The following is a 72089-nucleotide window of genomic DNA, read 5'->3' on the forward strand; positions in this document are numbered from 1 at the left end:
TGTTGGGTTTGCGCCAAACATAACGCTTTGCATTTAGGCCAAAAAGTTGCATTTTAGTTTCGTCAGACCACAAAACCTTTTGCCACATGGCTACAGAATTTCCTGAGTGTTTTTTTTTTTTTTTTTTTTTTGCATACTTCAAACAGGATTCAAGGTGGGCTTTCTTGAGTAAAATACAGGCCAGATTTATGGAGTGTTGGGATATTGTTGTCACATGCACACTTTCACCAGTCTTGGCCATAAAAGTCTGTAGCTCTTGCAAAGTTGCCATTGGCCTCTTGGTAGCCTTTCTGATCGGTCTCCTTCTTGCTTGTCATCCAGCTTGGAGGGACAGCCTGATCTGGCCATGGTCTTGGTGGTGCCATACACCTTCCACATCTTAATCGTCCTGACCGTCCTCCAAGGGATATTAAAGGCCTTTGATATTTATTTATTTATTTATTTATTATACCCATCCCCTGATCTGTGCCTTCAACAACTTTGTCCTGGAGTTCTTTTGAAAGCTCCTTGGTGCTCATGGTTGACTCTTTGCTTTGAAATGCACTACCAGCAGAGGGAACCTACAGGAACTGTTGAATTTATCCTGAAATCATGTGAATCGCTACAATTTAACACCGGAGGAGGCCACTTAACTTGGTGTGTGATTTTGAAGGCGATTGGTTACACCTGAGCTAATTTAGGATTGCTATTACAAGGGGGTGGACACTTATCCAACCCAGCTATTTCAGTTTTTATTTTTAATTAATTTTCTACAAATTTCTAGAATATTTTTTTTCACTTGGAAGTTGTGGGGTAGGATGTGTAGATAAATGGAAAAAAAAAAAAAACTTTTTTAATGCATTTTAATTCCAGGCTATAAGGCAACAAAAGGTGAAAATTGTGAAAGGGGGTGTAAACCTTCTATAGGCACTGTATATTTCTTTAGCACCTCCAGGTTTGGGTACTGTGTATAACCTTTTTTTTTTTTTTTTTAATTCTTAGAAAATTTCCAGTGCAAAGAAAGAACTACCTGTGCCTCCCATTTATCACAAGGCAAAGACGCTTCATTTCGTTGCTGGAACAGTATGGGTTTTTTTCTGGGTTTTTTTTTTTTTTTTTTTTTTTTTTTTTTTTTATTTTGATTAAAATATCATAGTCTACCAACAGATTTACTAAAGATCCATCTTCTACTTTGGTGGTTGAAAAGTCTTAATAAAAATGTATATATGTACTTCATCCCTGTACTGTGTCTAGTTTAACCTTGATTTATCACTAATCTTGGACTAACTAATGGTATAATGGTAGTCCAAGACAAGTGCTAATCGGGTTCTGTTAAAGCAGCTGTTAAACTGAGTAAGTACAGCAATCCACCAATTTCTATATGGATGTCCTTATTTTGTTTTTTTTATCATGCTTACTAGACATTCTTTGAGGGCTGAAAATTGCTAGTTTAGTATTATTTGGAGTAGTGGACATTACTACTTGATTATTGACGATGGCAATGAAAATATGTCCATGGTTAGCTATTGTACATTCATTCTTTTATTCATGTATTTGTATTTCAAGTCAACCAGTCCCAGCCATTCCGTGAGAGCTAATGTTCAAAATGTCCTGCACATTATGAAGTACCACAACCGAAAGCTCTACGATGGAAGGCAGACTCTTCCCACGAGGTTCCCAAGAAGCACAGAGCCTGTAGAGAAGAGGTCTTTCCGCAGACCTGCGTCTTCATGCTCAGCCTCCTCTTCGATCGGGAGCTTGTCAGAAGTGCTGCTGGCTTTGCAAGATGAATTAGGACAAATGAGTTTGTAAGTGGTGTGATTACAGTATTTCCACAAACCTAGCGACTCCAGCCTCTTTTACAATGTAGTGTGTACAGCTGTGTTGGCTCTAGCACTGTTTCTTTCAATAACTTGTACACATTTCTAAATAAAATTCAATGCATTTTGAAGCATATTTGGCAAATTTTAAACCTTTCAAAATATTTAGTTTGTGGGTCCCTCGCTGATTAATTTTATTTCCTTTTTTTTTTTTTTTTTTTTTTAATATAAATCAACCCAAAATCAATGGCATAGGACATAGAGGGGAATACTATCTTTTTAACTGTATAAACTATCAAGACCTTATTTAGAACCATTACTTACAGCTCCTGCTTGCAGCTGTCCCTCCCTAGTTTTATTTATTTACAATTGTTTTATTCCTCTCAGACAAATTCTCTAACAAGTAGGACCTTAAGATCATTATATTTCACGTAGCATGACTTTTCTTTTTGGGGGTGGTGGACATTTTACACTGGCATGGTGTTTAATAGGTGGCTGTTTTGTTCAAGTGAACATCAGGAGCTACTGAAACAGATACAGGAGACCAGGATAACAGAAGTACGCGAGGACCTGGAGAGGGAGCTGGACTGTCTGGTGAAAAGGATGGAGGTGAAAGGGGACCAGATTTCCAAGCTCAAAAAACATCAAGCTGCTGTAAGTTGTTGAGCTTATGTTGTATACTGCTTTGGATGCAGTTAGCTGTGTTTGAATATTTTTATAGTCATAAATGAACTAGACATAAAGCTATTTTTATGAAACTAGTAGGCTGTATTATATGGTTAGTCTCTATCCCACACTTAGAAACGTTCTAGCTGTGTTTAGAACTGTTACCGGATTTCAACTAAATGACAGCAGTAGAATACAGCGTCTGATATCCTCTGGTCCTACCACTTTGTGACCTGAAAACTCAAAAGTCAGGTGCCAATTATGCTGTGGTTAAAATACAAAAATGACTTCACTTGTTAGACATTTAACAATAGTATCTGACAGTGCAGGCATTTCTGCTTGATTATCGGCTACTGATAAAGAAAGATAAGCAAGAATATACAAGGACAAGCTATCGCTATCAATCGCAAATGTCACTTCCAGTAATATTACATTGGGAAGCATCATACAGTTATATAGTTTAAATTTATGGTAGTTGCTAGCAGTATTGAAATCTTCTGACCTACAAAATAGCACAATATAGCATAGATAACTGCAGTGTTTTTGATTATTACAATGTGTTGCATAATAACTACGTTTCACATTTTAGTGCTTTCTTTATTTATTTTTTACTATGTTTTTGGTCTTTTTTATTTTATGTCCTGGTATTGCCTACCTACCAAAGGTTCAGAAACTGAAGCAGAAAAGTCAGAAGGCAAAAAGACGGCTAGCCAGCGCTGGAGCACAAACAGAAGTGAATGAAGTGAAGCCACTGTCCGTCACTCTCAGACATCGAGGACGTTCCCCTAAACCCTCCAAGGGGCACACGAACCAGGGTAGCCTGCAGCTGCTGAAGAATGTACAGAAACTGCAGCTGAACCTGAAGAAGGATGACATCATGTGGGTGCAGTAACGAGAGGCTCCCATGGGACTGATGCTGAAAGGGCAACACTGTCACCTGTTGTATATTTGGCAAATCTACTGTAGTGTGGTGATCCAAAATCTTAATCAAATTGCATGTTTCAATGGCATTGAAATTATTGTGTATTTAGTTTAAGTGTGTTGCACAGGTTTGTTTTGTGTTTTTTTTAATAACTTGTGTTTTTAATGTATTAAAAATGGTTTTTGCATGAAATGTCTTTGTTTTGTAATGGAGAAACACAGTTCTATCATTTGTTATGTGGAAGTGTTGAAGGTTTCATAGACTGGCATTGAGGTGGCTTGCTTATACATTACTTAAATACATGTTCAACCATGGAGTTTGCGCAATTTTTTTTTTTAAAACTGACAAATACAGATGCAGTCACTTCACAGTATTTTACAACTTGCCTGTGCATGTTAACCATTCATTTTCCAGTTTCAAACCAAAATTAGGCATTTAAGTTTTGCAGACTTGAATTACATTTAAAAAAAAAAAAAAAAGCTTTTTTTCTCTTTAATATTCAATGTGATTAACATTGCACTTTATAATTCATTGTGGGAAAATATATATTCTTCAGATTGTGGAGCTGCATTTGTGCCATATAAAAATGCAAGAAATGTCATTGTGTCCATCTGTCTGTGGTTAGTACATAAAGTCTATATTGTTCTTATACAGTTCTATGGTATGCAAACATAAAACTCTTAATAAACACAAATCGACGGATTGCTACGTTGCCCCCACCTTAGTCTCTTTGTCCCCAAAAAGTCAGCAGGGCGCAAAGCAACTCATGGCTGCAATTGGCCACCTCCCCTCCTTAAAAGACAACCCCTCTCCCATCATGTCTGTTTTTCTCCCTCTGGATCCTGACGGGTAGGTTGGCAGCCGGTGTTATAATGGAAGCAGTCCCCTCTGCTTCTGTCGGGGTGATCCTGGGTCTTCAGTCAGGGGTGCCTGTTTCACTCCTCTGATGAACCCTGGGCTTCTGTAAGGGGTTGCAGGCGGTGGAGTCCCGGTGGTGACGGCCAGCGTGCGGTTGAACCTTTCCACCAGTCCATCGCTCTGGGTGCAGTGGGGTGTGAAGACCCTGGACTCTAAGTTGCGCCCCTGGTCCAAATGCAGCTCCTGAGAGATCCCGAACCAGCAGGGCTTCACGACCGTCTCCTTGGTCTGGCAGCGCTTAAAACTCGGGCCACTTTGTGAAGTAGTCGAGGGCCACCGTCTCGGAGTGGGGAAAGAGACCTAGCACGTCCACGGCAACCTTCTCCCTGGGCCCACCGATCTGGTACTGCTGAAGCAGGGCGTGCGACCAGCCCTGGGGTCCTTTCTGTCCCCACTGCACAGACCCCAGTAGAAGGACTGGGAGCCACCTCATGGTTTTCGTCACTCCAAAATGGGTCCCATGATGGATGTCCAGCACCTCCTGGCGAATCATCCCAGGGATGACCATCTTCCACCTCACCTCCCCTGTTGCGGGCTCCTTTCACTGCCACTAGAGGATCCCGTGACGCAGGGCCAGACCGGTCAACTGGGCCCACAGCCCCCAGGTGGCGATGGACAGGGGGGCCACCTCCTCCCACAGAGGCCTTCGCTGCTCCTCCAGCCATTGCAGCACGGGAAGGAGGTCCGGGTCCTGTTCTTGTTACACCCTCCATTCCACTCTCTTGGACAATACTCTGAACTGGCATTGTTCTGGACACATCTTTCCCGAACACAGGGTCAATGGGTCAGGGTGTCTGCATTGGCGTGTTTCTCTCCCGCTCAGTGTTGGATCTGGTACTGGAGGGCCTGAAGCGGCTCGATCCAGCGGGCGACCTGTTCCTCCAGCTCCGGGGACATCATGAGCCACTGCAGGGCAGCGTGGTCCGTCTAGATGGTGAAGGGGAGACCGCAGAAGTAGTGGTGGAAGTGGCAGAGCCCCTCAGCCACCAGAAGCACCTCCCATTGGGTGACACAGTACTGGCTGAAGTACACCATCACCTAATCCCCTTCTGGACCCGACTGGGACAAGTCTGCCCCGATCCCCTCATTGCTCGCATCTGTGTCCAGCAGGAAAGGTAAGTATACATCCAAGGGGACAGCACCGGGGATGAGGTCTCATCCTTCCGCAGGATGCTGTGCTGGGGGGAGCGATGGTGGCAAAGCCCTGCACAAACATCCGGTACTAGGAAGCAAGCCCTAAAAAGTCTCTGACCTGCCGGGGGTTGACAGGGACAGGCCAGTCCCGCACTGCAGCAATCTTGTCCGTCTCCATCCGGATCCCCTCTGCTCCCACTCTGTCTGAGGAATGAGACCTCTTGATGCATCAGCTGGCATTTTTCAGGGTAGTTTCAGCCCTGCTCTGTTACTGGAGCATCTTCTGCAGGGAGGCCAGGGTGTCCTGGAAGGTCACTTCATGGACCAGCAGGTCATCCAGATAGACCAGGCACTCCGAAGGGGATATTCTATACAGCACCTTCTCCATGAGCCATTCGAATGTTGCAGGGGCAGTACAAAGTCAGAACAGCATCACAGTCAATTGCCACAGGCCCCGTCCAGTGGAAAAGTCAGTCTTCGGGCATGCAGAGGGGTCCAGCATGACCTGCCAGTAGCCGCTTCAAAGCCATAGAGGAGAACCACTTGGAACCGGCCATCAGGTCCACAGACTTGTCGATGCAGGGAAGGGGGTAGGAGTCCTTCTCCGTCACATCATTTACCCGCTGGTAATCGAACGCAGAAGTGCCATGTACCATCCTTCTTCCGCACCATGACTACCGTAAATGTCCACAGGCTGTTGGAAGGCTCAATTATTCTCACTGCCTTAGTCTCTTCCAGCACCTGCTCTGTGGCTTCCTGGCACGTGAGTGGTTGGTGGCGAGGGCACTGGTCTCAATCTGGTGCTCTACCACATGTGTCCACCCCATGTCCTCCGAGGCGGTGGTGAAACTGTAATGATACTCATACATCAGCTCCCACAGCTGGCGACGCTGCTCCGAGCAAAGCCCAGCAGCTCAGGAGTCAGACTGCATGCCTTGTGGTGCGAACTGGGGCTGACGGCTAGGGGGAGACTGCTGGGGGGGCGAGGTCACTCCTGGAGGTAGGGCATGGCGTGGTTGCATCTTCTCATAAGCAGGGGTTGCAAGGCAGCCCAGGCAGGGCCGAGTTCCCCTGGGCCGAGCTCGGGCTAAAGGAGAGCTGTTGGCCTTGGCACCATTAACGGTGTCGGGCAGCTGCATTTCCCAGCGATGGCGGCATGCTGGTTGGAAGTGCCAGGCAGGGTTGCAAGATGGCCCAGGGAGGGCCGAGTTATAGCGGCCGGGTGCTATATAAGCAGTTTCATAAATTGGTAAAGATTGTTGAGTTAATTCTTAAATCAAGGTTCTGCCTATAAGAAAAAAGTACTGGAGTGATTTTTCCAGCGTGTTCTGGCTCGACTACAGCGATGTTCCTGATTTCCATGTTAGAATGTGATAGCTGAACTTGCAGAGAGACTGGGGTGTGTTTCTGTTAGCATGAAAGTAGCAAAAGCTTTGAACACATACATATATGTATGCCTGAATAGTGAGCAATTGATCCCTGTGTGTAGGTCTACAATTAATACACAGAATGGATCGACAGTACTTGAAAACAAAAGCTTATTAATGCCTACCGATTTTGCCAGAAGTTTCCCAGAATGCAGAAACAAAACAATCAAACATAAAACAGGTTATACTATTTAATGTATGGTACCATATATAATGTTCAGACACTGTTAAACTCTATCAAATACACCTTTTAACCTTGCCAAGTAACACTAAATCAGGATATATTTAGGACAGCTAGCACATAACCTATTTAGTGATGTACTTACATTACAGAAATTTAATTTAGAAACGTATGTCTGAGGTTCATTTTTTCTGTCACAAATATATAAATACACGTGAATTAATATGCCCTAATATATTTCCTTACGAAATTAACACTACATTTCAACAAATCTGCTGTTTTCGTGTTATACCATATTGTATGTTTTTGGAAGGAATGATATTCTCACAACACAGATGCACCGTATTTGACAAGGCTTAAAGCTTTTTTGGCAAATTCAATCCTCATGCGGGTTAATGATTAGGAGAAGCGAGATTTGTTTGGTGTGCATCATGTCACCATAGTTACTATTGAGGCAAGTCCACGCCTGGATTTGGAAGGAAGTAACATAATGGGCTTCTTGTATACAACGTAATACCACAGACAGAGACTATCATAAAGTACAGCATTAAAAAAAAAAAAACATAGAAGGTGCGGGTATATATTCCTGACTGGAAAAGTTATGTAAATTGCATTTGTTGATTTGAAATCGTGCGCCAGTCTCTAATTATATTCTGCAGGAGGTGGACAGAGTTGGAGCTGAACTGAGAGAACTGAAGTTTATCTAACACAGGTTCGTAACCTTACACTTCGTTTTGTCGAATAACTAAGCAAAAACGACATTACTATTAAGTAGTAAGCAGTTTGTACTTCTTACACGTTTTAAAGTCATGAAACGTGTAAATACGTTAATTTTATTTTACATGAACTATTGAAATACGTTGTAGAATAATGTTTAATAAAACCAAAAAAGTGTCTTTTTTTTAACCTAAATTAAGTGTTGTAATGTACTTTGCAAAAATGAAGACGGGTGACCATTATAACGTAAACACTTTAATACATTTTTAAAGTTACCAAGAACAAGGTATTTACTGTTCATGAAAAGTGAGAGTCAATCACATGGGCTACAGACATGGGTGTGGTAGCAGGGATTCCCCTTATAGCTCTGAAAGTGCACCTCAAACCTGGACCTGAACACCAGCTGATATTCAGTCATGGGCCTCTCCCATGTGAATTATGCAGAACTGTTTGGTGATTTGGATTTTTTAGGTTGAGACCATGATGCTTATTCCACTTGTACTAGGCTGCATTCCAGAACAATCCTGGTCTGTGAAAGGTATGAGATGCCAGTGAATTAACCTGGTGTAATAGCTTGCCAACCCTTATCAATGTAATATTAATTATTTACAGTTCCTGCTTGTTGGTCTGAGAGGTGCATTTATTTGAAATGGTAGAGGATTACAAGATCTCCTCCATTGAGAAGCTCCAGTTAATGGAGAAGGAACTGGCAGTGCAGCTGTTGGAACTGAAGACAGAGATTGAAGAAAATGGAGTTTTACAAGGAACACCTGCAAGGTCCTACAGGTAATGTAGTAGTGACATAGCAGCTGTGGTTTCCACTAATACTAGCATCACTACAAATGAAATTATTATTATTATGCACAAATTGTGAATCTGAACCATTATACAATGAATCAGCGGAATTAAGTATTCTGGAAATAATAACAGTAAACCAAAAAAAAAAAAAAAAAAATTGCAGTATTTATGACAAACTTTTTTTTTTTAATAATATCACTAAATGGAATAATTTTTGTTTTGTTTGTTGGTGAATTCAGTGTTTAAAAAATACCATTAGGATGCAATTGTAGCTCAGGTGCAACCGGAATAAACTCTATGTACATCACCAAGACTTTTAGCTTTATCATCAACGGCAGCACTCCTGATTTCAAACAATGTCCTCACATGGCCTTAGTACTGGTTACCATAGTACCATAGTCGGGTCCTTCTTGAAAAACAAGCTGGCTGCCATTACGGTAATTTGGTAAGTGGGATACAGTTTTATAGCGTGGGGAAGCTACCTAGACTGCATGGCTGTTTTGTGGTATATAATATTTGCAAAGGGAATAAGAACAGGGTATGCAGTTTCTTTACACCATGTATTTAGATTTCCTAATCACATAGTTTTTCTATTTCAGCTCTGTGCCTATTCCAAAAGATATCTCCTACTTCAGGAAAGAGAGGGAGCTAATCTTGAAAAAAGGCTTGCAGGTAAATCATGTGTGGAATGAAGTTTGTTTATACAAAAGAAAACATATTTGACTGTACTTGGTAGGTAAGGATGGCACTGAGGGAGAAGGCCGGCGTTCAGGTCTTTCAGTCTAAAGAAACCGTCATCCATTCACTTACAGTGCGTTCGCTGTTATTGTCGCTTTATAATGTTATGTTGCGTAGTTTGTAAGAAAGGTTTTCAACTGAGGTTTGTTGTGGAAATATATTGTTGCCATTGTCGTATGTTTTTGAGTGTTTAATCCGTTGATGTTGTGTTGTTAACCCCATGAGGGTACCCCAAAATCCCCTGCTCTGCTCATTTCCGAGCGTGGTGCGGACAGTCAATCAGAGTGTTTTGATTTTCTGACAGCTATGAGCGGATTAGATTTCACTATTAAGCTGGTGTTGCAGGTAGCTGAAGCCAGTCCAGTAGCTGCTCAGGCTGATGTGATGGAGAGGGAGCTGGAGAGCTGTCTGAGGAAGGAGTACACACCGGAGAGCCTCCCGCTGCTGCTCCACCAGGTAACCAGCAGGGGGCAGCCTATAATCTTTCTCATGACATTGTAAAACAGCTTCACCAGCAGTATTTATATAGTACTGTCGTTTACAATGCAAGGGGAGCTAACAGCATTTAACAGAATCAGTGTCCTGTTGAGCTTTAATCAAACAGTAAAAAAAAAAAAATGTCTTTCATCAGACAATAATACGTTATAGTGTTAATTGAATTAGCACTGGTATTTGAGGGGGTTAGCTTTTCCTATACATTTTGTAAAACCCCATCTAGCTAATGCATTTTTACTGATACTGCATGTTGTGCTAATGTCACATAACTATAACTAATGTGTTTTTCAAAGAATGTTTTTATGCAGATGGTTTCACAGAGCACAATTAGCACTAATCAATAAAACTACAAAAAACTGAACTAAGGGCAAGTGATAAATAAAGTACCAGTAAGTAAAATGATTATCAAGGTCATTGTCAATATTCAGAACTTTCTGAACTCATGAACCACATTCCCTGACTGATGGGCTGTGATTGTAACGGGATTGTTTCTGGTATCCTCCCCAGTTTTATGGCTACTTGCACTGAAAGGTTCAATTGTTATGTTAAGTCTTTGGCCCCTAACCTTTCTTTTTGTGCATCTTTTTAGTTCTACACAGATCGGATTTCCCAGCTGGTGCAGTTTAAATATCTGTGCATGTTGAGGTGGAGAAGGTTTTGTCAGCACTCTGGTATAATGGAACAGCTCTATCCTCTGTACAAGGTACTGCAAGCAACCTGTTCACATCTCTGCTTGTCTAACAATGATAGTGATTAATGCAAAACAGCATCCATGCTACCTTATATCTAATTAAATAGTTCTTAAATAGTTTGTAGTTTGAATTAGTTGTCAAAAAGCTGTATTAAACTTACAGAGGAACATACTCAAGGCTGGCCCTGGTTACTGGTCTGCAGTGCTGAGTGAATTGTTTATCAAGATCCATTTTACAGGTCTACAGTGTTGAAAGGGTTTCGTTTTGAGAGGCAAATCAGCCTTTCAAGCTTATTCGTTTTCACTTTGTAATTCAATTAAACCATCTGAACCTCCCTGCACTTGTCTTTTGGTTTCATCCTCCACTTCACCAAGCAGACATTCTCATTTTTCAGGGGAAAGCTAGAACTATCCCAAAATCTCAACCAACAGCACATATCTCTGATGCATATATACATCTCAACAGTCAATTAAGTTTTTTATGCTGTTTTTTTTATCAAATAACACTTTTTTATATGCTGTTGTAAAAAAAAAAAAAAAAAAAAAGACCCACTTATTTAGTCAAGTGTGAGTTCCGGGTGCTGTATTTAAATAGGAAGCCTTTCTCAAGCTGAAAAAATCATTTTAATCCTTTTCCTTTAACTGTTCCAAGAAACAAATGGAGTATATCATGAAGGAGTATGACGACACCGTGCAGAGAGCTCGGAGACTGTCAGTTGCCAGGGAGAGTTTTCTGACAGAAAAAGGGCTGTCGGTTAATGCTGTGACCCAAGAAGACTTGGTGATCTACCTGCAGTGGCTGGTGTGTCATCTTCAGTCTGTCAGGACCATCCACAACTACCTCCGGGTGAGACTTTAATACCAGGCACTGTAGACTAGGGTTATATTGAGGATATATTGACGCAGAATTAGCATACCAACTCCCCTGCCTGCAACATTCTTTCAGATACACTTCAAAATAAAGGAACAACAACAACATTGTACTTACACTGCCTGTAATATGCACTACATGCACTTAGCACACAGTTAACAAATGCTATGTAGCCCTTTATTGCTTTTTCTTGTTGTGAGTTTCAGAAGGTGACACTGATAAATGGTAAACCTGATTTGAAACTAAATTCAGAGTCGATCAACATACTTTTTACTCATGCATAGCGTTGTGGAAAGAGAAATCAGGACTAAGTTTGAGCTTGATTATTGAGCAAATGTCCAGGTGCTGCAGTACCTGCCTGTGTCTGAGAGGATGGAAGTGAGCAACACAAGAAGCTCTGATGGAGTTCAGGACCCTGGTGACACAATCAGCCTTAGTGACTCCCTGTCCTCCTTCCCGCGCTTTCAAGCACGCCCCAGCACAGCAGTGTCCAGCCTGTCCAGCTCAGCAGGTAACAGGAGCAAAACCACAGTGCAGTGTGTCAGGAAACGTGTTCATGGTTTAAGGCCTAACAACAAGAACATTGTCTATAGCAACTAATGCAAAATGTTTTTCTTTCTTTGTATTTTTGTTTATTAACCTGGAATAGTCCATTATTGACTATAAACGTCTGTTTTCAACAATAAATCAGAGCCTACATTGGATCAGTCGTGCATAACTATTAAACACACAAGTGCTAAAATCGTTAGTGACATTGAAGACACTGGGAAAGACTCTAAATCTTTGTCATTGAGTTTATGAAGTTTCTTTTACTATTTCTAAATCTGCATTGAATCAAGTAATCTGTTTGTTCTTTAAGCTTTGACTCACTTTCCTATGGGGCACATTAAAAGTTAAATACTGCATCTTTTGTCAGGAAAACCTCTCTCATCATCCCCACTCCAAAGTGGACTTCACATTATGGCTTCTTCCATGAGCAGTCACACAGTTATCACAAACTTTGATGGTAAGACTGTATTGTTAATCTGATTTGTTTTGCAAAAAACAAGACCCTAGTAGTAGCTGTTTGTACACAGAGAAGCTTTTACTAGTCTTACTATTAAAAGTCTTACTAATAGTCAAATGCTAATATATTTTGCACTTAATTTCCTTGTCTTGATTTCTCCTATTAATCTGGGTCTTGACACCTCAGTATCAGGATTAATTGATTGTTCTATATAACTGTCTTGTACCAGTTTTCATCTTGCTTGCAGAATCCATGGTGCAATAATGTAATCTTTGGCTACTTACCTTTTCATTTGTCTGTTTTTTTTTTTTTTTTAGGCTAGAAAAATCTTGTGACCTGTCAAGTCCTGAAAAATATAGCGTTACACACCCGCATGTGTTGCTACAACAGTATAAATAATGTACCTGTCATTTTTCTTTTCATTGTTAACATCCTGACAAAATGGCCACTCTAGTGCACTGATATTGTAAGGATTATTGCCCACATTGTCAAACAGGTAACCGCAATAATTATCCATGATGTGGTGCGGAACAGAAAAACCAGAGCACTTGTTTTTAACTTTTTATTTATTCCTTAATTGCTCTTCCTGCAGTGATTCAGAGAACAGATCTCAAACCCCAGTGCTCTGTAGCAGCCATTTTGAAAAGAGCTTTGAAACAGACCTTTAAAGATAAAAGTGTAAAAAGTTGTCAGGATGTTAACAATGAAAAGAAAAATTACATGTATGTTATTTAAGTAGGTGTAGCAACACGTGGGGACATATAATGTTATGTTTTTTGGAACCCCGCTACTTACTCTATCAAGGCTTGTGGGTTTTTTCATGGTTAAAAAAAAAAAACCTGTTCTTGCATGTTGTTTCTTTAGGACTGTATAGAAGTAAGGCCACTGGATTACTGCCAGTCCAGCAACTGGAACTGAAAGAGTTTAAACCCCAGCTCCAGTACCTGATTTCACACTTTGATATTGACTACAACACAGAAGACCTCAGAAACACTGCAAATGAGATGGAACTATTTACTCTGGTAGAGTTATTTACTGTATTTTTGACAATTTGCTACTAAATCTGACTCCTCAGGCAATGTAACCCATATATATATATATATATATATATATATATATATATATATATATATATATATATATATATATATATATATACAGTTTGCAAAAGTATTCAGACCCCTGACCAATTCTGTCATATTACTGAATTACAAATGGTACATTGAAATTTTGTTCTGTTCGATATTTTATTTTAAAACACTTAAACTCAAAATCAATTATTGTAAGGTGACATTGGTTTTATGTTGGGAAATATTTTTAAGAAAAATAAAAAACTGAAATATCTTGCTTGCATAAGTATTCAACCCCCACACTTCAATATTTGGTAGAACCACCTTTCGCTGCAATAACAGCTTTAAGTTTTTTGGGGTAAGTATGTACCAGCTTTGCACACAGTGTCGGAGTGATTTTGGCCCATTCTTCTTGGCAGATTTGCTCCAGGTTGTTCAGGTTGGTTGGACGACGCTTGTGGACCGCAATTTTCAAATAGTGCCACAGATTCTCAATGGGATTGAGATCAGGACTTTGACTGGGCCACTGTAGGACATTCACCTTTTTGTTCTTGAGCCACTCCAATGTTGCTTTGGCCTTGTGCTTGGGATCATTGTCCTGCTGAAAGGTGAATTTCCTCCCAAGCTTCAGTTTTTTAGCAGACTGAAGCAGATTCTCTTGCAGTATTTTCCTGTATTTTGCTCCATCCATTTTTCCTTCAATTGTAACAAGATGCCCAGTCCCTGCTGATGAGAAGCATCCCCACAGCATGATGCTGCCACCACCATACTTCACTGTAGGGATGGTGTGTCTTGAGGCATGGGCAGTGTTAGGTTTGCGCCACACATAGCGCTTTGAGTTTTGGCCAAAAAGCTCTATCTTGGTCTCATCTGACCACAAAACCTTTTCCCACATCGCAGCTGGGTCACTCTCATGCTTTCTGGCAAACTCCAGAAGTGCTTTCAGATGGTACTTTTTGAGTAATGGCTTCTTTCTTGCCACCCTCCCATACAGGCCAGTGTTATGCAGAGCTCTTGATATGGTTGACTGGTGCACCATTACTCCACTCCCAGCCACCGAACTCTGTAGCTCCTTCAAAGTGATTGTTGGCCTCTCTGTGGCTTCTCTCACAAGTCTCCTTCTTGTTTGAGCGCTGAGTTTTGAGGGACGGCCTTTTCTTGGCAGTGCCTGGGTGGTGTGATGCAGCTTCCACTTCCTGATTATTGATCCAACTGTGCTCACTGGGATATCCAAACACTTGGATATTATTTTGTACCCTTTCCCTAATCTATGCATTTGTATTACTTTATCTCTAACTTCTGTAGAATGCTCTTTGGTCTTCATTTTCCTTCAGATTCACAGCCTTACCAATGATCCTTCAACAGTGGGGTTTTTATCCAGAAAATGTGACAGCAACTTTAATGGTTCACAGGTGGAGGCCAATGGTAAGGTAATTGTGTCCTCGTTAGGGCAATTTCTTTCATCGGTGCAAACTGGGAGCTTCCACAGCACAGGGGTTGAATACTTATGCAAGCAAGATATTTCAGTTTTTTATTTTTCTTAAAAATATTTCCCAACATAAAACCAATGTCACCTTACAATAATTGATTTTGAGTTTAAGTGTTTTAAAATAAAATATCGAACAGAACGAAATTTCAATGTACCATTTGTAATTCAGTAATATGACAGAATTGGTCAGGGGTCTGAATACTTTTGCAAGGCACTGTATATATATATATATATATATATATATATATATATATATATATATATATATATATATGTGTGTGTGTGTGTATGTGTGTGTGTGTGTGTGTGTGTGTGTGTGTCTTCCAGGTTGCTCGTAAATTCAGGATTATCTTTAAGAAACAACAAACTATGAAAACCTTCCCGATTTACGGTGCCACAGAGTCAGGGACAGATCAGTGGGGAATGAAGAAACCCAGCATGGCAGTAAAGAAACAAGCTAACTGGATTCCATTTATAAAGGTACAGCTCCACACTAACACATTGGGGTCATTCTAAGGAGAGCTTTAAGTTATGTAAATTCATTTGTCGTTTGTCATCTTGGACAGGTTTTGGCTGCTTAAACTGCAAAAACAGTTAGATTATAAGAGCAGCCATATTACTAACTATGACGTACTACATTATTATTTAACACCAGAAAACATAGAACTACACCATATGCTCAGGATGACATCTATACACAGCATAAGATATACTGGAATTTTAACAAATCATTAACAGGGATTGGCTGATTTCTCATACGTGATTTTGAATCCAATCTTTATATATGTACATTTCTTTGCATTGTGGTAACAGATAACAGCCAAGCATGATCCCTGGCAGCAAAAAATGATAACAAAACTAAAGCAGGACAGATCTGTGGATGAACTGCTACGCTTGCATTCCAAGTTTTTCCAGGTAACATAATATCATCCTGGCACCTGTAAGGTGTCATAATATAATAGATATGTGATTTGTAAATTCACGTTAAGAGTGCAGTACATAACAGTTTGTTTTTGGGAACTCTTATGCTGACGCACACTAACTCCAGTATGATATATTATTGCCTATAATATAATTAGCCCTAGTACACATTGGCCCATTGAATTAGCTGTTACCATATGACAAAATATTTATTAGCTTGCTACACTATCTAAATGGATGTGCATCCATCTCCAGTACAGCATGGGCAAGTGTGGAAGATTACGGCGATTGCTGTTGTACTTCTGTTTTGTTTGGCTGGGGTTTAAATCTGATGTAATTATCCTTTATATTTATGTTAGAATGTCATGAGACATTCCAGTCTGAACTACCCAATCACAGGCTATGTTATGCTATGCTATTACACTACCTGTGTTTGTTGGGTCCAAGGTGTCTGATCCAGACAGGTTGATGGAGGCCCTTAAAGAACATGCAGCCACCGTTTTTGAGCCTGAGCCCATCCAGCCCTTATCAGTGACATCACATCCCACTGGACAGCACACCAATCAGATCTGGAAGAGAATATACAGCTCTCCAGACTTGTTTCAGGTAAGTGCATGTTGACACTACTGAGTAAAAAAGATTAGTCAGATGATCTGCTATATATATGATTGTCTTATACTGTTAGCGTTACTGTCTTTTATTGCTCCTGTTCAGGTCACATTTCATTTTAAGACCACCCCTGTATTCAGAGTTAAGGCCACCATACGCAGCCCCAAATGTGCCAAGCCCTCTTAAATTACACCTCTAATGATACTAACAAACCCTCTGAAAACTTGGATGAGACATGATGTTACTCATTTGTAGGTTTGATTTAAATAACAATTTGAGTGAAGCACAAATATATAACATTGGCTAAACTAAGAACTTGTTAAATAATCAAATCCTGTGGTTTATAAGAAATGCGCCTGAGGCTGTAGAACCTCGACTATTTTTAATAGTGAGGTTTCATTGTTTTCTGATGACAATGTGATAGTGTACCTGCTTAGGATTTGTATTTCTTTTTAACAGGCACCTATACCTGAAGAAAGCAGTCTATCTGAGTTAAACGAACAGGAATCAGAGAGTGTTAACCAGAGCAAACGCCCTGGCTCTCAGAAAAAGAAAAAAGAAGAGGGGTATAAGAAATGAATAAAATCTTTGAGAAACAGCTTAAGATTAATTTCACAATATCTGTGGTTTAGTAACTTTTTATGTGCATTTTTCCTTACTGCAAAAAAACGGTAACCCTAACTTAAAACCTTTGCTTACACTAGCCCTAACCTTAACCGTAACCATAACTGTAACCCTTTGCTTAGCCTAACCCTAACCCCTAGTCTTTTGCTTACCATAACCGTATCCCTGAACCCTAACTCTTTGCTTACCCTAATCGTTTCCTGACCTCTTCGCATCAGGGTTTTTGGAGTAAATCAAGCCCAATATACAGTATTTAACACCGAAAAAGTGACGGTCTATTTCTCTGTAGCTATTGCTACATGGACACCATGCAGCTTCTGGGGTTAGATGATGGCAAAGAGGAGAACATCAAAGACCCAGTCATGATGAGAGGTGCCTACCTGTCCTTCCTCTACCTGCGTCACCTGCGAATCAGAGAGCTGCAGGTAAAACACACACAGGGATCACAATGCAAAAAGGAGCTTCTACCATGTTTCTGCCACACCATGGGAATGGTTCATTCACAACTTAACTACTATTAATCAAAGGAGAGATAACCAAGGTTTACTTTTTATTTCTTTGAAAGCATTGTGTTACAGTTGTATCATCTGATTATGTTTCTCTCTAAGCGCATATGTCTGGGATTTCTGAACTACTTTCGCTCTGTGGAGAGGACCCTGACCTTCAGCATTGCAGGCCTCAGCCTAGATGGGGTGAAGCTGACCAAAACAGCTGAGGATTCCTGCTGGGTGAACGCGGCTAGAGGGGGCTCTGGTACTGCTGGGGGGCTGGGCTCTCACCAGTATCTCTACAACACACCTGCTGACTACAAGGTAACAAAATACTGCAACTTGGATCCATTTTCCAATATTGTAGTAAAGTTAAATGGTCAAAGATCATGTACTAGTAATGCACATACCATACCACACATCTTTAAATAAGAACATAAGAACATAAGAAAGTTTACAAACGAGAGGAGGCCATTCGGCCCATTTTGGTTGTTAGTAGCTTATTGATCCAAGAATCTCATTAAGCAGTTTCTTGAAGGATGCAAGGGTGTCAGCATCAACAACATTACTGAGTTGGTTCCAAACCCTCACAATTCTCTGTGTAAAAAAGTGCCTCCTATTTTCTGTTCTGAATGCCCCTGTCTAATCTTCATTTGTGACCCCTGGTCCTTGTTTCTTTTATCAGGTCGTAAAAGTCCCTTGGGTTGACATTGTCAATAACTTTCAGAATTTTGAATGCTTGAATCAGGTCGCCGCGTAGTCGTCTTTGTTCAAGACTGAATAGATTCAGTTCTTTTAGCCTGTCTGCATATGACATGCCTTTTAAACCCAGAATAATTCTTGCTCTTCTTTGCACTCTTTCTAAAGCAGCAAATTCCTTTTTGTAGTAGAATTGAACACAATATTCAAGATGAGGTCTTACTAATGCATTGTACAGTTTTAACATTATTTCCCTTGATTTAAATTCAACACTTTTCACAATGTATCCGAGCATCTTGTTGGCCTTTTTTATAGCTTCCCCACATTGTCTAGATGAAGACATTTCTGAGTCAACATAAACTCCTAGGTCTTTTTCATAGATTCCTTCTTGAATTTCAGTATCTCCCATATGATATTTATAAAGCACATTTTTATTGCCTGCGTGCACTACCTTACACTTTTCTCTCATGTGTCTGCCCAGTTCTGAATCTTGTCTAGATTATTTTGAATGACCTTTGAAAATGAAATAGTAAAAATGCACTGAAATTTGGTTTACTGGTTTGATTTTTTGACCATAGAAATGAAAAAGTTCCCATTACAGTTCAACTATAGTGACAAAAATGTTATGCAATATCTTAATTGTTACGCGTTAAGACATGAGCATTAGACATTCGAGGTAACACTGTTGAATGCAAAAGTTTAAAAATTGGTCTTTTACAATTAAATATACACTTGTTGAAATTGTTTGGTCTTTTACAATTATATATTATATATATATTATAGGTTTTTAACAATTTATCAAATATATAAAATTATATATAATATATATATATATATATATATATATATATTAAGGTACCAGGGAGGGGGTTAAAATCCTTCCCTGCTAAAAACCTTGTGAGAATGCACATTTGGGTGTTATGGGGTTTAATTGTAATTGTTTTAATGATTTAGTTAATCCTCGGCACCTGATCGTAATTATAAATTAGAGACAGGTGCAGGGTATTTGGGGGAGGCAGCCAGACTGATCGGGGCTGCTGAGTGAAGAGCCCGACTGCGTGTGTGTCCAGTCGTATTGAAGAGAGTGCTGAGAGAAGCCCGTTTTGGTGTTTGTCAGGTAAACGGCTTAGCCGTCCTGTGGTTTAGTGAGGAACCAGTCTATGTTTAGTCAGAGCTCCAAGAGGGAGCTAGGTGTTTGTTTTGTTTTCATTTCTGTGTTTATTAAAAAAGTGCGCGTCAGCGCCGTAAAAAATCAATTTTTGTGTCCTGGGTCTATCTTAAAGGGGCAACGAACTCCGTGAGTGCGAGGATCGTTTTTACAATATATATATATATATATATATATATATATATCTATATATATATATATATATATATATATATATATATATATATATATATATATATATATATATATGTATATTATTATATATATATATATATATATATATATATATATATATATCTAAATGATATGATTGGCAAAGTTTTATCCCAATATAACTACACTGCGCAATCTTGAACAGAAAAATAACTTTTTATTTTGTAAAAGAATCTTTTTTGGAAAAGCTGTTTCATGAAAGCAATAAAAAAATCCAGGTCATCCGTACTTTCCAAGCATAAAGTGATGTAAAACTAAATCACAGTTTTTAAGGCATTAGTTGAAAAAGTGTCACCTGGCAGTGAGTTGATAACCTTAGAAAGTCTCCTTCTTACTGCGCTTATAGTGAACGTTACAGTGGATAAAAAAAAAATATATAAAATACAATTGGTTTCTAAAATTTAAGAAACAAATGACATTTTAGCCTAACCGTAGAGTCAGTATTCCTATATTAACAGAAATTCTGGCTGCTGAGAGGAACTCAGAGAGGTTTTTTCCTCAAAGAAGACAAGCCTCCATTATAAACTCCTATCTGTTATTAACCACAGTACTATTCGTAGCAGATGACATGATCTGAGTGCTGGTTTTAATTGGAGGAGCCCAGAGAGTTTTTTTAGGGAAGCCTCTGTTGTAAACTCCTATTTGCTTTTAACCACTGTTCTAGCAGTGGCAGCGCTGTATTTTTTCACAGCTTAGTTCACATCTATGGGACAGTAAATACTGTACTAATCAATGACACAATTGGTCCAAATGTGTTTTATTTTTCACCAGAACTAGCCAAACTAGCCATGCTTTGAATTGACAAAAGCAACTAATCTTGTACCTACAACTGCAAAGTCAACCAATCACAGCCTGTCAACTCAACTGGAGCGCAGGCAGCATCTTTCAACAACAACAAACTGAGACAGTTCAGTAATATTGCTCTATTCAGATATTTAGCACTGCACAGATATACTATAAGCAGCTCTGACAAGTAACAAAGTAATTTGTTAAATAAAGTTATTTTTCTCTCTAATTATGTGTGTGATCCTTTATGAAAATGTTTTGAAAATGAGGCTCGGGATGCATAACTCCAGTCGCGGTCAGCTTTGGCTGTGTTTAACAGCCAAATTGGGGTAAAACGTTAAGAAGATATGAAAAGTGTTGTAGGTCAGAATACAATAATAAGATTCTGCTGCTGCTGCTGGGAGCTTAAGGGGTCCTCTTGGCCTCTGCCTTTTTTTCTGCCTCCTCACTTTTTTTGGCCACTGGTCTGTTAAAAGTTCCATCTGTGCCCAGAGATTTGACAATGAAATCTGACAGCAGATGCCGTTCTGTTATTTGTAGGTTTCGCTTGATCCTTTACTATGTTTGGGCTGCAGGTCCACAGCGCTGAGTTCATGGAATTCCCTGAGGTTGAAAACTATGATGATTTCTACACCACAGAGGACAGCTATATCCACACACAGGACCAGAGAGGAGTGTATATCATGTATGACGAGGCTATCAGGGACCTGCAAGAGCTGGAGAATGTGCTTCTTCTTGTGGCTTCTCAGTACATCAAGAAAGACAAAGGTAACGCAGAAACCCTGACCTGCTCCTTGGAGTGCAGGGACAACCATTGCTTTAAAACTACCAAGTAAAGCTCTGGTTCACCACTGGAGGGCGCATTATATGAATCTCAGCAGTTGGGTAATGTAAAAAAAGCTGTTATTAATTGTCTAATTATGATTAATGATTGGGGGTAATAAGTTTCTCATAATTCTCATTCTGGGGATGCATAGATTTTTGTCTGTTGACTGCCAAACTTACATTATTACTTCCATCTAGAGAACTGGTTATCCAGTGAGATGAATCTGGGGGTATATGGAGGCGCCCTCTCTGTCTGTCTGTTCCTATTTCATTCTTACATTTTCACAATATACAAATGTAAATTTTTATAAATGCAGGCCACGGTGATGTACTTTTTCATGTTACATATACCTCTAATTTTGTATTTGTAGCTGTGGTGGGGAATGCATGCTATGTACATGCTTGTTAAATGATCACCCAGAACCTATATATTTTGTACAGGCTATGAGCTTATGTGCAGGTCTGTATGGTGTGATTTCATCTATTATTAAAGAGGGTTCTTTTGTTTTGTTTCTCTAAGGTCACAAAGCCAGCAGACACTCCCATTCTTCAGCTTGCCTACAGACCCCTGGAATAAACCTGCATGCCTGGGCACACATGGATGTTGATCGCTTTGCAGTTTTGCTTGAGCTGTGGACCTGTGAAGCTGCTTTTCTTAAAAATAAACAGCAGGTATGGATTTTTCAGTGAGTTTGTTGGCTCGCAGGGGATTTCAATATCTCTGCCTTTTATGAAAAATAAGTCCTGCAGTGGTGTGTACTTGCCATTCAAGCCACTGTTATCAACTGTTATCTCTTTATCTATTCAAGTCTATAGCATGTCTTGGTTCTGGAAGACAGTGGTCTTCTATAACAGGTGGTTTTTTTACTATAGATGATCTTAAATGTCATTGTGTGAGTGATTGTAACAATGCCTGCAGAGCACGTTGTTCATTAGCTTCCAGCTGGTTACCAAAAAAAAAAAAAAAAAAAACATTTAAGAAAAAATAAATGAAGCGTCTTGTCCCAAAAAAAAACCCCAAAATACTGTCCAAAAACTAAGGTGGCTTGTCGAGGTCATCGGAAAAAAAATGTAATATTTCTTTGTTATGTCGAGTTGACAAGATAATTTATCTTTAAAGAAAAGGCTTGTAACCAGGAGGTCCCCAGTATGTGACCATGAGCAAGTCACTTAACCTCCTTGTGCTTCGTCTTTCGGGTGAGACGTTGCTGTAAGAGACTCTGCAGCTGATGCATAGTTCATGCACCCTAGTCTCTGTACGTCACTTTGGATAAAGGTGTCTGCTAAGTAAACAAATAATAATAATAAAAATAATAATTTATCTCAGATAAATTATGTCAGAAAAATTGAATTACACATGCGTTTTCTCGAGATCCTGAGATAACTTATCTTGTGATCTCGACATAAAAGGTTTTTTTTTTTTAGTTTTTTTCCCAGATAGCCTCAACAAGTTTCCTATAATATTAGATTTTTTGGTGTACTGTAGCATTTATATTATATATATATATATATATATATATATATATAGTAAACGATCCTTTGCACTCGCATGGTTCATTGCCCCTTTAAAATAGACCCAGGACACAGAAAATTGATTTTTTTTACGGCGCTGACACGCACTTTTTAATAAACACAAAACCAAATAAACAAAACAAACACCTAGCTCTCTTTGGAGCACTGACTAAACATCAATAGTTCCCTGACTAATCCACAGGATGGCTAAGCCGTTTACCTGTCACCAACCAAAACTTACACAGCTCTCACACAATACCTTCTTCTGATACGACTGCACTCACACTCGCACTCTCACTCTCACTCTCACTCTCACACACACACACACACACACACACACACACACACACACACACACACACACACACACACACACACACACACACACACACACACACACACACACACACACAGGCTCTTCACTCAGCAGCCTCTAGCAGACTGGCTGCCTCTCTTAAATACCCTGCACCTGGCTGTAATTTGCAATTACCACCAGGTGCAGGGGATTAACTAAACAATAAAACAATTAAAACAATTAAACACCCATAGCCCGTTCACCCAAAAGTGCATATTCACATGGTTTTAGCAGGGAGGAATTTTAATCGAGCTAGTAAGATATTCAGGAGGGGGGGTCTATATATATATATATATATATATATATATATATATATATATATATATATATATATATATATATATATATATATGTATATAGATAGATAGATAGATATGGGTTGTGAGCTTCAAACATGGATTGTAAGAGTTTTTTGTGCACCTCAGTAAATATGAACCATTTTTCCTAGCTCCTGGATTGTTATTTTGAGGCCTACCAGCATGTGTTGGATCACGAGGAAAGGTTTGCGTTGGCACAAGTCATAACAGACATCATGCACAAGAGACCCCGGCTTGAGATCAGCAGCCAGTACTTTGTCACGGCCTACGAAGAGGAGTGCATCTGTCTGCAGTACCACCAGCAGCTCGTCAAGGACATCCTCAACAAGCAGGTTTGCACAATCTTTAGCACACGTTTTTGAGAGCAGGGATATAATAAGATGCATATGTACCGGTACATATGTCACGCTTACAATTGTAATTAAATCTATAATACCGAGCAAAATATGCATATTGAACATTAGTAGTTTTACCACTAGTATAGTACTGTGTATGGGAATTTTATAGTAGAGTTTGTATGGTAGTTTACAGTTAGAGATCCCAATTTCAGCCTCTACCAGTACACCCCAATTGAGCGCTTGATACTGATATCACTTAAAATCTTTTTAACCGACAGCTATGCCGGTATATGTGATTCATCCTAATGAACTATAAGCACAATTATAACTTCTGCACAATTTGTTTCGTTCAGCTGGTGACAGGCTTTATTGTTTTTAAACAGATAGATGAGCAGCGGCAGTACGTCCAAAGAGTTTGGAGGGATGGTCAGAAAGGAAATGTATATGAATTTGGCCTACCTCCAAACTATACCCCCAAGCAACTCATTGCCATCAATAGCAGCAGGTAAGAAAAGTGTCTTCCAAATGACAACATGATAGCAGTTTAAATTGTGTGGGAATTTAAATAGAGGTTCATAATACCCTCTCTCGAATATAAAAACACCACAACAAAAGTGCTGAACTGACTGATGCACTGATGTCAGGAGAAGCAGTTTTCTTGTTCTGGTTGATGATAAGTTCGGTTCCAGTCTTGTCTCTCTCTCTCTTATTGCAGCTCTGCTCTGAGGAATGTGTTTCTGCTGGAGTTCCACCCATCCCTCGGCCTGGCTCCCAGGATCCCCCAGGCACTGAACCAGGCTTACAACGAGCTCTGCCAGCTTCACAGGCCCCGGTCTGTCCAAGAGAGTGTCGCCCTGGAGAAGCAGCTCCTGCAGCTGGCTGTGGAGAAGTGGCAGGCTCTGGAGCTGCTCGGAGCCTCCTACAGCATGCCAGTACAAAAGGATGTAGGCACAAGTACAATTTGAAATGTTTTAGAAATAATATTCCTGGAATAATGCAATTGGGAATTATCAACCAGTTGAAGCCATTAGTGTTTATACTTGACAAGTCCCATGAAATCAAGTAAAAAAGGGGTTTGCTTCAAGACATATATGCAACTTACTACTGTTAAAGAGACTTACAAGAGTTTCTTAATATGACAAGTACTGGCTTAAATTGATATGATGTGTATCTAAACGTGAAAGGCCTCACATTCCTTAAAAAAAAAAAAAAAAAAAAAAAAAAAAAAATTCTTATTGGTTTAGTGTTCTTGAACTCAAAACTTGTGTAGAGTAGACCAGGCAGTAACCTGGCCTATCACTCTGAAATGTGCGATAGATTTGGACAGTTAACAAACTTTTCCTGCTGTCTCTTTGTTTTTTCTTGTTTTTACTTTTCTAGCTATTTTCAGGTATCTTTTTTGAAGACCCTTTCTTTGTGAGAGATGTTGGGTTTTCAGCACTGGAGTTTGCTGAGGAGGGTGAAAAGAAACAGGGCAGAGAAAAGCAAGCCTTCATTGTGGAGACCTTCTCCAGACTTCTGGAACTCATCACACTCCGCCATCGCTTGATTGAGTGTGCCTCAGAGACTGCACAATTAGCTCAGTGGGTATCCTCTAATAATTGAAGGCTCAGTTTCAAATTACAGCTAAAGATGGCAATAAGGGGGCGCCAATATCATTAGATGCTCTCATTGTTCCTTATCCAACAGTAATTTCGACAATGTAATAATGTAAAATACAAGAAAAGCCTGCCAAGCCCATCTGCAGCAGCTCCACTACCTGTAATTGTTCACACTTTACTGATGTCTCTCCAGGTTGTACAGGACCTTCTCTGCAGAGATGGGCTTCAATGAGTTCCACTTGTACCTGCGGGCTGTGCAGTTTGAGTTCGCAGCTCACAGGGAGAAGGCAGACCAGCCGCCCCCTGTGTTCATCACTGCCCTGTTGGAGGATGACAGCCAGGTGGACAGGTATTCAAAATGGCCTACAGGATGTGGTTTATTAAAGATTATTAGAGATTTTAAGAGATTATTGGAGTGTAAGTAATACCGAACATCATATTCTCGCTATTCACGATTTCTCAGAACTGTATAATGTCAACCAAGAAATGGAACGGAAAAACACCTGAAATTAAAGTTTATAAGAGCTAAAATATACAGATATAATTTTAGATAGAAATCCGTCTAGTCTAAGAGTTCGTCTTGTTTTAGAGCATATTTGAAGATGTAATATTTAACATTAATCCCTCAATATCCTAGGTAATTGTAACAAGGTGATGTGTTACGTGTGTGGGTAGTCACTGGAAAATACTGAGTCAGACACAGAGCATTAACAAATATGATATTTCTTATAGAATTATATTCACCATTCTATTTTTCAGTGTTTTCAAATATATCAAAAGAACTATGATCGGAGAAGATCACGTGACCCTATCACTGAGATGGTTGCTTGCTGATAGAGCACCTGCTACCACTTTGCAATTTTAATTTATAATCCAACAATTTATGCTCCATATATTATTTTTTAATTATCATCTATATAAAAATGGTCTACTTAATATTTTTAAATGGCTACTTTACGCAGGGGACCCATTGCTTCCCCTCACCTTCACACTGGAGGGAAAGGGTGTGAAGAGGTCACGATGATTGGGACATCTGCTTGGCAGTGGTTTCACGCACTTTCCGTGTATCAGTTATGAAAGCAATTGACGTGGCTTTGTGGCCTGTGATTCAAAACGTAACCGAAACAGCTATTATCCTCAGCACTCTTAAACAAGAGGTGTTTGATATTGCTTTCTGCATGAGGCAGCTAACTGCCAGGCAGGATATCACCAGAGCTGAGCTTCGACAACAAAATCAATGCAACACTCATATTGATGCTATGGAAGATAAGATGTCAGACCTTGAGGACAGAAGTCGTCGCTGTAACGACAAACTGGTGGGGCTTCCTGAAGGGGCTGAAGGCGATGACCCCATATACTTTCTTCAGCAGAAGATTCCACATTGGTATCTGACCCTGAAACCCTCCAAAAATCACCCTTTCCTGCAGTTAAATATAGCACATTGAGTATATGCAGGTGGAACTCGGGATTCCAATGAATCACTCACCATAATATTTCAATGCCTTTGGTATACTGATCTTGAAAAACCGCTTGAAAAACCGCTTTGATCATTGTGCAGGGATGAAAGCTGTCTTTTTATGTGGATTAAGGCCCTTACACACCAGATGCAACGCGAAGAGCGACACTACAGAGCAACGCGAGAAAATCAATATAATCTATTCTTTTCAATAGCGCCCTTCACACCAAAGGCGACACGACAAGTGGTGTTACCGCGACACAAATTCCAACACAAGCGATGAAAAACAATAGATCTGGTCCAATTTTTGCAAATTCGTCATGGAACAACTACACAACTGAGCAGTCAGAGAACAGCTTCATGTCGTGGTTTGAAATCAAGCCCTGTTTCACTTTCACTCAAAATGGAGGCGAAGATCATACTGCAGTATCTAATTTTCCTGACCTTTTTGACAAGACTCAAAGAAGTTATAAAAGCACCAAAGACAAAAACGTAATGATCTGGGTGTGCCTGGTTTGTATAACTTCATACATGATTAAATGCATATTACATAATATATTACCATTGTCATCAGGCCTGTAATAATAATAATGATGATGATAATAATAATAGTGTAATAACAGCAGTAATAATGAGAGCACTTCCACTTCTCGATCAGCCATTTTTTATTGCGTTTATTTGTTAATAATCATACTTTCTGAAAGATCTGGCAAACTTCCAGCTATCGTGTCGTTACTGTGATGGCTTCTGGTGTGCATTGTGTTTTCGCAGCGAATTTGTCATGTCGCCCCAGTAAAAATCGTGTCGTGTCTGGTGTGAAGGCCTTCTACTATCACCGCCGCATTGAGGGCGGCTTTTGGTGAAGTGAGAGCGAAGCTTCGCTCCCGAGGATGGACAACTTCTTGATGTATCCAGCTGTACTGACAGCCAATTATGGAGTGGAGCATCTGTCTTTCATACTTCTGAATAGGTCAATTCCTTCTTCACTCAGAGTTTTCAAGATACAACGGGGTCTATTGCTCTATGACTCACAATGACCCGTCAGGTGTGCATATTTCCACTTGTTGTTTCTTGTCACTGATTTAGTCATTATGCAAGGTCCTCAAACGGATATCTACACCACAGAGGGTATAACCCTATTAAGAGTACTACTGTATCTTATTATTAGTAATATGGATACATGGCTTTGTTAATTTCCATGATCTCTGTTAATATCTGTGGCATTAATGTGGTGGCAATCTGTACTCAAATTAGTTCCCTAAACATTGAATATTAGATTATATTCATGTTATTTATAGTTGTTCAATTTGTAGTTCATTTTTCTTCAGGGTAGTCTGGTTCACAATGATAATTGTTGGATTGGCTGGGGGGGTGGGGAGTGAGGCTGGAGAGGTTGAAGAAGGGAAGAGGATACTGGGATTTGCGGGTAGATAAGGAGAGGAATCAACGAGTGAGTGAGTACATATGTTAACTGTGGCTTGAGATTTATGATATGCAGTGTGCTCCCTCTGGCTCGCTTCTTTATTATCCTAAATTTTTATAACCAGGCTCCCCAAAGCAGTTCACTTCGGTGATCCAATCTCTTCCTGGTAAAACAGGAAGTTAATCCCTGACCGGAATCAGTCCTTTCATTGTTTTACAGAATTTGAATGACACAAGCAATGTCCCACCTGCAGGAGAGATAATTCATTAAAACAGTAATCTTTATAGAACAAAAGTTCATTTTGATCTAACTTTAGTTATATTGATCATAAAAAGATAGCAGGAAAATTATTTAAGAACATAAGAACATAAGAAAGTTTACAAACGAGAGGAGGCCATTCGGCCCATCTTGCTCGTTTGGTTGTTAGTAGCTTATTGATCCCAAAATCTCATCAAGCAGCTTCTTGAAGGATCCCAGGGTGTCAGCTTCAACAACATTACTGGGGAGTTGATTCCAGACCCTCACAATTCTCTGTGTAAAAAAGTGTCTCCTATTTTCTGTTCTGAATGCCCCTTTTTCTAAACTCCATTTGTGACCCCTGGTCCTTGTTTCTTTTTTCAGGCTGAAAAAGTCCCTTGGGTCGACACTGTCAATACCTTTTAGAATTTTGAATGCTTGAATTAGGTCGCCACGTAGTCTTCTTTGTTCAAGACTGAACAGATTCAATTCTTTTAGCCTGTCTGCATATGACATGCCTTTTAAGCCCGGAATAATTCTGGTCGCTCTTCTTTGCACTCTTTCTAGAGCAGCAATATCTTTTTTATAGCGAGGTGACCAGAACTGAACACAATATTCAAGATGAGGTCTTACTAGTGCATTGTACAGTTTTAACATTACTTCCCTTGATTTAAATTCAACACTTTTCACAATGTATCCGAGCATCTTGTTAGCCTTTTTTATAGCTTCCCCACATTGTCTAGATGAAGACATTTCTGAGTCAACAAAAACTCCTAGGACTTTTTCATAGATTCCTTCTCCAATTTCAATATCTCCCATATGATATTTATAATGTACATTTTTATTTCCTGCATGCAGTACCTTACACTTTTCTCTATTAAATGTCATTTGCCATGTGTCTGCCCAGTTCTGAATCTTGTCTAGATCATTTTGAATGACCTTTGCTGCTGCAACAGTGTTTGCCACTCCTCCTACTTTTGTGTCGTCTGCAAATTTAACAAGTTTGCTTACTATACCAGAATCTAAATCATTAATGTAGATTAGGAATAGCAGAGGACCTAATACTGATCCCTGTGGTACACCGCTGGTTACCACACTCCATTCTGAGGTTTTTCCTCTAATCAGTACTTTCTGTTTTCTACATGTTAACCACTCCCTAATCCATGTACATGTGTTTCCTTGAATCCCAACTGCGTTCAGTTTGAGAATTAATCTTTTGTGCGGGACTTTGTCAAAAGCTTTCTGGAAATCTAAATAAACCATGTCATATGCTTTGCAATTATCCATTATCGATGTTGCATCCTCAAAAAAATCAAGCAAGTTAGTTAGGCACGATCTCCCTTTCCTAAAACCATGTTGACTGTCTCCCAGGACCCTGTTACCATATAGGTAATTTTCCATTTTGGATCTTATTATAGTTTCCATAAGTTTGCATATAATAGAAGTCAGGCTTACTGGTCTGTAGTTACCTGGTTCAGTTTTGTTTCCCTTTTTGTGGATCGGTATTACGTTTGCAATTTTCCAGTCTGTCGGTACCACCCCTGTGTCAAGAGACTGCTGCATGATCTTGGTTAGCGGTTTGTAAATTACTTCTTTCATTTCTTTGAGTACTACTGGGAGGATCTCATCCGGCCCAGGGGATTTGTTTATTTTAAGAGCTCCTAGTCCCTTTAACACTTCTGCCTCAGTTATGCTAAAGTTATTTAAAACTGGATAGGAACTGGATGACATGTGGGGCATGTTGTCAGTATCTTCCTTTGTAAAAACTTGTGAAAAGTAATCATTTAACATATTTGCTATTTTTTTTTTCTTCCTCTACGATTTTGCCATTTGTATCTCTTAAACATTTAATCTCCTCTTTGAATGTTCTCTTGCTGTTGTAATATTGGAAAAACATTTTGGAATTGGTTTTAGCTCCCTTAGCAATGTTTATTTCTATTTCTCTCTTGGCCTTTCTAACTTCCTTTTTGACTTGCGTTTGCAGTTCTGTGTACTCTTTCTGCGTACTTTCTTTTTGGTCCTTTTTTAATGCTCTGTAAAGTGCCTTTTTTCGCTGAATATTTTTTTTAATTGATCTATTAAACCATTTTGGCAATTTAGTTTTACATTTAGATTTGTCTACTTTAGGGATATAATTGTTTTGCGCCTCTAGTACTACATTTTTGAAGAACAACCATCCTTCTTCTGTGGGTGTTTTCTCTATTTTACTCCAATCTACTTCTGTTAGTCTCTGTTTCATACCTTCATAGTTTGCTTTTCTAAAATTGTAAACCTTAGCTTTAGTCTTTACTTTTGGGGATTTAAAAAACACTTCAAATGAGACCATGTTGTGGTCTGAGTTTGCCAGTGGTTCTCTGACCTCTGTTTTAGTTATTCTATCTTCGTTATTTGAAAAGACTAAATCAAGGCATGCCTCCCCTCTAGTGGGTGCCTTCACAAATTGTGTTAGGAAGCAGTCATTTGTCATTTCCACCATTTCTATTTCATCCTTCGTGCTACCCACCGGGTTTTCCCATTTTATTTGGGGGAAGTTGAAATCCCCCATTAGTATGGCTTCTCCTTTGCTACACACATTTCTAATGTCATTGTATAACAGATTATTGTGCTCACCGTCTGAATCTGGCGGTCTATAGCATGCTCCTATTATTATGCCTTTTGAATTTTTGTCTGTTATTCTGACCCATATTGATTCGGTTTTATTTTCTTTGTCCAGGTTTAACCCCTGGGCTTCAAGACTGTTTCTTATGTATAGCGCTACCCCTCCTCCTCTTCTGTCCTGCCTGTCTTTCCTATACAGTGTATACCCACAAATATTATATTCGTCCCCATCACTCTCAGATAACCAAGTTTCTGTAACACCTATCACATCATAGTTACCTGTTAGTGCAGTAGCTTCAAGTTCTAGAATTTTGTTTCTGATACTTCTAGCATTTAGATAAATACATTTAATGGTTGTCTTACCTGAGTTGTTGTTCTTGTTTTGATGCGGTCTCCCTTCTGTTTTTTTGTTGATTTCTCCCCCCTTCCTTTCTAGTTTAAATGCTTCCGACCCTGCTCGAGGATCTTTTCTCCGAGTAGACTAGTTCCCTTGTTATTTAAATGCAGTCCATCCCGTCTATACAGATAGTCCTCGTTTGTAGAATGTGGTCCAATGATCAAGATAGGTGAAGCCTTCCCGTGTGCACCACGTCTTCAGCCATTCGTTTTGATTAATTATTTCCAGCTGTCCATATGGTCCTTTGCAAGGTGCGGGTAGTATACCAGAAAATACCACAGTTTTGGTTTTCTCTTTTAATTTCCTTCCTAGCTCTCTGAATTTGTTTTGCAGGGATTTTGGTCTGTCTCTTCCAATGTTGTTTGTACCGATGTGGACGACTACTACCGGGTCGTCTCCTGTTCGTTCCAGGAGCCTGTCCACGTTTTCAGTGATGTGTTTGACCGAGGCTCCCGGAAGGCAGCACACTGTTGTAGTAAGGGGGTCCAAACTGCGAATTGAACTTGCTGTGTTTCTCAATATGGAGTCCCCAACAATCATGACCTCCCTTCTTTTTGCTGTCTGGTCACCACTGTCAATAGGGTCCTGGATGTTGTTCCTTTCATTCTCTTGTTGTTGGTTCTGCTCATCAAAATTCTGAAGTGACTCAAATCTGTTGGTTGTTTTGATTTCTGGTGGTTGTGTTTGACGAAGTTTCTTTTTTTCCCTGCTTCTGCCTACCTGAACCCAGCTGTTCTGACCTTCTATCTCCCTGGTGGCTTTCAGTCTGTTAGGGGTGATGCAGACTTCCATGAATTCCAACTCTTAAATTTGCGTCCGCAAGATTAGTTATTAAAATTATTCTAAAACAATTTAATCGGTTAAGTGGTCACTGCATTTGTCAAGCTAGGTTTGAACACAGTGTTAGTCATTTCATGAGAGAGAGTCGTGGCACCTCGTATCCACCAGGTGTCTCCCTTCCAAACCTGTTACAAGAAGAAAGCTTTTTATTGGCTTTCAGACAGACGTTCTTAATTAAAAGATACCAATCAGCTCTGTTTGTTTCATACAGACAGGCAGGTCAGCACAGCAGGTAATCTAAAACATTCCCCAATTTAAATCTTTACTCCATGAAGTAACTTACAAAAAATGGTGGTGATTAAGTAGATTCAAGAAAATGCACAGAGTCCTTTTCTTCAATCAGTTGCCAGATTTATTGAAATATGCAGGGAGTCTGGTCCCAGGTACAGGACAAACAGAATACTCATCATTACAATGTTTGCATGACATTAAATACCCTTCTGTATAGATGGTCCACCTCCCCTTTCTCTGACACTTAACCAATGGTCAAGGTACAACACATTATTCTGTTAATTTAGTGTGTGTGTGTGTGTGTGTGTGTGTGTGTGTGTGTGTGTGTGTGTGTGTGTGTAGTCTAGTGTGACAACCTCTGAACTCAGTGCATTCTTCACACTCCTGGAGAAAAAAGGTCCATAAATCTGCCCCTTTGATCCTAGTGGCATTATCTCTTTCAATCTCTCTGAGAACCTCTGGGTCCAACACCAGTCCCTGGGAGCCTTTTAGCCCCTTTATGCTTTGCATTCCAAAGTCTTACAGCCTTCTGGTCCACAGCATTGTTATCTTTTTAGCTTGCAGTCAATGCTGGGCAAGAAACTTGTAGACACAAGGTCTCTATCAATTGTAAGCAGTACATGCAATTTGAACCAAACAGTCTGCTATCTGCAATATTAGTCTCTTTTCAGAAAAGAACACCAGTATAGCTCTGCCAGTCCACATGCGTAGCAAATTGCTAATCAATTCTCAATCCATTTTTTCCAACACTCCATGTTACCAATATCTAGTCTTTGAAGTAGATCAGTGAACAATGTTTAGGGGAAAAGGGGCTGTTGGAGAAAGACAAACTTAATTAGCATCACAGCATCTAAGTCTCCTAGTAAAAATAATTGAAATGTCATTTTAACAAGTATATTCAAGAATAACTTCGGGTTTCTCCCACATTGTCAAAGACTGCATATCTGGTGAGTAAATTATATACATTTAGGTGAGTAAATGATTTACATTTCTTTTTATTTAAACCTTTTCAGATACACTCCATCCAGTTTGCCTTTGGCGATTCAAGAGATTGATGAAAACCAAATTGGAAAGTTCAGTTTTCGGACCCAGGAAGCAGTACTTCAAGTAAGAACTTAATCCTGCACATAAATAAAATCAGGGTGACACTAGCAGTGTATAGGAGATCCTTATGGTTGTCATTCTTCTCTCTCAGCTGCTGTCAACATCTGGGATAGAGAACATGCAGGTCGTGCTGGCCTGTCAGGTGACGCAGAAGAACGCCCTCATTGGTGCAGTGAAGCAGGCCTCTCTCTGTCACCAGGCCCAGCAGCCCTCTCAGAAGGCAAATGACACAGTAAATTGAATTTCCCTATAAGCTCTTTTGTTCACAGCACATTGTTTGTCTGCATACAAAGATAATCAGTGTGTTTAGACTTCAAAGGTTTTGGTCAAACCTGATTAACCACAAAAATATTTCACAGAGTTGCAGTCTACAACAACATCTGGTAAAAGCAACCTTTTCTCCAATACCTGTATATCTCTGAAATCTAAAGTGAGACTTGCAAAACTCAGTTACAGTAGCTTGAACAATCCTTTATTTGATTTATTTCAGCACATATTGAATATCTTAATTAAACAATGGTTGTGCCAGTGATATCAGTTTGTGATATCAGTTATCCATTTACCTTAGTTATTGTTGCTACCTGGTTCTAAACAAACCTTTTTACATTGGAAAAGCCTATGCAAACTAAATGATTAAATAAGAAGTCTAACAATACAGATAACAGGACTTTTCAATCTCCTGTTACTATATGTTAACTATTTCCATGCTTGCAGACATAGATCTACACCTGTTTATATCACAGGCGTGCCTTTCACTAATAATCATAAGTTAGCATAAATAAGACCTGTAAGGTGCTGCAATGTAAGAACTTTTATTTTATATGTAACACTTTAAATACCAACTTGTAAATAATGATATATATATATATATATATATATATATATATATATATATATATATATATATATATACACACACACACACACACACACACACACACACACACACACACACACACTACAATACAATCAAAATGTATTTTTATATAACGCCCTTCATGCTATGGCATCCCAGAGCGCTGTACAAAGTTAAAAACAAATCAAAATAACTAATATATGCATAGAATACACTCCAGTTACAACCTATTATATAAAAGCACATTAAAAAAAGTATGTTTTCAGTTCAGACTTCAAAGAATCCAATGTTTCAACCTGCCTAATGGTAACCAGGATAGACTTCCACAACCGAGGCACACAGCAGCAGAAAGCTGTGTCTCCAGTTGATTTGAGATGACTTTTTGGATCAACTAAAACTGCCTTTTCTGATCTCAAAGAACAAGTTTGAATATTCTGAGTTAATAGCTCTAGGAGATAAGATGGCCCTAACCCGTGGACCTTATAAGTTATTCCAGATGAAAATCAGTTTGGTATATATAATTAGTAAATTAATTTCATTCAATTGCAGTTATTTGATATGCATGCCAAATCAGAGTTTATCTCAAATTGACCAAAACACATGGATTATTAAGAGATGTTGGTTTAGGTAATCTCTAAGACTATTAACCTCATACAGGGACTTGGTTGTTCTTTCACCCAAAGGGAAGAGTATCCCTTACTAAGCCACCAATACCCTCTCACACACTGCAGCACCTCATTTCCAGGTACTGACAAGCCGCTGATGAGATCAGACACTAGGTGGCATGGCTGCAGAATCAGAAGACCCCCCTTCTACCCGATTATAACCAGTGCTCTTTATAGCAGGTTCAAAGAGGGTCTGCTGGCTCATGGAGTCGAGGGAGCTCAGCGACTGGACCAAATTCCTTAGCTGCTAAAGAGCTAGAGAGCCAATTTACTGAACCAGGCAAATCCTCTATTGCGGCAAGACCTAAACCAGGGGCTGGGGCTAGAAGAAGGTAAATTATATGCTTCATCCATACTAAGTAAAGTACTTGTAAGTCTGGGGCCCTAACTTACTATTTTTTTCATTGTTACTTTTTTTCTGTGTTAAGGCCTCCTGAAGCTTTTGTGTCAATTCAGTTAGAGAAGGCAGGCCTTCGTGATGTGATGCTAAACACATTCATTAGCAAGAAGCAAGCTATGGGCACCATCATGAAGAGTCCTGTAAGTAGGCCTGTCACATAAGGAGCATCATGACTGTGGTGGTGGGCTTTTAGTAAAGGCAGGCTATTCAACTGACCAAAACACATGGGTTATTAAAAGATGTTGGTTTTAAAACTTGCTGCACAAAGTTGAGCCTGAGCCTGAAAGGCTTGGAATCTAGTTTTTTAATGATTTCCTTAGGATATTATTAATAGTCCAAGACAGCTTTTTGTTTTCAGTTAAAATGAACACTTAATTCCTTCACCAGTCCAAAATGTTGCCGCTGTTTTATTAGAAGCGGCACTATATAGTGTGTTGTCATAGTGATGATGTTTTGTGTGTATTTGTTTGATTCTGTTATTTTTTCATATATATATTCAGGAAGAAGCACAAAAAGTTAAGAGGGGGCTAATTCTGGAATTCTGTCAAAAGTAAGTAATTGATTACTTTAAATGATAAGTGTGTCTGTCTAGAATGGACATTGGTATTCATTATGTCATTGCAAGTCTAGTCAAAGTCAACCGGCAATTATGTGCCACACAGGATCAGTACTGTGTTGCACACATTATGCTGACCTGTCGGAAACCACATCTTTTACACAACTAAGACAGAGAGCCTTAACAGCTGCTCATGGGGGATCTAGATTAGCAACTTTTAGATGGACGATATTTAGGCTAACTGGGCCACATCTGCGTTTCGACCCCATGGCTTTGTAGGTCCTTCACAGAAAGCCCCAGCTCAACACTCAACTGTGGCTTAGCCAGAGTTTAAATACAGTTGTACTACATGATAACAGTTTCATCCTGCCAATGACTTCCAGGTTCTGCCGTCGTATGTGTCAGTACTCGCTGAGGGGTCAGATCATTGAATATTATAACAGTCTGGCAGCACTGCTGGAGGACATCCCTTCCATCAGGGACACCTACTTCATGCTGGGCCAACCACACGAGAAGAAAGGAGAGAGGGACTCTGAGGAGGGGCTCAACTCTGATCCCCGGTTTGATCAATTTTGCGATATTCAGTCATTTTGTGGTTATTTCCAGTATGTGGGTATGTAAATGCCCACATACTGTCTAAAAAATGTATTCAACTACCTCTGCTGGCTTGTGGTTGTGAATTATTTGGTGCCTATTTGGTTATTTTCTAGAAGATGGATTTCACAGCGTAGGTTCAGGAGTATCTGCATATGTTTCTATTGCTTGCCTCTGTTCAATCACTAGGTGCTTCCAGCGCAGACCTCGCTGTTTACTCTCTGGAGACGGGGAGTCATTCCTTAACCTGTGGTTCATCCCTCATTTCTCAGAGGTGTTAATCATGTTCAAGTCCCTGGAGGAAAACGTAAGCAGTTTAGTGGCACTTTCCTGTCCGTTTCCCATCTAAACTTCACAACTGTTGACTTGTATGTCCATGCAAGGAATATTGTGGGTCTGTTAAGGGTTTATCTGCCTTTTGGTTGCTGTTTGTGCAGGGGGGTGTTATTAAAGTGGTATAACAGGTTTGTTTCTATGCACGCTTGTAAGATTTAGAACTTCTCAAAGCTTTGTTGGATTGATCTGAAAATGTATATGGCTTTATAATGGTGGGGCATGAAAAAGGCACTGCAATACTCTAGGTTTAATACAAGACACAGTAACTCGGTTATAGGGAAAACAAATCTATCTAGTTTCTAGCTAGTTTTACACTGTTCAATTAATTGCATTTCTCTCTGAACATTTCCAAACTTTTTTGTCACGTTAACCTGATTTAACTGAGGGATGAACTACTGTTTCAGTGTTTTTTTTTTCCTGTTTCTGCATCAGACCTGCCTCAGATTACTTCAGCAGACCCTACAGATTGTGGGAGCGTTGCACGACATTGTCTCCTACCTGGTCAGCTTCGCTCGCCTCGGAAACTGTTCAGCTATCAGCAGCTCCAGAAAGCCCAAGCAGCTCACTGCCGACTGGGGAGGAACAGAAGGAATTGGTAACTTCATGGAAGCACCCAAGATTAATAATGGCCTTGCATTTTAATAGGTTTATTTGTGATGAATTCACTTGAAGATTTATTAAACTTAATTTAATCAGGTGAATTTAAGGTGTATTGTTCACACCCCAGACACAGTTAAATCTAAATTATGGCCCCACCTTAACTCCTTGCTCACTCAAGAACAAGCAACTGTACAAACTGATATTTTCCGCACAGGTGAATTTAAGTATTACAACAAACTGTGACCTGCACATCCATAGTTCAGTGCAGGTTGTCATTTAGGTTTAGAACATTGTAGTACAGGTGCAATATAAAGTGAACGATTTTCTGCTCCCAGCTGGTACAGATTAGCAAGAGACTACTGTACTTTAACTGCAACAAAGAACAATTCAGAAACAGTTTGTAGAACATAGGAAATAGGTGGCATATTGTTAACAGAAGAATAGTACTACATTTATTTTATTTTTTTATTTGACAAAAGGGGCTGAGCTTCAGGAGATTCAGAAACAGATCGATGACCTCTGTGATCCAGCCAGTCCCCAGGAAGTAGGCAGGCTGCTGCATCTTCGAAGAGATGTCCTGTTCTTGCAGTTCGACACAGGTGTACGCCACTTAATCAGGTAAGGGAGCCTGTGATCCACTGTGACCGCTAGGTTTGATGTGTTAGCATTCAAAAGTGTCTGCAGAATATGCTGTCTGCTTACATTCCTTTTCTGTGGTCGTCTGATGCTGGCATGCCTAGAATACCCTTATAGCTGAAATCTGAAACTGCAAAGACACAATACTTTAGTTTCAGAAACAAAAAGAGAGCCTGTGTGGTGCGAGACAATCACGCAACTGCGGGACACTTGGGTTCACCGCGTACGCGTTTATTGCAAGAGGTACCAATGAGAACAAAGATACACAGAGACAATGACGTACAGAGCCCTCACTACCAATCACCATACAGAGTGAATTATATGCATTATATTTAGGACTTCTATTTTCCGTTTTTTATTAATTAAATTTTTCGGTGCTTATTTTTACCTATTTTTGAGTTTTGTGTAAATCGGTTGTTTTTGGGGCGTTCGCTTTTTATATACTGTATGATATTATTATTTTCGGTTACTTTCCAAAATGCTTGGAGGTTTTTTTTCTGTCAAAATAGTAACTCGACAGTACTTGCACCCTTAAGTTGTACCTTCTTTCCTTTGCTATCTTCCACAATGAAATCCTTATGGTCAAGGGTACATTCTACTGAGGTTTTTGTTTGTAGGCATTTTTGTACATTTTGCCACAATTTGCAATTCTGTTTTAAATCCTCTGTATCTTAACTGTAATACAGCTCTAAATCCTGCTAACAAGCCTCAATTCCTAATTGTAATCTCGTTTTAAATCTCGCAAGTGGAGTCTCCAACAGAAATGTAGGTATGTGCTGCCACTCAGTAGTTGGGCTGGGTATTCAGAACGAATCAATGATAGATACAAGTCAGGAAGGTATATATTTTTATTTTTTTTTTTAATGGGAAAGGAGTGAAGTCAATGTGAATTAAGTGACCATTTCCAGAGTTTTTCCGGTGTTTATTGGCTATAAACCGATTTCATTTTTTTTTTTGTATCACAGTATTTTATTGGTTTTTATCAGTTTAAACTGAAAATCAGAACACTTAATTATATTATTATAGCCATTTATATTTTATGTATTATATTGTTTATGTGTATTATATATGTATTATGAAAACATCTATTAAAAATAACATTCAAATATAAACCTGTATGCTAAGGGTACACAGACAGTTGATAGTCTGGAAGGGGGTATGCGACAGTCAAATGTTTGGGAACCGCTGTACTGTCCTGACCACTCAGTTGTTATCGTCTTTTTTTTATTGGTCTTTCAGGGAAGCTTTCCTGGCAGCAGGCAACAAAGAGGCCTATCAGACAGTCACTGACAACATGTACCACGCCTTGCCTGCCCTGAGTACCTCTGTCGTCAGCAGCATGGGCAGCTCGCAGATTTCTGTGCCCCAACCATTAGATCCACTTAGTACCAGGGTCAGTGTAACACCCCCTTAGAGGTGGAATCAATCAAATAATCTGTTCACGCCAGCCAGTAACACATGCTAATAACAGCATTTTGTATGAAAGGCATGACAATCATGTTTTTTCAGCATGGGTTATGCACTCTTTATTTGTATATAGGTGTGTGTGTGTGTGTGTGTGTGTGTGTGTGTGTGTGTGTGTGTGTGTGTGTGTGTGTGTGTGTGTGTGTGTGTGTGTGTGTGTGTGTGTGTGTGTGTGTGTGTGTGTGTGTGTGTGTGTATGTGTGTGTATATGGTAAAAAATTGCATCTCATATATTATTTCACTTTCCTTTGGCAACATCAAATAAAAATGATCCCAAGTAAGATAAGAGATATTGGTGGTTGATGAAAAGGATCAAACTCTAGAACATGACACTGAATTGCATTGTGTTATAAAAGTCTTGCCCATGGTTTGCAAGAGTGTATTTACTATATTACGTATGCTATATATTTTATTCAACACATGTTTAGCAAAATGTATGTTTCAATGTCATCATTGAAAACTAGCATGGTCGTTTGTTCTAAAAAAAAAAAAAAAATGATGGTTGAGTTTCTAAGATTATGAGAAAATATAAATATGTAACTTGACCTGTCCTGTTAATCAGACACAGGATTTCATGTAAATAAAAAGGCTACAATATCTACACATGCTTTCTGTTTGTAGGCTCAAAGGTTGTTTCCCTGGAGAAGTTTCCAAGCAGGACACAGTACATTCCCACTCTCTATCTGCAATATTCAACCAATAGAATACAATATGCAGGTAAGCCAGTCCGCCTTACATCTCTTTGGAGATCAACCCTTTTCCCCATTAGCTGTAAAACACCACCTTCATGATTCCATGCTCAGTTTGTTTTCATCCAGGTAATGATAATATTACTGAGATACCTGGACCAGCAGAAGGGTTCCAACAATAGACTGGAATGCAAACATTTTCCAAGGCATAATAAAAGCCTCACACATAGCCACAGGAGCTACTAGGATTGATCAACTTGGATGTCCTATAGTGATGTGATGTTCCATTCACACCCGAACAAACAGATTTTTTATTTTGAAAGCCCTGCTGGTACCATAACAATTAGTACAAGTGAAGTGATCTCACTTTTTAAGCTCCAGTCTTGTCGGCTTGTTGAAAACACGCCATGTCTATTTTTTTAGCTCTGTCTCTCTGGGCTGAATGACCTTAATCGCAACGTGGCCAATGGGGAAATCCTGGGGGTGTCATTGCTGATGGAAGATGTCCTTCAGAGCAGCCAGGTTATGATTAATTTTGGTTTGCAGGGTTGGGAGGAAGATAATAACTCTAAAGTCACTGAAATGCAGGTACTGAACTAGACAACAATGAACAACACTTAGGGTTTATAATCAGCTTTGTGAATTTCAACACAGCTGATTGTATGCTCTGCTTAATACCCTTACAAATGTGTTATTTAAAAAGTACTATAATATGAATATATCAGTGTTGCATATATGGATCATATCAAAAACACCTGCATGTCAATTCTGATAAATCTGCTTTTTGAATTCCAGCTTGCCATTAGTGGGGCAGCAGAGCTTGAAGATCAGCTGTCTCCAGTAGAAGGGAAGGTATCTTCTTTCCAAGCCCTGCTGCAGGACCATATAGAAGTGTACACCCTGCTGAGAGCCTTCCTGGTGCTGTGGAAACAGTTGGAGGTTTTTAAGGCAGAGTGGGGCCGGCAGCAGCTGGGCGTGGAAGACATTAACACAGTGTCCCTCTACAATCAGTTCTCGAAGATCTACAAGTAACTATTCAGCATGATTACAGTGATGGAGTTGGGGGTTGCTTTAGAACTAGTTCAGCTAGTACTGTATCACATACTACAAATACCTTGTAGGTTTTTAACCATCATTTGACCCAAATTTGAAGGTGTACTGTTAGCCTGGGCCTGGGCTTATCCTTTTGCAAGCATTTTGTTTTTTGTTTGTTTGGGGTTTTTTGGGTTGAGAGGGTTCATTTAAATACAAATTACATATCTGATATGAACAAGAGTTAAAACAAGAAATACAGTCAAGCAAGGGAGATGGTGTATAATTTAAACTCTCTATTTTAGACTGGCTTAAAACTCTATGTCTGGGTTCAAGTTTAACAAGCAATACTTATAATATTGAAAATATAAATCAACAAAAAGACAGTAAGCAATGTCAAGTGCGTTACAGTAACTTGCTAGATGGTTTGTGTCCTGTTCTTTAGAGTGGAGATTCTGCACCCCACCATGAAAGTCATAGCCAGACAGCTGGGTAAAGAAGACAAGTTTGAAGGACTGGTGAGCGACACGCAGCCCATCCTGCTCCCCAAAGGAGCTTCTGAGGTGGAGACCAAAACACATCAGGTGAAGAACCAGTTCATGTGTTTTTCACACTTTGTGTGTTGTAAGAGTCCACACAAAGTTCTGTGTACATTAAGCCATCCGTTTTTTTTTTTTGAACAATAAATGGATTTATGTTTCACTATTTCTTCAGCTTCATAAACTGATGGAAAGTCTGGAGGGCCACATGATTCATGCTGTGCAGAAAAAGATCACGAAGGAGCTGACGCTGGTCATATCAGAGAGGGCGCGGCAGGACACAGGGCTACCAGCAGGTGAAACCACAGTGAAATTATTTGAATGTGCAAGCTGCAGCTACTGACTGAAGCGCAGCTTTATTAATGTCTGTGCTCCAAAACTGCTGGTTTCAAACCCCCTGCAATCAGACAATCATCAGTCAGGAACACTGCACACTCTACTGCTTTCCACCTTCATCAGGATAAATAATAAAACCATTGTTTAGAGGTGGAACACAATTTTAATTGTGTGGTTTTCCTGATTGATGTTTGAAATCACATTTCTGTCATACTGATTGTAACAGATATATTAACGCAATGCAACACATCTGATTGCCTAAGAAGCTGCCACTAAGTACAGTAGATCAGTTTCCATGTCAGTGGAGTACTCTGTAACAATGGTGGGCCGTGTTCGTGAAGCCTGTTGATCAGTTAGACGTGGTATTGTGTTACACATGAAGCTTTCAGTTAACAGTGTGTACATTCGCACTGGTATTTATTACACTTGAAACACCCTTTCAGTTAGACGTGGCTAAATGTGAAAGATAGATTGTTTGGCTATGTTAATGAAAATACAATTGTATAGTGATTGGATGTAAACTAGTGGCAACCAACCAGAGCACTGAAAAGAAGTCCAAAGTTGTTAGGTTTGTGGTAAACCTTCGATCCATAATGTAAGGCTCATGTTAGATAAACAGGTTATATGAATGTGGGAATAAAAATTAAAGGTTTTAGCATGGCACCCAAGGTAAGACAATATCCAAAACATCCCAGTTGTACTTTAGTTGTACTTTAGTTGTTTTCATAGACGGCTCATAAAAAAGCTTGTGAAATAAATGGACGAGCTAGCCTTGTCATTGTTTTATTTTCCACTTAAACAATTAATAAAGCTTTTTTTTTTTTGTTTAGAGCTATGGAAGCACCCTGTCATGAAGGAAAGCTTTTCAGCTGTCAGACCCCAGATTGTTGAAAGTTTTGTGCAGACATTGCTGGGCAGGTGTGAAGAGAATAAAGACAAGGTTAAGGAGTTTTTACAGAAGTTTTGAACTTTAACAACGCAACAATAGAACATGCACAAGCAAAAATATGTTTAATGACATTAATGTAAATATTGCTTTAGGTGATTCAAATTGTGTTGTATCTCAAAACAGTGGAGAAAAACACCTGCTAATTTTACAAATCTAGAACCAGGCAACTAAAGTCACCTACATAACTCTCCTCAAGTTGTTTGTTTCTTATTTTGTGACATTAACATGGAAATGTCACATTTCAAAAAAATAATAGTACACTTAAAACTGCACACATTTAGAAAACATGTTCCAGGCTAAAACTTTGTACATTTTTTTTTTTCTCTTATTTTACAGATTACATTCACTAAAGATCATTTAGAGGCGTGCCTTACATCTTTGGCATGTGACGTCATGGCCAGGGAGCGCAGTAATTTTGAGACATACTCCATGTTTTATGAGAATATCCTTCAGCAGGAACATCAACTGCTTTTCCAGAAGGAACAGGTACCGATTATCACAATGTGATATGCATTGCAAAATACAAACCACAGTACGATATGTATCACAACAAATGTTATGGTACTCGTCATAGGCTGTCCGTTACATATTTTTCTTTTTTCAAATGACTTTTATTGTTTTTACAAGGACAAGAGAATCAATTCTCATTTACAACGTAGATAGATTACCTCCTGCCCAAAACCTCCTGCATCTCTTCCCCCAGCTCTCACAAAAATGTATTTAGTAAGAGCGTTGTATTAAACCATACCCTTGAGTATGTAATAAAGCCAGTACTGATGTGTGTGAGTGTTTATGTATGTATCCTTATAGTTCTGCTCTATTAATATGAGCAGGTTTCTCTATCTCTGTTTAATTGTAAATGGCTGCAGTGTTCAGCAGATTAATGTGTTTTGTGTTAACTGTGATCTTTAAATGCAGGATCTGAAGACATTGGAAGAATCCAAGACACAGTGTGAAGGACCTGAGAGTCAGGTATATTAACATTTAACCAATTTCTCTGATGAGCCTAGTCTATTCCATCATTGCATTTTGATCTGTGCTGCAAACAAGGAATACAAAATCAGAAATAAGTATTTAAAACACTTAACCTACTTTGATGGTATTATAAACACTTTTAAAAGCAATGACAGCTTATCTACACAATAATAAATATTTTTTATGAACCTAGAATAAATACCGTAAATAAAGTGCCATCCACCTGGACTGGATATTGTGAACAATTGCACAAAGTTTAAAAACACACAAGAGTGGGTCAGTTGGGAGCTGTGTTATGTTGGATCATCCTTACTGCTTTAGGTGTCCTAATTCTAATTATTTCCTTCTCATCCAATTTGAAAGACTGCAGAACTCAGTCATGAGATGATTGTGGAGATTACTGCACTGAGGGCCAAGCTGTCTGATCTAGAGGAAGAAAAGCAAAGCCTCAGGGAAGAGGTCAGGAAAGAGGTCCAGCATGAATATGAAGAGCTCGTACGAAGCATGTTTGTAGCATGTTATAATTTACAGGTAAGTAGTTTCCTACTTCCTCACGAGCACACTGTCAAACATTATTGTAACTGTATAGTTATAAGTTTACACATAAAAGAAATGACAGAATAGTTGGGGTAACTTTTATTCTGATCAAGAATTCTGTTTGCATAAGAAATTAATCAGTGAAGTGAAAAGTACAACTGTGTTCCAATTGTTTGTCTGTCCCCTGTAACTAGTGTCCTAATTTTAACACAAAAAATCACCTTGTTCTTATGGTTAACTGATCCTATTGAAACCCAGGTGAAGTTAGATGAATACCACATGAGGATGAACGAGGACGTGAGTGAGCTGGTCAGTGAGGTGCGGCGAGAGGGGGTTGAGAACATAATCAAACTGAAGAAGAAGTATGGCTCCACCAAAGATGATGAGGCACTGAAAGGAACCTTGGCAAGGGTGAAATATTATTATTATTCTACTTCAATGAGAAGTAAACATCTCGTACTCTCATTTGTAACTAATGTTTTAGTGGGTGAAGGAACAGAAAAGACTTTTTTTTTTTTCAGTCCAAACATGATGTATTGTGAAAATGTCATGCTGGATTGCTGTATATATTGAAAATATGTAAACATGGGTAGCTGGGAGACATAATCCCAAAACACTGGTGTGGAGAAACTATGCAGAGGTGGCACTTCATCAAGGGACACAAAAACTTCAACAAGTGTGTCAACAATTTATACATTTGTTTTACTTTCAAGGAAAGAACATGCATTAGGAAGCATTCACCTGATCTTGACTTCCACAGACGATTTCAGTTGTTTAAAATGTAATGTAGCTCATCATGGCCACCAGGATACACTAAAATCCTAAGTCTTTCGTTGCATTACCAAATGTAGCAGTTGTGAATTATTTTTTTTCTCTCAACAATGTTTCAAATTATTTCCGCATGAGACATATTCAGCAGTATTACCTTGCTTAAAAATGCACAACCTTGGATGTTAACATTTAGTTTCACAGTGCCTTACGTTCCCAAAAAGTAAACTGTAGAGCAATTTTAACATGGGCTAACTTGGGTCAAAATGAGCCAATTATAGATGGATGCCAGGTGTCAATCATATCATTCTATTCCCCATGGTCTACTATGGGGACATGTCAAGTTTCACTGCATACTTTTCGTGTAATATATGTAAACTGTTCAAGTGACTTTGTTAACCAGTTTGAATTGAAGTGATCAGAGACCTGAAGATGTTCTGCTTGTGTGGTAGACAAGACAGAATCCACACTAAGTTTACATCTGGTATGGTTTTAATCAAGATAAATGTTGATTTTAATGCGGCCATGTGCTTGTTTGTATTGATTCCCTGTTTAGCAAGAGGAGCTGCAGGCACTGCGAGGGGAGAACAGCCGTTTGGAAGGCCTGCTGTTTAAGCTCAAGTCCCTGGGCTGCTGGAGACAAACTGTGAAACAGGGCCAGCTTCGCAAGCAGCTCAGACACCACCAGCAGGTACAGCAGGCAGGGGCTTCAGGAGTGGGGGCTACACCTGTTGAGGCAAGAAGAAGAGCACTCTACTATACAGCATGCTGAGCAACATGCACGTCTCTGCCAGAAATTCAGTATATATGAAATACGTTCAGTGTCAGGACCATGAAAATATACATTGCCATGAAATACTGTACTATGTAAGAATAGCACAAATATCTCAAAGTGGCTGCCAAGATATAGCCTTCAATAGTTCAGTCAGTCAGCTGCTGTAATGTGAACTCAGGTAGTACGGTGCAGTGACATCATTATTTAATATAACTGTATCCATAGACATAGAACGGTGTGATCTTGTTAAAAGCATGTCCCTTAGTAGTACTTAGCTATTATAATGCAGCCCCTGTTCACATGTTACCTCTCATTTACTTGACTTTAATATTGAACTTACTGCATTGAAACAAACAAACAAAAAGTCTGAAGAGAGCTTTTTGTTTACTGAGCCTGTAGATTGTACTGTTCTGTCAGAGTTTGTTTCAACAATTTCCCAGCAGTATATTTGTATTTGCCACATGATGTTCTGACTTTTGAATCTTATAAACAAAACTGAAACTATACTAGTAATTCAAGAAGCAACAATCTTGATGGGTCTAGGGTCCTATTTTGAAAAGAGAAATAGAGCAATATTATACAGGGTCATTTGATGTAACTACTTGGAACTAGCAGTGAGAAATGTCTAGTTTTATACCATTGAAAGTATTTTATGCCTTTGCGCTTTCCTCAAAGTAGTGCATGTTACCTGTAACAATCTCTATTTTCAAGTTTTTCAGGATGTCTGTGTCATGTGGAAGCATAAGCAGTGTAAGATTAAATAAGGTTGCAAAAGGCTCTCAATCTAATGTATCCAAAAGGGAAAGTGCAGACTTTCTTTTAGCTGTATCTGTCTTTAGTTGCAAAATGTGGTTAAATGACTGAAAAGTGACACAGATACTTCTGAATGAACACTGAAGCTAAATAGATGTACATAATGAAAGTATTTTCATTGACCCATGGATTCATAGATTTCAATTTCGTTTCCCTTCCCTGAGGTGTCTCCTGGTGCCTGGGTAGAGCTAAGTGACATCATTCTTTGAATGCTCTGGCAGGGAGTGCCCTTCACACAGAGGGAGAGTCTGTGCCTGTTTCTCAGTGTTGGACCTGAGAACCAGCAAGCTGTGCAAAAGCTCAACTGTACACTGTAATTACCAGCCCTGTTTTGCATTCTGTCTGTGAACCAACTGAAATACTTTCCTTCCAGAGCAGCACAGCACAAGTGACTAGGAAAAAAATCAATGGTGTATAGTAGTTCTCACAGAGTAGAGCAAGTTCCAATCATAGCCTTGTAAAGTGTAGAAAATAGTTTGAAGAATAGTTACTAGGGAGCACACAGTACATTCATATTATAAGTGTGACAAAGCATGGCTGACTGCAAAATTACCATGCAAATTTCAATCACTGTAGCATTTACATACAATGCTAAATTGCTCTGATTCAACTAATGTACAGATTCTGACTGGCAACTGTTTCCAACACCTGCAAGTTGAAAACAGAAAATTATGATCTTTTGTAATTTTCAGATTTCACTTTATGGCCATTTAATGTACACTAGCTAATTGGATTATACAAAAAAAAAAAAAAAAAAAAAAAGAAATTCATTTGAATATTGGGGATGGAATAACTTTTCTTTACCTATACTCCTAATGGAAATGCAGCATATCGCATAGTGCCACCTGGTGACTAAATGTTGGCAATGTATTTGAATGGGGTCATCGCAAAGCATACAGCACCGTCCGGTGACAGAATGTTATACTTGTCACTTTTACACTAAGCAGCAAGTCCATTGAATAGCACCAAATAAGCTGTTATGGCATAGCCATGGGAGAGTTACCTTTGAACCCTTGGTATTGGCAGGAGGCAGTGCTGCACAAGAAGGAGTGCCTGGCAGTGAAGATGATTGCAGAGGATGAGGAGATCCTGCTCCGCCAGCAGCTGGAGGCTGTGAGGCAGGCTCTGTCCAAGTGTCAGAAAGAGTACAAGACCATAAAGAAACAGCTAGGCAAGCAGGTAATGTGAAAGCTGCTCAACACAGTTACAAATACAGTCCATCCCAGTTAATATCTCTTCTTATTATCAACACATTGACATATCTCAAGCTCTTTGTTGTACAGTATTGAAATGCTAAAGACAAGCATAATACACTGTAGAAGAGAATAACATACAGTACCAAGTAACACAATATAGCATGCCACAGAAAAACAGGCATATTTGTACTACAAGAGCTTCTGTGTTTTAATGGTTAAAATCCTCTCTGTTTCACCCTTTATTTGTAAAGTGATAATAAGGGTCAGTCAGTTTACAAAGATGGTCTAATACAAAGTGAGCCACAGATTTAAACATTGTACATTAAAATTTGTACAGAGGTGTATTTGGCAGGTTTTATACTTACCGGTACTCGGTATGTTTAACCTGATCTGATTGCTGTAAAATCAGTGATCAGTAAGAAAGAGGTTTCTCATGCTGATAAGTGAGGACATTATTTGACTAATACTCCTTTAACCTATGTTAACTACATTTAAATGTACTTTTTCAAATGTATTTATATTTGACAATGTACTTTTAATATGTAATGAGTTTCTATGGAACATTCAAATGACAAAAATTAGAAATATTCAAACCCTGTAAGGGATTCATCATGAACTGTCTATATGATCTGAGGAACAGTCTGAGTGAAAACATTGTGAACAGTCCAAACTTTATTTACTAATAAGAACATAACAACATTTATGAACAAGAATCTAAGCTTGTCTGGATTTTAGTAGCTGTTTGATCACAGAATTTTGTGAAGTTGGGTCTTAAAGGATCAAAGTCATTTTGCCTCAACAACATGACTAGGTAGCCCATTCCATACCTTCACTACTCTATGTGTGAAGAAGTGTCTCCTTCCCTCGGTCCTAAGTCTGTCTCCACTTAGTTTCCAACTGTGTCCTCTGGTCCTGGTTTCTGTGCTGCGCTTAAAGTATTGGTTAACTGTGTCAACTCCTTTTAACATTTTAGAGACTTCAATCATGTCCCCCCTAATTCTTTGTTAAATAGATTCAGTTCTTTCAGCCTGTCTTCATAGATCAGTTCTCTAAGACCAGGGTCTGGTTGCTCCTTTTTTTTTTTTGGACTCTCCAGGGCTAAAATATCTGTTTGGTTCCAGTGTGACCGGAATTGGACACAGTTCCAAGTGCGGTCTTGCTATTGCATTATACAGCCTCATCATAACCTTTGGCTATATATCCAAACATTTGTTTTGACGTTGTGATTGCTTTCCTGTACTGTGTGGTTGTAAACTAACCCTGAATGCCTCTGTTAGTAGATGTAGAGGTATTTCTTTAACTATATAAACAGAAGTCAGCGATATTCAATTAGTGTAGACACAGATGTCGTGAGCCAGGAGCTTGCTTTTTACTTGTGTATGTGTCTGTCAACAGAGACAGCTGCTGAAGGAGTCTGAGCACCGGGCGGCCCAGGAGACTCGCAGCCGGCAGCACCTGGACAGCATGAAGGCAGCTAACCTGTGCCGGCTGCTGGAGGACGTGGAGGAGAAGGAGAAGCAGCTGCTGGTGCTCACTGGAGAGCTAGAGGACAACTGCAAGATCACCCAGCTCCAGAACCACAAGACAGACAAGGAGATCAGACACGTGAGCAACAAACACATACACCACAATAAAGGAAAGCTAGGGTTCACTTTGTTTCTTACTTTTACCTTATAATCCTGATTGAGTATATTGATGTTATGGATGAGATGTGGTAAACTGACAAAAAAAAAACCCCAAAAAACTGTATTTTCTTCTTTATTGTACTTGGATAAAGGCGTCTACCAAATAATCAGATACATAATAAATATAATTTGCAGTGGTTAAGCATAACCTTGTATGTGTTCCAACTAGCACCCAGCTTGTACTGTCAGGAAATGAGGCGTTTTCAATAAAACAATAGCTATAGGTTTGTGAGTGATTCTGTGCAGGGCTTTTAACTATATAAGGAAGGAGATACTTATTTTTTCATGGTTTTTGCGATGTAGATTCTGTATGCACGGCAAAGTCTACCAATCACCAAAGCCTTGAATTAGAGCCCCATATGAAACACTTTTTCTGATCTCCATAAAATTACTATATCAAGGCAGCTACATTACAAGGATGCTGCACTGACAAAAAAAAACGATTTTTTAGAAACAATTTTTCGAAACAATTTCTTGACTGTCTTCAAATAAAGAATTTGCATTAGAGCCAGTTAATGTTTTTTTTTAAAGTGCTGTTATTATGGGAAAATGGTCTTTAAAGTTAAAACTAGAAAATATACATCTTTGAAGGCTAAAAACCTTACGAGATGCTTGCATTTTAGAGCAGTTTCTTGAAATTCTAAAACAATTGACACTTTGCACCACTCTCTTTTGCACTGCTGTAAGGTGAAAAGCCAGCTTTCCCTCGAACGCAGCTTGAAGCAGGACGCTTTCCAGCGAGTTGACGAGCTGCAGAGCCAGGTGTACGACATTGAAGCCACTCTGTCCCAGAGGAACTCCTCCTCAGGTCCGGTAAACGTTTCTACTTCAAACTCTGGGTCAATCCAATTGTTCAATTTAGCGTTCCTGGGCTTTATTCCATTCATGCCCCTTATTATTAAATTGAACCTACAGCAGGCATTCAAAAGTAATGTATGACCTGGTAGAACATGGTCCTGTATTGGAATGGGCTGAAAGAACCACTACGTGAGCACCACATGTTGCCATTGTTTCGGGTACTGAAACCTTCACTTTGTTTCCTTTGAAGGTGTCATTAAGAAGTCCCTGACGTCCAGAAGTGCAAGCAGCGTCAGAAGTACACTGCCAGGTATTAGGAGTTTGTTTCATGACAGCATTTGAAGAGCCTGAATTCATGTACTTTTAGTCTGTCTATTGCATCTCAGTGTCACACAGGTAAACTGGTTCATACATAAGGATAGGACAACTTTGAACTGCACATCAAGGTTGAAGAATATTATTTCAGCATTCACACAATAGGAGTGGGAAACAATAAACCAAAAAACTTTTGTACAGTTAATGCTTTTGAAGTAAAAAAATATGACTCAACCATACGATTCGGATAGTATTGTACAAATGCACATTTCAGTTCCCATTGATTTCCAGGGGGATTTGTCAAATGAAAATAGGTAATGCCCTCCATCTTTCGCAAAGCACAATGCAGTTGCTATGATGATGTTGTCTACATGCGACAATGGCAGCAAATACAAGAATACAAGTTTTATTTTCACAAAAAATACCTCTGCACAGATTATTATAAAAGCCGTATGTGTCAACCACTTAGTGTGCCCGTTAAATATCGGTAATTTTACACCCTGTGGCAATGTTGCCCTGCCCCTGTGTATTTCTGTGTTGTATGTTGCGTGTGGTGTGTTAATGTTGGTGTATAGTCATTGGTACACTGGATATAATATGGGTTATGCGCACAAGTGTTTAAAATGTATATTTGTATTTAGGCACGAGGATTGCACAGTACTTCACGTGCGGGTAAAATGTAATAATATGTGAGCACGGGGAATTGCACTTTATTAATTCACGTGCAGTTGTATGGAGACTCCAATTGAATGATTGATTACCAATCGAGTCTCGGTACAGCTGTATAAAATCAGCATGTTTTCACTCACTCGGGGTTGTGTGTTCGGTGAGTGGAGAACGGGATTGAAGACGAAGGTAATAATAGTGATAGTAAATAGTATCAGCTCACCGTGTTTGTCTGTGTAGTCCGTTTTGTTTGTCTCTTTATTTTGGCTAAAGTGCTGTGTCCTGTGTTTTGTTTGTCTTACAACCTTTAATCTTCTGTCTGTTCAAATTATTAAATGCTGAGTGAAAACAATCACTCAGCTTCATCAAACTCCACCTCTGTTTATTTTGTGTTGGTTCCTGTTTCTGGTCTGACGTCACCCTTTGCAGCCGTCTTTGTGACACACCCATTTTGGTTTGCCGTGTGCAAAATCAAAAGGGGGCTGGATGAACAGCGTTAAGGAGGCACTCTACTTTCCTATGATTAAAAAGAATGGATAGCATTATGGGTAGAAAAATAGGTTTGGGGTGAATTTTGTCTCCTAGGCCCTCAAGCTCTGAAATAGAAGGAAATCCTTTAATGGCATTATTTTGTGATATTTTAAATCCAAAGACAGTTTATATAAATCTTTAGCTGACATTAATTTTAATATACTGACACAAGTTTCAGATACTACACATGAAATCATGTAATTTGACTGTTTCAGGCTCTGCAAGCTGGAATTTGCTGTCGACACACTCAGCCTTCGTCCTGTCAAGAGACTGTCAGCAGCCCTCACCCACACCGGACAGGATGGCTGTCGACAGCATCGGCACCACTGGCAAAGACACACGGCTTCAAAGACCCAAAACTGTGAGTGCAGCTCCAAACACTATTAAGATACTAATGTACAGTACATGCAGCATAAGGATGTGTGGATGTAAGGATTTTAAAACAAAAAGTTTAACTCATCTGGGCCTACAAAACTAGCAAGTTTGTTCTGCAGCCACACATTAGAGCTGTGACATACATGCAAGTGCAGGTGGATGGCATCTGTACTAAAGCTGCTGTTCTTGAATCTGTGCCATCACCAGTATTCTAGGGTAAAAAGCTAAAACATCAACTAAAGGTTTTTCTTGTATATCAGGTGCCAATTAGGCTCAGGAACAAGGTTGCAGAAGCTCTCTTACCAGACCTTGAAGAAGTCAACCCCCACAGGCTGATCACACAGCTGCAGGACCTTCGACACTGCAAGAAGTAATTGAAGAAGACACACCCAGGACCTTGGGATACCAGCACAGCACCAAAGATGACTGTTACGGAACTAGGGTACAGTCATACAGAGTTAATGTGTAGGGTCAGAAACGTCAGTCATTTCACTGGAGACTGTTTTATGTGTTAATCAGTTGGTTGGTTGAGAATGTTCTAGCTTATCAAGATTCCCGCCAGTGTTTTAGCAATGTTTTGTAACAGCATACCCTGCACTATGTGTAAGTTCTCACTTCTCATCCATGGGAGACTCAGCCTTCTCCCTCCCATCCTGGAAGGGTCAGCTCATGATGCATATCAGTGAGAAACTCATTAAATCGGCTGACATATAGCATCCCTATTTACACTGCATTATCAAGACCAGCTCCTACACCCAAAGCAAATAAATGCATCTTTGTGTCTTATGAAACTGCATGCCGTGGAATTTGGGGGCTTTTGTGTAGCTTTAGCAGTAAGGAAGGATTTCTGGCATTTACTGTAATTATGCAGATTCTTTACAACAATTATCTACAGGGCTGAAGTTTTTAGACAGTATGCTGTTGCAGACAAACGAATAATGTGTAATTATTTTTTGAGTAGTATTGTAAAAATAATTAGGTTGCTTAACATGTAAACGAAAATAACTGTCAGGTTATTCCATGAACCACATCTGTTTATACTGTATATGTGTTGCAATTGTTAGAATGTGATGGATTTTAATGTTTGTGGCTTTATTTTTTTTTTTAATAAATAAAAAAATAAAATAAATTGTCAGTGTGTAAAAAACAAACAAAAAAAAAAAAAAAAAAGCAGACCTAATTGAATTTAAAACTGTCAATACTAATCAGCTTGTAAAACAGAAAGTAAGTGCATACAAAAGGGAACGGTAAACGAAAGGTGTTTCAAAGCATGCAATGAGCGCAGTTCAATTCCACTGTAGGACCAGCTCCTCCTTACAAAAGGTTTAACTATAACAAGAAAAAACTTTTTTTAATGAAATAAGACACAGTAAGGACTGCTTCCCTGTAATAGCCAAAACTTTTATTTTTATTATTTTAAACACCCTAAATTTCAAACTGACATTGAAAAATGGAAAAACGTTTGGTTATTATCATAACCCTGGTTCCCTGAAATAAAAATGTACAGATCTCACAGTCATGATAGTAACCTAATGTTCGCTTTCAAGAAGGAAATGCTACCATTAGCGAATGGGCGAGTGTACTAAAGCCATCACAAGGGCAAGATTGCTGAATGACTGGAATGCTACAAGGCTAAGCCAAGAGGCTGCCATGTGCTTTAACATACAGAACCCCAGTAACAAGTAGCGGGGGTGAAAAAATTCAGGGAAACTTTCACCTCTATGCTGTGTTGTAAGGGTCAACTGAGAAGCTGCTCTCAACACTCTAGTTCCAAAATCAGGGTTTTGAGGAGCCACAACATTCAGTCTGTAGAACCTAGTGAAAGTAAGGGAAGTAGCCCACACCGCTGCATTTCAAATGCCCTTGACAGATGCACCCTGGAATAAAGCCCAGAAAGTTGGCATGCCCCTGGTGGAATGTGCATCGAACTTTTCTAGAAGGGGCAAGTTGTCCAGCTCATAAGTGCGCTTTCCATCCATTTATCAAGCAAGTTTATAAATTACTTGGTAAAATTGCTACAAAAATAGTAGCGACATAACATAATATATAATATTTTTTTTATTTTTAAATTTAGTCGTCGCCAATTATTTTTGTTATTTTCTCCCAATTTGAAATGCCCAATTATTATTTAGGCTCAGCTCACTACTACCACCCCTGCGCTGACTCGGGAGCGGCGAAAATGAACACACGCTGTCCTCCGAAGCTTGTGCCGTCAGCCGCTCACTTCTTTACACACTGCAGATTCACCATGCAGCCACCCAGGAGCTACAGCGCCGGAGGACAACGCAGATCCCAGGCAGTTAACACGCAAGCCCGCAGGCGCCCAGCCAGACTACAGGGGTCGCTGGTGTGCGGTGAGTCGAGGATATTTTTAATCCCAGACTTTAAGGCAACAAAAGTTGAACATTTTGAAAGGTGGTGTAGATGTTCTATTGTTTTCAACTTGTAAAACTTTCCACCACATCTACAAGATAACAGTGATATATATATATATATTATATATATATATATATATATATATATATATATATATATATATATATATACAAAATAATGCTGACAGTTCTCTCATTTATAAATTGCAGTCGGAGGGTTGGGGTTTATTGAGTAATTTATTTAAAATTAATTACTTTAGGTGACACATTCAAGATAGGATTTGCTTGTGTGACTGTCAGGCAAATCAGCGCATTTTTGGCAGTGACACGATAAAATAGAAAAAAAAATACTAATACTTCTGGTTGATTTATATCTGGGGGACCCCCCCACCACATACAGTCCATATATGGATAGTAGTCTTCACATGATGGATGAACGTATAATATGATTCAGAAGGATTTCCTAAAATAGTCTAGGGAGCAGACTACTTGTTCGTAGAAAACAAATTCATGATTTCAAAAGTTTAATAACATAGTACACACTCACACAACTCACACACTAGGAAATTAAGTTTCTACCACTTTATATTTTACGCACAGCAAAATTTTATTCGACACTTGCATGGAAAACCGTAACGAGCGGATTTCTGGTCCTAGCATCCTTCTATGCTCTGATGATAAAAACAAGTTGGCAGACGTGGAGCAAATAAGAAACACAATTATTTTTACAATTACTGAACGAATATGTTGTCTCTGCACTTGATTTGTTTACGTTTTAAGTTCAAAGTTTTTACCCATGCATTTCAATGAAAAAAAAAAAAATTACCAAAAAACGTGCTCCTGCCAAGCCATCATTTTTCGCAATGTGGACCCACAGTGATGCCACCAGACCTATAGTACCAGAGGACAACACAGATCTGGCGGCTCCTCTGCAGAACCGCAGGCGCCCTATTGGCAGCAGGGGTCGCTGGTAAACCGTGGTTCCCCTGCCGACCTAGTGCCTCCCTATCTGGGCGGTGCTTGGCCAATTGTGCGCCATCCCCTCCGAACCCCCAGTAGCGGTTGGCTGTGACATCGACTGGATTCGAACCTGCTATCTCCAGGCTATAGGTAGCATCAATACCCCTGCCTTCCTTTCGTTTCATTATTTTCGCCATTTTCTGCAATGTGAACTGTAGAACTGCACCATAACTGTTTAATTCACAGTACTTGTTTGTGGACCAATGAAATGGCAACTTGCCAAGAATGCCATCTGCAAGCATCAATGGGGCATGTAATGTAAAAACAACCGCCTTAATGAAACTGAACCTTATTTTTTCATGTAAAAAATAAATAAATAAAATACAAAACTCACCAAATATCACAAATGTGTTAACAGCTTAAAAAGAAAGACAAAACAAACAAACAATTGATTTGATCACATCAATACAGCCCCGGGGGACTAAGGAAAAGCGAAAACCGCCAATCTGCTGAGATTTTTCATCTCCGAGTAATTAAACAATTACATAAATAATATAAACTGTCTTGTACTGTGCTAAAATCCAACAAGAAGGAATAAAATGAGCTCCAGCCGGAGCTAACAGCCTGGGGGGAGAGTATAGTCAGTTGACTTATGTTGCTGGATCGCTGGGAAAGATCGACATGAGCCGCTGGCTTCACGTGGGGCACAAGGCCGCAGCAGGATGTAACAAGCTGGAGTGAACACAACTACGACTAAATAGAAAAGTACTACCGCGATTAGTTTAATATCACATATAAACTTGTGTAAAAACACAAACAATTCTAAATCTATACAGACAGAAGCAACAATGTACTTACCTGAACAAAGCTCATCGATCAGGTCAGACTTGAAAGGAAAAATGGCACTAAGACAACATGGTCTCATTTGAAGTGCTCATTTGAAAACCCAAAAAGTAATGACTAAAGCTAAGGTTTACAATTTTAGAAAGGCAAACTATGAAGGTATCAAACAGAGACTAACAGAATTAGACTGGAGTAAAATAAGAGAAAACATCCACAGAAAAAGGAGGCTTTTTTTTTTTTAATGTAGTACTAGAGCTGCAAAACATCCCAAAAGTAGACAAATCTAAATCTAAAACAAAATTGCCAAAATCATTTAATAGCTCAATTAAAAAAAACATTCAGAGAAAAAGGCACTGTACAGAACATTTAAAAGGCACCAAGAACAAAGTACACAGAAGAGTACTTGGAACTGCAAAAAAGGAAGTTAGAAAGGCAAAGAGAGAGATAGAAATGAACATTGCTAAGGAGGGTAAAACCAATTCCAAAAAGTTTTTTCCAATATTATAACAGCAAGAGAACATTAAAAGAGGAGGTAAAATATCTAAGAGATACAACTGGCAAAATCATAGCGGACGAGAAAAAAATAGCAAATATATTAAATGATTACTTCTTACAAGTTTTTACAAAAGAGAATATGGGAAACATGCCCCACATGTCGACCTGTTCCTACTAGTTTTAAATAACTTTAGCATAACAGAGGCAGAAGTGTTAAAGGGACTAGGAGCTTTTAAAATAAACATATCCCCTGGGCCGGATGAGATCCTCCCAATAGTACTCAAAAAAATGAAAGAAGTTATTTACAAACCGCTAACCAAGATCATGTAACACTGTTTTTACACAGGGGTTGTACCGACAGACTGGTGAATTGCAAACGTAATACCGATCCACAAAGAGACAAAACCAAACCAGGTAACTACAGACCAATAAGCCTGACTTCTATTATATGGAAACTAGTGTATAATAAGATCCAAAGTGGAAAATTACCTGTATGGTAACAGTATCCTGGGAGACAGTCAGCATGGTTTTAGGAAAGGGAGATCGTGTCTAACTAACCTGCTTGATTTTTTTCAGGATGCAACATCGACAACGGATAACTGCAAAGCATATGACATGGTTTATTTAGATTTCCAGAAAGCTTTTGACAAAGTCCTGCATAAAAGATTAATTCTCAAACTGAACGCAGTAGGGATTCAAGGAAATGCATGTACATGGATTAGGGAGTGGTTAACATGTAGAAAACAGAAAGTACTGATTAGAGGAGAAACCTCAGAATGGAGTGAGGTAACCAGTGAAGTACCACAAGGATCAGTATTAGTTCCTCTGTTCTTCCTAATCTACATTAATGACTTTGATTCTGGCATAGTAAGCAAACTTGTTAAATTTGTAGAAGACACAAAAATTGGAGGAGTGGCAAACAATGTTGCAGCAGCATTCAGAACTGGGCAGACGCATGGCAAATGACATTTAATAGAGAAAAGTGTAAGGTAGTGCATGCAGGCACTAAAAATGTGCATTATAAATATCATATGGGAGATACTGAAATTTAAGAAGGAATCTCTGAAAAAGGCCAACATGGTGCTCAGATGTATAGTGAAAAGTGTTGAATTCAAATCAAGGGAAGTAATGTTAAAAATTTTAGTAAGACCTCATCTAGAATATTGTGTTCAATTCTGGTCACCTTGCTATAAAAAGGATATTGCTGCTCTAGAAAGAGTGCAAAGAGCAACCAGAATTATTCTGGGTTTAAAAGGCATGTCATATGCAGGCAGGCTAAAAGAAATGAATCTATTCAGTCTTGAACAACTACATGGCAATCTAATTCAAGCATTCAAAATTCTAAAAGGTATTAACAATGTCAACCCAGGGGACTTTTTTGACCTGAAAAAAGAAACAAGGACTAGAAGTCACAAATGGAGATTAGACAAAGGGGCATTCAGAACAGAAAACAGGAGCCACCTTTTTACACAGAGAATCGTGAGAGTGTGGAACCAACTCCCCAGCAATGTTGTTGAAGCTGATTTTGATGCATTCTGTAATTTGCCTACTCTAATGTGATGTGACAATGATTTGCAAGCGTTTGTAATCAATGTTAAGAAATGCTACACACTCATCAGGATTGGCAGAAAGCAGGTCATACATTTATTTAGTCCTATTTATTATATTTTGTACAAATCATCATCATACTTTGGCAATTAAATCAGCATGGCATTACTTGTAAAGCACTCAGGAATTTTGGTGGCATTTTTTTTTTTACTACAATACAAAGTGATAACAAAAAGAATAATGCACAGCCCATCCAGTGCAATCTCTAATGCTTTACCAGCATTTAGTGTCATTAATCAAACTTTTATTTTTTATAAAATAATTTTTGCTAAATTTTCAAATATACGTGCATAAAACCTGAGCCATTGTTTGCAAAACAGTGCAAAATAGCATGAACAAATTCTGTTCAACATTCACTTTTTAAATGCCAAACCTGCAGCAGTTTTTTTTTTCTACACCACAATAAATCTTCTCTTCATTTAGTTTGAATTACTTCCGGTTTCAAAGAAGAAGATAGGGGGAAACTAAAGCTTTCTGTATATTTAAGAAGAACTGGACATGAGGGTATTAAATATTACTGAACTCTGATATAAAACTTAGATTGTCTTTAAAACTAAAAGCTGAACAAAATAGAATCATCAGGTTTACTAAGATCTTCATGCCAAAGTGGTGTCTGTATACTATTTGGTAAAAGGAAAACTTAACTATGTCACAATAACAACATTTGAGTTATGAAATTAACCTCATGAGTTGCTGGTTACTGGTTTAGTAACATTAACAAGTTATTTTGTATTTTGGTGCACTAGATGAGAGACCTTGATAAATCTGGCCAAGTGTAGCTAAACTGGGGAAATGTATTCCCTTTTGTTGTGCAGAGTCCAAGGGCACAAATACAATCTATTTTAAAAACATAAAGACATCAGTTCAGCTGGCAGTACAAACTGTCAACGTCAACACACAGGGTTTCACTAGCCTGACTGGCACATCTCTCTATTTTCTGTTTTCCATCTTGTTTAGTTAACATTTAATCTGGGATGATCGCCAACAGTACAGCTGAGCTTTATGTTTAAAAAAAAAAAAAAAAAAGGCATGCATTCCCCCCCTCCAAAATCAGCAAGAGAAATTAATAACCCAGTTTATTAGCACTAGAACCACCGCAGGATTGATGAGATTTCAAATGTAAATTAATCTGCATACTGTCAATGCAATGCGGTCGTCTATAAAAAAAAATAGAAAAAAGAATAAGGCAAAAAAACAAAACGGATAACTGCATTGCATTCACAAACACAGATTGATTTACATTTTAAATCCAAACCCGTCAAAATCACTACCGGCAGTTCCAGTGTTAATCTGCTATTTTTGGTTAACATACATGAACACAGTAGAGGAGTTCTTTTTTTTAAAAACAAAATCAAAACACAGTATTGCGGTTTAATGATTATTTGTTTTAAGTTGGTAGGGAAAACACAGTATTGCTTGTTTTGAGATAATCTCAAATTAAAACCAGGAGAGATGTTTCCTTTACAGGGCTTACAATTCTAAATGCCTAAAAAAAAAAAAAAAAAAAAAAAAAAAAAAAAAAAAAAAAAAACAGTAACATTGCCTCTCCTTGACAGTTAACAATTAGAATGTTCCTTTATTTAAAAAAAAAATGTTTTTATCTAATAACAAACAAACAACAACAAAGAAAAACAGTGTTCTTTAAAATATGTAAAACCTTAAGTAACACGGGTAGGCAGCCAACCACAAAATAAACTTTAGAACAGAAAAACCTAAGCTTGAACTCTCTTAAGAACCATCACGCATAACACAGCATGAGCGAGTTACCTGTGGCCAACCAGCGATTACACTGTGTGATCAACCACAAGAACAACGCACTCATCACATACTAAAGAGGCTGCTTGAACTCTGCAGAAACACTGTTTGCAAGGAGGGGGTGTGGCTGACATTAGGCAGCAGTGCACACAGTGACTGCCACACCACTAGATTAGCAGGGCTCTTAGAGGTTGTCATAGTTGCTATCCTTGGATTTGCAGAACTTGTAGAGGAAGAAGATGACCGCCTGCAGGCCCAGCACCAGCACGATGCCCCCAATAAAGCTGGCTGCATCAAAGGAGGACTTCTTATGGGGGGTTGTGGTGGGGAGCACTGTTGAGTTGGTCAGGCCTGCGATGAAGAAAAAACAATACATCAATTACAGAATGCTTCTACTCCACAGCACCATCAGTCACACAGTTTCCTAAACCAACTGAACGGTTTAAGCATGTTTCTTGTCAGAAACAAATTTGTTATTATTTCTATGGCCAAACATTCTGCATCACCTAGAATTTTAAGATTGAGATGTAATAAAAATAAAAACTATATGACCATTATTTAGATAATTTAAATTTAACATCAAAGAAACTACAAAATGCTATCGCAAGTGTCTACCGGAAGCCACAACAGTAGTACATTAGTCTGAAATGTCAAATTTTTCAATTTGTCAGTTTTCCGTTAAGCACATGGAAAACTACAAAGTGGTATCTAATTCAATATGTTAACATAACATTATTCAGCAGGTTTCATTCCACTTTATGAAGCAAAATGAGTTAATTCTATAGGGCGATGCCAAACTTTTAGCAATAGCTATACATATGTTAAGTTTGAGTGTTCTGTGGTTATGGGTGAAAAAATGACTTGCCTGTAGTAGGAACGGTGATATTGCGTGGGGTGGTTGGAGTCGCAGCAGTGGTGGTCATGTTCAAAGGAGCTGTGTTTAAAAAAGAAAAATAAATAACAATTGTAAATCAAATTCTTCTACCAATTATTATACTGGTCAAAAATATAACATTCAATAAAAAAAGTAGCTCCATAAATTCAAAAATATTTTATCTGTAAAACAGCACCGCAAGGTATTTTTTAAAAACGGGTCTGAAATGGTGAACCAGGACTAACAGAAGCCCTAACTCTGATTCATTACCTGTCGTTACTACAGCAGTGGAGTTGCTTGTAGTCGGTGGACCAACAGTGGTTGAATTGACTGAAGAAAAAAAAAAAAGATCATGTCTAAGAAACACGTGAACAACAATAATTAATGAGATTTTTATATATATATAAAAAAAACAATAGATGGGCTTCAGTGATTTACAGGAAAATAACTCCATCTAGGGTTTCTGTGACGTCATAAATTATAAGACCGAAGGTCGAGTAATTTATAAATGGTCAGAGAAACTCAAGATGGAATTGTTTTCCTGTAACTCAAACAGAGGCCCATCTGTTCTTTTTTAGAATACATGGATACCCTTGTGCAGTGACTGACTGGGATTAAGGCTGCGACGATACTTGTAAGAATAAAATGCGGAATTTCCGTTCTGACAGAGAATTACATAAAGACGTTTAGCAAATTTCAATTACTGGCGTAAAAACAGGCTGTTTTACTGTTTACTGTAAATATACATAAACCACAGGAGACCTACAGACATTTAATATGTCAACACATGATGACCCAACATTCTGCACTAATTGAATCAGGATTAGGGAGAAGCCATGCATGACTGTGTGTGTGTGTGTGTGTGTGTGTGTGTGTGTCACAGTTTTTTTTTTAAATAAAGTTGCTGAAAGGGAAGTCCCCTCAATTTGTATTTAACTACAATATTTTAGGTGTGTTCTTAATGTAGTGAGTCATTTGAAGTATTTTCTATTTGATTAATCTACACAATAGCGAAAGCAAAATAATAATGTTTACTTATTTATTTTCCCCTCTTGATCACCAGCCCACTAACACACCTGCCCCGCTGGCATTTGCCAGAGCTGCCAGATGGCCAGTCTGGGCCTGCCCTTGTGATGCTAATATTATAGAAGACGAGGTTCAGCAGTACAGTTGTTTTTTTTTTAAACTTATTGTTTCAGTGCTGTACAGACGTTCTATGTCATTATCCTTTAGTGCTTCAGCTTTATTTGGATGATTGCCTTTACATTGTTTCAATTTCCTGTTCCTCTCCAGTTTCTCTGTGATACGAATGTACCAGCTTTACATATTTATTTATTTTTAACGTATTCTCATGTTTGTTGATCATTAATGAACATTTCTATATTGTGGGTGTTGTTGAGTGATTGAAAACAAGACATTTTGTGTTTGAATTGAAAGTGACTGTCTCGAGGAGTCGAATGGGTCAAAGTTCAAATATCTTTTCCTCTAGAGGAATTATCACTTTTTAATGTCACTACTGTGGTATTATGCCTTTTTTCTCGAATGGCTCAGGATGCAAATATAGCCTTCATCATCACATAGCCTTCATGTGTGTGTGTGTGTGTGTGTGTGTGTGTATATATATATATATATATGACCACACACACACAGGCGTATTTTACAGCACTAGGAAATCCCTCTTTTTTTAAAAAAAAAATAGGTAGCTGATGAAATCCAGTGCTGTAAAATGCTATAATAAAGTCCAAGGGTAGGGGTGTCTCAACACCCCTGCTTAAGAGTTTATTAAATATTCACGTGGTTGTCAGGACCTTGTTAATATTTTATTGGATTTAAATTTAATCCAGATGCCAGGCTATAGTTAGTCTTGAGTGGTTCAAATCTAAGGCCCTGTCCACACTATGCACTTAAACCATATTAGTTGCTTTTAAACCAGCTTAAAAGTGCTAAATACAGTTAGCATGTACAGTGCAGAGCGGTTAATACCGTACTCAAGACCACCTCAGGAGGTCCTCTTCAAGAGTCCTCTTCTAAATTAGATCGCATCAGGTACTGAGGTTTGTCACAAGTGTGGACGCTGTAATACATTTTCTGTTTACCCTCCAATGTCATAAAATGCTCTTTGATATGTTTGGCACGTGGACATTTCAAATAGAACTGAACAGGCCCTGGAGTGTAAACTCCTTATTGGCAAGTCCTGGAAAGAAAATCTGTTAAACCAGAGTGGAAATTAACAAAAGCACAACGTTAAATTAGGCGACTCCAGGAACGAAATGAGAGTTACAAGTAGGAACTGGGATGAGTAACTAATGTAATTTGTCAGTTGTGTTTGAAATAAAAGCAGATTACGACTCAGTGACATTGTTTTGTAATTAACAGCTCTTTCTGAATTTTCTTAAGAAACAGAAATCGGCTCCAAATGAGGTTTAAACGGACATCATCTGATAAACAATAAAACCTGGAAATTAAAATTTACATGTGTGTGTTTGCATTTACCCCCCCCCCCCAAAAAAAAAAAAAAAATTAGCACTATGCACCTCTATTAATATGGAGCATAACACATTATTTTAAACATAAAATACAATGCATGGTGGGATACTGTCCATTGTGCTGCTAGGAACAGTAACTAAATTATTTTAATAGTGTTTGTATGCATTACATTCAACTAAACATGAAACTGTACTTCAGTGTGGGCTCTTTGAGTTGGATTAATTAGAACGGTTCCGAGTAAGGTTCTAGGGATCGGCTGTGTAGTGCTGGCATAGCCCAAGATTAAATTAGAGAGGTGTTCTAACTAGTTAACTTGATCAGTGTGCTTACTACACAACACCACTCCGACAATGGGGCAATACAGGGTACTCCCATCACTACAGTATTAAAAGCATGGAACGCATCTTTCTTCTGAAGTTAATAGGCAGAGACCTTTCAATCCAGCTGCTACAACACACTCACACTCATTAATACACCAGTGATTTTAAAAGTGAATGAGAACTGTGGACTTACCTGTACAAGAAGTTGTGTTGACAGCTGTGCAATTTGTGCTGAAGGCTTCAGTGTTATTCACACAGTGGCCTGAGACTGAGGAGTTTACTGCTATAAAAAAAAAAGAAAGTCACCCATTAAAAGTGATTTATTATTTTTATTTATTTATTTATTAACAAAAATTATTTTTTGACAGTGCCCACGCGCATAGTGTATTATGTCAGTCCAGTCACAAATAATATATATATTATATATATAATATATATATATATATATATATATATATATATACACACACACACAAAAATTTTGCAAGCCTAACAAAATGGATACAGTAAGAAACAACAAAAAAAAAAACATACTGTAGATAAAAATAGACACAAAAACAGAACATAACTGTACTTTAAAAAAATTATGACTCTCCAGAGGCCTTCTCCACGTTCTATGTGCATGTCCCTTTAATTTTGGTCAGTATTAAATGCAACGCTCCTTTTGGCATTTACCCAAGTTCTGGAAAGACAGTCTCTGACAATTTGGAATCCACTCCCATTTTCTCAAAAAAAAAAAAAAAAAAAAAAACACCCAAAAACCAAAGCCTTTGCTATTAAAGCAATATCGCAATCTGTGGCCCTCCTCTTAGTTAATGAAATCAAGAGACCAGACAAGCATTCATGAAATAGTGTTAGAAGCTCCATGTACCCCAAGATTATCATACTGTCAATGTATTGTCATTTCCTAGTATCACTGTGGTGTTTTTTTGCAACATGATCCCTTGACAGATATTCAATTAAAAATAAGAATCTGTGAACCTGGAGGTGCTCCGTAGAGCTCCCAAGTCAGCTTCCCATTTCAATGCTTTTTTTTTTTTTCCCTCCCAGCTGCAAGTCAATTTGACTAGCAAAGAACTAGGTTGCTCTGAATAGTCAAAACACAGCCCTCTAAAACAGTGCATTCTGGAAGACTGTGCTGAGTCAGACAAATAAATACAGCAGTAAGCCCCGTTCTCAGCCTTTTTTATTGCAGTCTGTTAACATGTCTCTTTTTATCAGAGGTTACACTGCAGTTATCGGAGTGTAGATGTCACTACTATAAACGCTCAAATTATTATTCATAATAGGCTACAACTGAAACAAGTAAAAACAAAAAACAGCAGCTGTAAATCGAACCCTGACATTGAATATCGTGCAAATTCTAGCGACAACTACTCATCATTAAAAAAATTAAAAATCATTAACAGTTTCAAGGAACAATAAGTCCTCTTTTTATACAGCATGGTATAAAAACTAATTCAAATAAACCCTACAAGACACACTTTTAATTTTGTGGAATGTTTGATTTCATTAAAATATTATCGATTTGTTATTGTGGGGTCCCAAAACGACAAATAATTAGATTAGTACCGCTATCGTTACAAGCCCAATAAACATACCAATTCAAGAGTTTGCATGTGGATTTAAAATCAGATACATTTAGAACGGTGAAACACGAAGCAAATTAAGACCAGCAATGGGGCCAACAAAATGTGGGCTTTGCTTCTGAATTTAAAAATATTAACAAATTACTAAAAGTAGTATTAATTAATAAATAAATTAAAAAATATGCAATCACGAAATGGTTGTTTATGGCGTTTTTGTTTTAACTCTACTGTTGTGTGACATTTAGTCTCGGTTTCAAAATCTGAGCGGTGTTAATTTACTGTTGAGGTACAGTACCACAACATATCACTATTCCTGGGCATCTGAACAGAGCAGGCTGAAGTACCGTTTAGTCGGCTGTTTGAAAGCATCACAGTAAATCTGCTGTGGAAATGATGCTGTACCATCCTCTTGCCCATGGTTTACTGTTACTATCTGCCAGATTGCTCTGCAGTGCCTTTCTTGCATCGGCTATATCTGAAAACTAGGAAATAATTTTTTCATAGGTTGCAAAGGGGTGGGAGGGTGGGCACCTACAAGGTAGGATAGGAAAACAAAACTCATGCCCCAACAGTGGTTAGGTTGATTGGTCAACAACCATCTTATATCAGCATGCCAGCTAATAACACTGACAGTACACAAAGGAGATATCTGTAATGGCTCTAGAGGAGGGTACTGAATACAGAGAGCACATCCATTGTACATATTGTTTTTTTATTTGCATGCTGTTTAATGTTTATTTCTGTTTACTAACCACAAGGTCCACAAACTGGTTGACAAATAAAAATAAGACAATTTTGTCCACTTCTAAATAGATAATACAGCTGTAATGTTGGATATGCATGACAATGTGTTACAAGTGATGAATACAACTACGCATCAAGGTACGATGAAACTCTCTCATGATAGTTCCAGATACTGTACTGGATCCGTGCTCACTCTTGTTCCCTGGCCTTTCATGTTTCTCTTTCAAAGAGCACTGCAGCTTCAAACAAACAAGACATACATCACATTAAATGGCCTGCTCTGTTAAATTTGCTGGAGGGAGGAGTAGGCCCAAATAAAAGCACCAATCATGACATTGCAAAAATGAAATCTGAACCATGTGGCCATAAATCAGGTTGCTGTTATTTCAGGTTCCATTGTGCTTGCTATTTGCGTGTGTGTGACGTGCCTGGGGACCTTTACACAAATGTATTGTGTTGTGTAAATGGAAATGCTTTTTGCAATGTACTGTACAGTGCTTTGCAATACTTTCGCATGAAAAGTGCTATATAAATGCAATCAATAAATAAATACAAAGCTTTCAAAAGCAAAAACATAAAATTCTGCGTTTGAGTTTGGGATTATGAAAGCAAGCCCTGTCCTTGAAGCACTTTTACATGGTATTAAATTCCTGCACCACACAGTACAGTATGCTCTATCATTCTGTCAAACAAAGACTAGCTCACCATTTAAAACTACTCTAAACTCAGTCACTTTTAATCTGGGAACAATCTGAAGATCCCCCTCAACAGTATTTATGCAACCAAAAATTAAAAAAAAAAAAAAAAAAAAAAACTGGTTGCAAGATACACTTTCTGCAGTTCCAGATCACATCTCTGAACAATTAAAATAGATTGCACACCAGCGAATGCACTCCAGTATGCATGGCATGCAGAAATAATGTTACACCTTGCTATGATATTTAAGGCATGAACACAATCAGGAACCTGTTTTCTCAAATATCTGCCTGCAGTGCAGCTTTTGTTTTCTTTTTTCTTTTTTTTTTTTTTTACACTTATGTAAAAAGGCAAAATTACATTTATTCTAGATCAATCCTAATGGATCCCTTAAACAATATGAATTGTTCAACCTCGTCACAAATGAATTACAGCACGTCCATCTGTTTTCCCCATTAGCAGCAATGTTCTCTTGAAAACCTTTTTTGCAGTACACAGGTTTTTCTTTTCCAGGAAACGCAGGAAGTACTGCTCTCCCATGACAGGATTTTGTAACATATAGAATTAATTAAATATGAATGCACAGACAAATGTTCTGGAGGTCTACCAGTGCTGCAATATGATTCCATTATGCCTTAGCCTATGGCAGTCAAACATCAATCAGCCTGCACAAAAGTCTATTATAAAAATGTTCCCAAGTTTAAATGCAATAATTATCAAGTGATAACTAGTATGCTGTTTTACAGCTGTTACAAAGCAACACAAATCGTACAGAAATATCTAAGCACTAACAGATTTTCCTTCATGAGTTAATGGAATATGTATCACTTATTGTATCTGGTATTCTATTTACTCCAGAATAATCTGTTTCCTCACACACTGCACATTGTTAAACAACACTTTAATAATTCAATTAACGCTACACAGACTTTAAACTCTGATGTTTATGGTGACCAGCATATAATTAATTGACTGTTTACTTTATGTAATGTCTAATATAGATTGAAGTTGCTTAGCAACCAGTTGTACCACAGAAAATTGTATTCAAACACCACTTACTGTTCAAGGAAAAACAAAACATTTCAGCTAAAGCTATTAAGATGTTCTCTGCTTGCCAAGTCTTTTACAATTGCCAGTCTATAGATTTTCATATTTCTCACATGCATGTTTCCCCCAAGCACAGTGAAACCTGTCCAATCCAGTATTGTTTGGTACTGAAAAACTGTGCCGGGTAAAACAGTGTGCTGGTTTACAAAGTAACTGTAAAAAATCTAATACTGTACCTAAGAAAGGGTAAATAACAAAACAATTGAAATGCTTTTTAAAAAAAAAAAAAAAAAAGTTTATTAAAATGTACACACAGCATAATAAACACAACAAAACAATGCCTCAGCAAATTTTAAACAACAATGCCTCAACAAAACCTTTAACTGTTATGAGCACAAGCCTGCTTAAACCATTCCCATAGAAAGACCTTCACGTGTTGGCAATGTACTTGCATGTGAGAGTCAGGTTGCTTTAAGTAATCTTGTTTTCTTTCCAGAATAACTGTAATGCTTTGCCTTGTGATTTTGATTTTTTCCCTTAGCTTGTTTTGTGCTTATTTTAGCAAGATTCCAGCTTTTTTGATAAGCACATATTTTCTTTCAAGAGTTAGATCATTGTGTAGATGTTTAGATATTTTATTTGGTGTTCAACGACTGCACAATTCAGAATGGCACCAGCAGGATATAGGAGTATCAGAACGTCTTGTTTTCTGTACTTGTTTTAAACTTAGAGAAGAAAAATTATGTGACCCGGTGCCAGACTGTACAGTCAGATTTACATTAATTTTAGGCAGAAGTGTCTTCAAAATCATGCCGGATTCCAGAACAGACAGGTTTCGTATAATACTGGATATCATAATACGGGTATTTTAATAGGGATTTGGTCAGGACCCAAAAATCATGCCTCACTATACAAAATTAAGGTTTGTAGAGGGCTGGATTAGCCCGGTTTTACTCTAAAATGACTCAATGTACAAGTAGCCAGAGCACTTTATTCTTAAATGTAATTATTAACAGTTCTGATGTACACAAATCAGCACAGAAACTGGATACTGCATATATGAGAATAAGCAGAGTCTCAGAAAAATGAATGAAGAACATAAGACAATTTTATGAACAACAGTCGGCCATTCAGCTCATCCGGTTCCAAATCCAGAAATAAAAGGAACACACCGTTTGGTTTCTAAAGCGCGATTCACACAGGACTAAAATCCAGGTGTCCTCAGTTTGTCAAAAGCAGAGGATGTCTAGTAACCCCCCCAGACAAGAAAAAAAAAAAAAAAAAAAAATCGGCAAATTCAGCATCCATTTGACCAATTTAGTATTTTCCCCCCCGATCCCCAATTTGGTTATGCCCAATCGTTGTGTTTTACCGAACTGTAGAATCTCCGGACAGATCGTACAATCTGTAATATTACATTATGGTTTATTGTAAAGGCTGGTGTTGCTTTGATGCGAATACCCTAGAAATGCTATATCAATTCTAACAACACTGCCATGGTTGATTAGCACAGGGGTAAAAAGACACAGAAGGCCGTAGTTTTAAATTGCACAGGTTCCAATGTCCTGTAAAGAAATCGGAGCACCTCTTAGAAAATTATCTGGGAGAAAACGAAATGGACAGTTCGCACAGGAGTAAATTTCAGCGATGTCAGTACAAATTCAGAAACCGCCTGTTTATGTGGGAATTTTTAGTCCCATGCGAATCAGGCTTAAGACTGATAATGGCCCCTCTGCATTCAGCCACCATTTTCCATTTCGTGTAAGACATTGTGTCAGTAAGTGTTAGTTAAGGACAGTTTACCTTCTTAAAAGAAACCAACTTTCCTGTGGCTAACATGTCAGCAATTGTATGGAAATAAAATAAAAAAATATAAGGTAAAATGCAGTAGACAATATATAATGTAGACAAGCCTAGAGCCTTATTCAATTAAATGAAAAAGCAGATAGAGCTTTTCACAGCCTATCTAAAAACAACTGAAAGCTTAAGAAAGTGGTTGTTTTGTTCTTTTACTTTATCAAAGCACCAGTCAGCATCATTTTTTTTTAAATATTTATTTACTGTTGCTAAATGAATCGTGCTAATTTTCCTGTCTTTTTACTCAAGCAAATGGTATTTTACTTTCAGAAAAAACATTAAACAAAATGTAAAGGTTTGGAGAATGTAACAGCCTCTCCTCCTCCTCCTCCTCGTTATTTACTGTAAAGATGCCAGCCCGAGTGTTCCCAACCACTTCTAATGACCTCAGATCTAAAAGACTTCACTGGAAAAATCTGTTGTACTGCAGTCAGAAATTGCTTGAGAGGATTGCTTTGGAAAAAAACTTTTCCACAGCGGCTTCAGTTAGATCGTTAATCATTTTACAAGGTGCTGTTCTAATTTAGGGTAGGACCCAGTGGTGATAACATTTTTGCAAAACTTCTACAGTGCATTATGTGGGGTCACTAGCAACATAACAGAAGTCTAGGTCCTGAAGCCTTTTTTTATTCTAGTTTAATGCACATTTAATACTGTAAACCCCAAACTATTCAATGCAATTAATACACTGATAATGTGCACACACTTTCATAAACAGGAGGATGGGAGGAAGGTATGTACCTTTTAAAACAGCACTGATTTTCTTAATGTATTTTAATATATTCCAATAGCCAAAACCCTCTACATTCAATGTGGTATTTCCACCAGTCAATTTTCTTTGTTTCAATGTCTCAAATACAAATCCAGCAGGGGATAAAAAATACTATTATCATAACCCTGGCTCCCTAAAATAGAAATGTAACCAATACTGTATGGGCGAGTGTACCAAAGCCATCACAAGGGCAAGATTGCTGAATGACTGGAATGCTACAAGGCTAAGCCAAGAGGCTGCCATGTGCTTTAACATACAGAACCCCAGTAACAAGTAGCGGGGGTGAAAAAAATTGAGGGAGAAACTCACCTCTATGCCTGTGCTGTAAGGGTCGATTGAGAAGCCACTCTTAACAGTCTAGTTCCAAAACCAGGGTTTTGACAACATTAAGTCTGTAGAACCTAGAAAAGGTAAGGGGAGTAGCCCACACCGCTGCATTGCAAATGCCCTTGACAGATGCGCCATGGAATAAAGCCCACAAAGTTGCCAAGCCCCTGGTGGAATGGGCAGTTAGCTTTTCTGGAGGGGGGAAGTTGGCCAGCTCATAGGCAGTCCTGACTGTGTTGCTATCCATTGGACAGCCTCTGTTTAGACAGGGCTTGACAATGGGACTTCTCCTCATAGCAGACAAAAAATTTTTCAGACTGCCTCCAACTTTTTGTCCTGTCAACGTAGTATGCCAGTGCCTGAACTGGGCAGAGCGTATGGAGTTATTGCTCTCAGTCAGACTGGAAAAGTGGTGGATGGAAAGCCTCCATTTCCAATCTGTGGCAAAAACTCAGGATTGGTATGGCGCATAACCTTTGTCCTGGCATCTGTAAAAATTAAGCAGGCTTTCGCAATAGAAAATGTCTGCATCTCACTCACCCGCTTTGCGGAGATGACAGCGGGCAAGAAAAGCGCTTAAATGATAAAAA

At 38.7% G+C, this 72089-nt stretch overlaps 3 protein-coding genes and 1 long non-coding RNA gene across 9 annotated transcripts in view; 2 read left to right on the forward strand and 2 right to left on the reverse strand.

The window, feature by feature from the left end:
• Positions 1 to 3812, forward strand: part of LOC121315635 (centrosomal protein cep57l1-like) — an 8231-nt gene extending 4419 nt beyond the window's left edge. For 4 of the 5 annotated variants that reach the window (XM_041249901.1, XM_041249897.1, XM_041249900.1 and 1 more), the window contains 4 exons: positions 982 to 1062; positions 1546 to 1787; positions 2291 to 2453; positions 3130 to 3812. In XM_041249901.1, coding sequence (XP_041105835.1) covers positions 982 to 1062; positions 1546 to 1787; positions 2291 to 2453; positions 3130 to 3357 — 714 coding nt within the window. In that variant the 3' untranslated portion in view covers positions 3358 to 3812. The remainder of the gene's footprint in view (positions 1 to 981; positions 1063 to 1545; positions 1788 to 2290; positions 2454 to 3129) is intronic. The other variant, XM_041249899.1, reaches the window with a different exon arrangement.
• A 3751-nt stretch (positions 3813 to 7563) lies between these two features.
• si:ch73-242m19.1 lies at positions 7564 to 53833 on the forward strand. Its single transcript, XM_041249903.1, has 49 exons — positions 7564 to 7759; positions 8377 to 8550; positions 9162 to 9234; positions 9646 to 9756; positions 10385 to 10498; positions 11139 to 11333; positions 11700 to 11868; positions 12274 to 12363; positions 13228 to 13385; positions 15250 to 15402; positions 15736 to 15837; positions 16291 to 16449; positions 16912 to 17018; positions 17366 to 17501; positions 17685 to 17888; positions 21006 to 21198; positions 21776 to 21927; positions 23571 to 23771; positions 24161 to 24282; positions 24493 to 24721; positions 25158 to 25360; positions 25572 to 25727; positions 33574 to 33667; positions 33756 to 33896; positions 35363 to 35517; positions 35614 to 35725; positions 36086 to 36135; positions 36525 to 36701; positions 36925 to 37042; positions 37504 to 37666; positions 38151 to 38289; positions 39547 to 39700; positions 40393 to 40488; positions 40884 to 40982; positions 41256 to 41488; positions 41938 to 42076; positions 42207 to 42327; positions 43198 to 43307; positions 43653 to 43802; positions 44235 to 44288; positions 44655 to 44822; positions 45087 to 45239; positions 46153 to 46287; positions 48211 to 48363; positions 49776 to 49985; positions 50753 to 50873; positions 51114 to 51173; positions 52591 to 52736; positions 53011 to 53833. The coding sequence occupies exons 2-49, from the start codon at positions 8414 to 8416 to the stop codon at positions 53122 to 53124; spliced, it is 6729 nt and encodes a 2242-aa protein (XP_041105837.1). The 5' UTR covers positions 7564 to 7759; positions 8377 to 8413; the 3' UTR covers positions 53125 to 53833.
• On the reverse strand, positions 46245 to 49248 carry LOC121315638. Its single transcript, XR_005950298.1, has 3 exons — positions 49208 to 49248; positions 48188 to 48309; positions 46245 to 46324 (listed from the first exon to the last, which is right to left on the reverse strand). It is a non-coding gene; the product is annotated as an uncharacterized LOC121315638 (long non-coding RNA).
• Positions 53834 to 60701: 6868 nt separating the features above from the next.
• Positions 60702 to 72089, reverse strand: part of LOC121315639 (sialomucin core protein 24-like) — a 20208-nt gene continuing 8820 nt past the window's right edge. The window contains exons 3-6 of one of the 2 annotated variants that reach the window (XM_041249905.1): positions 64661 to 64747; positions 61931 to 61990; positions 61652 to 61720; positions 60702 to 61137 (exon numbers count right to left, since the gene is read on the reverse strand). In XM_041249905.1, coding sequence (XP_041105839.1) covers positions 60971 to 61137; positions 61652 to 61720; positions 61931 to 61990; positions 64661 to 64747 — 383 coding nt within the window. In that variant the 3' untranslated portion in view covers positions 60702 to 60970. Of the gene's footprint in view, positions 61138 to 61651; positions 61721 to 61930; positions 61991 to 64660; positions 64751 to 72089 lie in introns of both variants that reach the window. The other variant, XM_041249904.1, reaches the window with a different exon arrangement.

Source organism: Polyodon spathula, chromosome 5, assembly GCF_017654505.1.
Source record: "Polyodon spathula isolate WHYD16114869_AA chromosome 5, ASM1765450v1, whole genome shotgun sequence".
NCBI classification, from domain to species: domain Eukaryota; kingdom Metazoa; phylum Chordata; class Actinopteri; order Acipenseriformes; family Polyodontidae; genus Polyodon; species Polyodon spathula.

What these genes read in the sequence shown, in the direction of transcription:
- si:ch73-242m19.1 (XM_041249903.1), top strand. Translation starts at nt 8,414, where the DNA reads ATGGTAGAGGATTACAAGATCTCCTCCATTGAGAAGCTCCAGTTAATG. An exon ending in AGCTCTATCCTCTGTACAAG is followed by an intron (nt 10,499 to 11,138) that starts GTACTGCAAGCA and finishes AACTGTTCCAAG; the next exon opens with AAACAAATGGAGTATATCAT. An exon ending in GCATGCCAGTACAAAAGGAT is followed by an intron (nt 24,722 to 25,157) that starts GTAGGCACAAGT and finishes TTACTTTTCTAG; the next exon opens with CTATTTTCAGGTATCTTTTT.